We start from the raw sequence: 71,028 nt of genomic DNA, 5'->3' as shown, positions 1-71,028 counted from the left end.
GCTCTTCTTTTCTGCACTACACTTCTTGTCGCTCATCAGTTTCTGAAGATGAGCTATTATCACAACACAGAAATAATTTGTAATTACTGTTAATACAGAGAAATTAATGTGGAACTATTTCATACAAGAGTTCACAGCATTAAAGACTGTTTTCAGCTTCTGAACACGTCTAGTTTTTTTTTAACATTGATGTACATAACATTACAGTGACGCAAATGTACGTCACTTGCTGGAATACAGCTTCCAATATGAGCACAGAACTACAGTTTAAGCAGAAGTTAATTTGATTTGATTTGTCTGGTGGTGCAGCAGGTAGGTGTCGCAGTCACACAGCTCCAGGGGCCTGGAGGTTGTGGGTTCGAGTCCCGCTCCCGGTGACTGTCTGTGAGGAGTGTGGTGTGTTCTCCCTGTGTCCGCGTGGGTTTCCTCCGGGTGACTGTCTGTGAGGAGTGTGGTGTGTTCTCCCTGTGTCCGCGTGGGTTTCCTCCGGGTGACTGTCTGTGAGGAGTGTGGTGTGTTCTCTCTGTGTCTGCGTGGGTTTCCTCCGGGTGACTGTCTGTGAGGAGTGTGGTGTGTTCTCCCTGTGTCTGCGTGGGTTTCCTCCGGGTGACTGTCTGTGAGGAGTGTGGTGTGTTCTCTCTGTGTCTGCGTGGGTTTCCTCCGGGTGACTGTCTGTGAGGAGTGTGGTGTGTTCTCCCTGTGTCTGCGTGGGTTTCCTCCGGGTGACTGTCTGTGAGGAGTGTGGTGTGTTCTCTCTGTGTCTGCGTGGGTTTCCTCCGGGTGACTGTCTGTGAGGAGTGTGGTGTGTTCTCCCTGTGTCTGCGTGGGTTTCCTCCGGGTGACTGTCTGTGAGGAGTGTGGTGTGTTCTCTCTGTGTCTGCGTAGGTTTCCTCCGGGTGCTCCAGTTTCCTCCCACAGTCCAAAAACACACGTTGCAGGTGGATTGGCGACTCAAAAGTGTCCGTAGGTGTGAGTGTGTGAGTGAATGTGTGTGTGTCTGTGTTGCCCTGTGAAGGACTGGCGCCCCCTGCAGGGTGTATTCCCGCCTTGCGCCCAATGATTTCAGGTAGGCTCTGGACCCACCGCGACCCTGAACTGGATAAGGATCACAGATAATGAATGAATGTCTTGTTAGCTTTAGGATACTGGTGAAAGCAGACCAGGTTAAGAATGCAGAGTAGCATCCAGAAAATGTAAATATGATCTGATATTTAATCTCTATTTGGCAGCAGCAGGAACACCCTTTTCCCACTGATAAAACATTTTATTTACACGCTGATAGACGAGCTTGTCTTCCATTTTCACATACATCTCACCAAATGGGGACCTTCTACCGCAGCCTTCACCCTCCCCTGGCTCGGGGCCAGCGTCTCCTTTGAGAGCAGATTAGTGAGAGTGTGTTTGTGATTCTTACAGATCCCTGAAGTTCCTCTCGCCTCAGGGAAAACTTGCGGGGGACCTCTACAGCGGATTGATCCAATATCACAGCAGTTGTTTCAGTAAATTGACTGTTTATTTCTACCTTACCCAGTCGCCCTTATGCTGCAGACAAACACCAAGACGCACCTTTCAGAAGATGGTCGGCACGGAAGCACTCTCCATTCTTGACATCCTTCACCATGTAGTCGGCAAACTTGTCCACGTGCCCAGAGGTCCTTAAAGAATCAGAAGAGGGCTTTTAATTTGATTTCCCCTGAGAACAAAACCTTACCGAATGGAATCTGGGAGTGGGCTGTAGCTCAGAAATAACAGGCTCCTACTGAGTCACCAATGCATGTGATTAAGCACAGATTCATCATTATTTTAGCGACAGATTAACACTGACTGTCTGCTACTAGAGACAACCATGTGTCGCGCTGACTGTGATTGGTCAGAAGTCGGACAGACATTGTTTATGCAGAACCGAAAAAGTACAGAAACATGAACTCCTCTCCTCCACACACAGAGACGCAGACTGCAGCAGCGAGACACTTCCTCAGACTCCGGGGGATTAAAAAAATGACTCATGGAGAAGCGATACCATGCGGGAAAACGAGCCGACTGTGTATTACTTACCTTCCTGGGACCTCATGTAAACTCTGAAATGTTCCAAACAACAACCTACTCCTTAAAGAGTGCACTTTAAAGATTTATAAAAGTAATACACTGTGTGCTACATAGTGCAGAAGAAGATGTTTGAGATTCAGCCCCTAGTGGTGTGGTGGTGTAACTGCAGGTGAACACTCACTTCAGGACAGGTTCAGGGGTAAGCATGGTGCAGTCGATCTCCAGAATCTGCTCCTCCTGAATGAAGTGCTGCCTCCAGGTCTGCAGGATGTTGTTCTTCAGGGCACAGCCGACAGGTCCGAAATCATACAGGCCACTGACCCCTGAAACACATCCAGTCATCGATCACAGAAACGAAAAGACGATGATATGGAATCAGAGAGAGTCCTAAGAATAGTCGTAGGACCGCTTTCCCAAACCTAGACATAACGATTCTTTTGTTTCACGCTTTTACTGGCTCTTCACTAATGTTCTTTTCCAAGCCTCAACATTAACACACACGTTTCAATTAAGTTCAACATGTGCCTATTCCATTCATTTATGAATTCAGCTATCGCTGTGACACCCAGAGTCTTGAGAGGTGCTGTACAACACTGTCCTCCCAAATCCATCCCTTTTATGGGTTTTAAAATGAATGCTCATTTAGCTTTTGGTTCAGAACTTAAGCTCTAACACCGAAAGACTACTCTCTGTCTGGCACACAGTAACCGGCAAAATCTCTGGTAATTACAGGTTTGAACCTCCAGAGTTTGGCAGCTGGCAACTGGCTCTTCTGTTGCATCAGCTGCACAAATTTAAATATCTCCTACTGAACCATTCTTTCTCTTACAATGCTGTTGTTATCCCTTTGCCCTCTCTTCATCTTCAACATCTCCTCCCCTCACGCTCTCCCCTGACCCCCCCCCCCCCCCCCCCCACCCAGTATCTCTATTAAAAGCAAGCCGTACTCAGTGTTTTTTAGACTGTGCTACAGACAGAATGACTAAGCTGTGCCTGAAGATCCAGTCTGTCGAATCTGCAAACACCACCCTGAAATCTTGCAAACAGAAGAGAAGTTCTGGATTAAAACATACCCCCATAAATGGCAAACGCTTGGTCATAAAAGAACCGCCTCTTCAGCGTGTCCTCCATCTTAGTCCTGTCCACTATGTCATCTTTGGGCTGCAGGGAAAGTTCCTATAACAGAATAATACACATGACTCCTAAAGTGTCCCCCCTGTGCTGCTGCTGTACGTTTAAAGCCAGCGGTGAGAGGAATGAAAAATACGCTCCAACAAGGGGTTAACACATTTTAATTCACTGCAAACACAACACATTTCCATGTATCTGCATATTCAGGGCTGTTTAGACCTTCACAGGTAAACACAGGCTTCATGGAGCCTGCGTCTGACAGAAAAGTCCCTACCTTGGCCTCAAGCGTCCTCTTGCGAGCCTTCAGCTCCGCCACAGCTTTGGTCACATCCACCTCAGGGGCATTTTCAGCTTTCATCTTTCGAACCAGCTCACCCTGCGGGGGGTAGAAACAGGACATTTAAAACAAACGAAGACACCAGGACAAAACAGGCTCAGACATTTCCCCACATCTGTTCACGGTCCTTTAATTCTCTCCCCAAAATACACAATGTTTCTGAGTTCATTTAGAAAAGAGCCCAACCCTGTTCTTCTTCTCCCTCCCTCCTTCATTCACTCTTTCTCTTTCTCTCAGACAGAGCCTTGAGTCTAAACGTGGCACTTCAAGAGGCTGAACTGAACTAAAAGAAACCAAATCTGTCAGACACCTAGCTGTCTTTATATTTTCAACAAAGAAAGCAGCAGGAGTGTGGTTTTAGGGCAATTTCTGAAAAATTCACATGGCTCTGTCAATTACTATATTACTGCTTTTATACATTTAAAATAATTCATACAGAAAAATAACAGCATATTACATTATATAACTGTATCTTCACACCTGTGCAGATTAGCTTAATGTTTTGTAAATTTGAAATACAAAATATAAAACGTTTCATCAATAAACTCTCAATTTGTCATAACAGCGTCCTAAAAACACGAACACAACACCGCTCAGTTTAGCTTTAAAATCAGAATACTTCGTTCCACCTTAAACGGTGCCGGGCTAATGTTACTCTGACGTTCCGTTAAATTCACAGTAGCTAACTGTCGCTGTATTTAAGGTGGAACGGAAGAATTACATTTTTCTTGTATCCGCTTTGGCACCTGAGGCGGGTCAGAGGATATGAATATTTAACATGGAACAACACATTTGAATCGTAATAAAATGAAAGATTTTCCAATGTTTTATATCAAGTGAGTGTTATTTACAGTAGATAATAAACGTAGTAATGTTTCGTAGCTTTTTTACAGGTACCTGCTCTTTCACCGCCTGCCTCAGCGGAGCGAGGATCTCCTCGACGTTTCCGTCCATACTTTGACCTGAAGAAAGCTCCAACCAGCGGCTCTGCTTCTGTCTCCTGTCCCGGGCGGTGGAGAGGGAGAGTGGGGCGGAGTGGGGAGCTGAAGGACGGCTGTGCGGAGCTGCAGAGAGGGCTGAAGGCGGGGAGTATATCCGCAGCGCTGAGGTCGCTCTCCGCAGCAGTAGCAGCATGAGACCAGCGCTCACTCACTGCATGATGAAATCGGCCGAAACAAGTAAACCTCGCCCAGCAGCTCCGCCGCCCTTTCGACACGCTGCTAACGTGAGGGGCGCGCTCCAATCCAAGGCCACTTGAGCACTTGCGCCCTTGAGTTAGCGGTTAGCCTACCAATTAGATGTAGATTTTCAACGTTGAATACGTACTGCTGGAGGGCAGTCTTTCCCAATTCTACACTTTAGCAAATTAATTTACATGTGGTCATTAGTTAGGACTCTAATGAGAGGTTATTTTGTTCAGAAAACATAGCATTTTAGACTGTAACCATGCTTTCTAGTGAGGATATTGGAACGCGCCAGACGTTTTTTTAATCAGGTCGGCAGATTCGCCACAAACATTGCACAAAGAACAGATATTACAGAAAAATCATAGAAAATTGTTTGAATGTTGCATTGTTATTAATTTCAGTTAAATGTTAGTCACGAAAAATCCCAGAGAAAACAGAAATTATGTATTTAATGAGGCAACAACAGGTCTCACCGGGAATACGGGCTTTACTGGTGTTTTCAATAATATTCATACGTCATGAGAACGTTTATTCCAGATTGTAGAGCATATACACACGTCTGTGGTTTAGTTTATTCGCTGTATACCTGTGCATCAAATTGGCTCCTAGTTAGTATCTACATTATGTAATTCAGCTGGTGATTTTCCTTCTAACACAATTTACAATTTACTGGCTACACATATGACACTGAGTTTTAGGGAATTTCAATAATTTAGCATTGAAATAATAATAATAATAATAATAATAATAATAATAATATTTTTTGAGAATAAAGTCAGAATAATTCTGAGAATAAAGTCAGAATGTTGTGAAAGAAGCAGTCAAGTAAAGTGAACGGAATTGTTTATTATACACCCCCATCCACATGACATCACAAATCAACCTCATTTTCACTTTCATTTCACAGAATTCTGACTTGGTTCTCAGAATATATACGCACACATTTTTCAATGCCATGGCCCTAAAATTCAAAGGCAATCATCTGTAATAAAAATGTTGTAATAATGTATTTGCTGCCATATAACAACTGATTTTTTACATGTTCTGCATATATCTGTTTCTGAGTTATAAACTCGGTCATTCAGTGGGGTTCATTTTAGACAAACTCTGTCTCAACACATTTACAGTACACATAGAGGCTATGGTCTCAATATTTATAGTGTAATTATAGTCATTTTATTTACTATCAAATATTACCAGTGAACCTCCCCATGACATAAGACACATCATGACACGTAAAGGGCATATTATCACAGTAGTTTGAGTAATTTTAATAAAAACACAAGTAGATTTTGAGATGGAAACAGAATTACTAGGACAAAGAAAGTCCGTCTCAAGATGGCTGATAGTTTTCCACCCTTTCCAGCAGAACCTCAGAGTATCCAGGGGAGTAATACCTGTTGAATAAAGAACAAATAAGAAAAATCTTTCATAATAATCATAGAAATAATGAATCAGCTAATTCCTTTTTTAAAATCTTATATACTGCATCCTGAAATTGATTTGCGCCTTTAGGAAAGCTTCTTAAACGTTATAAACCTGACTATCTCTTCAGGGTAGCAGTTGTTGATGGCATTGATGTGCTCTTGCAAAGCAGAGCCCGGTTCTGCTTTAATCTCCTGCACCTTCTTCAGCCCCCCACTGGTCACAAACAAGCGCCGAGCTTTACTGTCGTGAGGAAGAACCTTTAGCACATGGAAAAACAACAGGAGCACATCAGAAAGTCTTTTTGAAGAAGTGTCCCCAAACCTTTGACCAGCTGCGTTCTATATCTGAATCACTCACTTTGCTGAACTGGCACAGGACGTGTTTGAGGATGTTGCTGGGAGCTTCATACAGAAGAGGCTCCAGAGCAGGGAGATAGGTGCACTTCTGCAAGATGCTCTTCAGGGCCTTCTTTGCCTGAATCGAACATAGTTGCCTTATTACATACAGTAAGCACTGCTGTTTGCAAACACTGGGGTTTGGTTGCTCAGCAACATAGCAACCAAAGATTGTACACAATGGTCTTAATAAGTAGCTTTAATACTGAATTCAAATTATATATATAGGTCATACATATTCATACGGTGTGAGTATTTTACAAGCCCTTAGACTAACCGTATTTCAGAGCTTATGGTCTTCTAAAACCCACACAAATGACTTAGTGAATATGTCCACCTTGACTTGCAGGTCCTCAGAGCTCTGTGTGTCCAGATACAGATTGAGGAGTTTGGGAAGCACGTTTGCTGCAGCCACAGCTCGAGCATGCTCAGGAGTGTGTCGTCCGATCTGTCCAAACGCCCACGATGTGGCAGCTCTGATGTGATCCTCTGGTTCCTCTGCTAGGCAAATAGCCAACTGTGGCACACCCTAGAGGAGGGGGTTTCCATGTGAGCAGTGACAAAAAAATTAATAATATCTTAACTTTAACTATTTACAACATTTTTTCATTCATTCATTCATTATCTGTAACCCTTATCCAGTTCAGGGTCGCGGTGGGTCCAAAACCTACCTGGAATCATTGGGCGCAAGGCGGGAATACACCCTGGAGGGGGCACCAGTCCTTCACAGGGCAACACAGACACACACATTCACTCATACAGTCACACCTACGGACACTTTTGAGTCGCCAATCCACCTACTAACGTGTGTTTTTGGACTGTGGGAAGAAACCGGAGCACCCGGAGGAAACCCACGCAGACACAGAGAGAACACACCACACTCCTCACAGACAGTCACCCGGAGGAAACCCACACAGACACAGGGAGAACACACCACACTCCTCACAGACAGTCACCCGGAGGAAACCCACGCAGACACAGAGAGAACACACCAAACTCCTCACAGACAGTCACCCGGAGGAAACCCACACAGACACAGGGAGAACACACCACACTCCTCACAGACAGTCACCCGGAGGAAACCCACGCAGACACAGAGAGAACACACCACACTCCTCACAGACAGTCACCCGGAGGAAACCCACACAGACACAGGGAGAACACACCACACTCCTCACAGACAGTCACCCGGAGGAAACCCACGCAGACACAGAGAGAACACACCACACTCCTCACAGACAGTCACCCGGAGGAAACCCACACAGACACAGGGAGAACACACCACACTCCTCACAGACAGTCACCCGGAGGAAACCCACGCGGACACAGGGAGAACACACCACACTCCTCACAGACAGTCACCCGGAGGAAACCCACGCGGACACAGGGAGAACACACCACACTCCTCACAGACAGTCACCCGGAGGAAACCCACGCGGACACAGGGAGAACACACCACACTCCTCACAGACAGTCACCCGGAGGAAACCCACGCGGACACAGGGAGAACACACCACACTCCTCACAGACAGTCACCCGGAGGAAACCCACGCGGACACAGGGAGAACACACCACACTCCTCACAGACAGTCACCCGGAGGAAACCCACGCAGACACAGGGAGAACACACCACACTCCTCACAGACAGTCACCCGGAGGAAACCCACGCGGACACAGGGAGAACACACCACACTCCTCACAGACAGTCACCCGGAGGAAACCCACGCAGACACAGGGAGAACACACCACACTCCTCACAGACAGTCACCCGGAGGAAACCAACGCGGACACTGGGAGAACACTATTTACAACATTCTACTTTGAATTCAACTGCTCTGAAAACCTCTCTACTTTGAAGCTCTCTTGTATAAAGTTGAAATATTATAAAAGTTTGTTTTTGTATCTATTAGTATCTTATTTTACTAGCTGAGAAGTGGTAGGTTACCTGAAATATACTTATACATAAAAGCCTGTCTGTTATGATATAAAACCTGGTTAATAGGTTAATATTGAATCTTACCATCTATTTAATATAGTACCCAAATGACCATCCGAAACATTTATCCAGTAACAGTCATAAACCCCACACAGATACAGACCTTGGACACGATGACAGCCATAGCGAGGTTCTCAGAGTGTGCAGCCACGTAGCCCAGCATCATAATCCCAGGCAGACGTACACTTCCCGCTGAATCTCCAAGATAGTCAATAACAGCTGCTACACCTCCAGCATTCACAATCATTTGAGAGAGCTGAAATGAAACACACACACACACCATTTTCTGTTTCTCATGACAAGTCATCTCAGTTACAAATGTATAATTTCCATATACGTTTACTGCACATCTAAGATGATGTTGCTCCTTAAGGTTGTCTCTGTTGTTACACACACAGACAGACAAACTCCGCTGTGGGCACGTCTTGTGTGTGTGCCAGTTACCTCAGGTGTGTGTTTGGTTATCTCTCGCATCATTGTGGCGACGTTCTTCCTCACATACTCATCCGGGTCCTTCAGACTGGCCAGGACAGCTGGAAAGATCTCAGCCTCAACCACCATCTCTGCCAGGTCCACTGAGTGCTTGGAGATTTGTCCCAGGGCTGAGAACACTTGTCTCTGTCAAAACGAGGCTTGCAGTGAGTGGAAGACATAAAGATGTTTAACTGTTGCTGTTACAGGGTATTTTAAATGTTTCTCTGACCTTCAGTTTGGCATCTGGGTTGAGGGTCATCTGTGCCAGGTGAGCAATGGCTCCAGTGTCCACCACTGTCTGAGCCAGTTCTGGAGTGTGTTTAGCGATGTCACTCAAAGTAGAAGCAGCAATCCTCTTCAGAGCAATCTCAGGTTCTTGGACACACAGCACCAACATGGGAACGGCCCCGGAGTCCACAACTGCCTGAGCTAACTCTGTAGTTCAGATAACAAACCCATATTCATAATAAAACATTGCTTGTTATTTGATCTGTGTGAACAGTTGAAGATAATGATTGTAACTAAATGTTCAAGCTCCTGTGGTCTGAGCTAAACAACTACAACTAGAACTACTCAGTTCTACTGTCGACTCTAAACCTTTAAGTCTTTTTGAACACTCCTCACTGACCCACAACTCCAGGACCCTGGAGCAGAGTGGCAGGTCCACATCCTGCAGCACCGCCACACTGTGATTTTGCTTCATGTAATAATTTATATGTTATATATATTTTTAATTTCATATATGAACAAAGAGGAAGGGCGGCACAGTGGCGCAGCAGGTAGGTGTCGCAGTCACACAGCTCCACGGACCTGGAGGTTGTGGGTTCGATTCCCGCTCCATGTGACTGTCTGTGAGGAGTGTGGTGTGTTCTCCCTGTGTCTGCGTGGGTTTCCTCCGGGTGACTGTCTGTGAGGAGTGTGGTGTGTTCTCTCTGTGTCTGCGTGGGTTTCCTCTCGGTGACTGTCTGTGAGGAGTGTGGTGTGTTCTCCCTGTGTCTGTGTGGGTTTCCTCCGGGTGACTGTCTGTGAGGAGTGTGGTGTGTTCTCCCTGTGTCTGCGTGGGTTTCCTCCGGGTGACTGTCTGTGAGGAGTGTGGTGTGTTCTTCCTATGTCTGCGTGGGTTTCCTCCGGGTGACTGTCTGTGAGGAGTGTGGTGTGTTCTCTCTGTGTCTGCGTGGGTTTCCTCCGGGTGACTGTCTGTGAGGAGTGTGGTGTGTTCGCTCTGTGTCTGCGTGGGTTTCCTCCGGGTGCTCCGGTTTCCGCCCACAGTCCAAAAACACACGTTGGTTGGTGGATTGACGACTCAAAAGTGTCTGTAGGTGTGAGTGTATGAGTGAACGTGTGTGTGTGTCTGTGCTGCCCTGTGAAGGACTGGCGCCCCCTCCAGGGTGTGTTCCCACCTTGCGCCCAATGATTCCAGGTAGGCTCTGGACCCACAGTGACCCTGAACTGGATAAGCAATTAAACAATTAAAGCTCTTGACTCACGGCTGTTGTGTCTGGCGATGTAGCCCAGGGCCCAAGCTGCAGCCTCTTTCACTCCAGGGTCAAACTCCTCCAAAGAAATGACCAAAGCGTCCAGAGCCCCACAGTCGACCACGGCCTGGGCCAGCTCAGCTGAGTGCTTAGCAACTGCCCGCAGGACAAAGGCTGCGGCCTTCTTATAGAACCGCTGCAGGAGAAAAAGAGACTCCACATTTACAGAGGAACACAGAAAAGCTTTCAGGAACAAGAACATTCAACATTTGTAGCATGATTCAGCTCCACTCTCATGTGAAAGCTGTACCAACTGTTTATTAGCTACAATATATAATATATAATATTGATATTTGAAGACACAGCAAATACACACACTCATATTCGACAGCGTTTTTATAAAAAAGGCATAAAAGAATAAACCAGCAAACAGTTTTTTTGTTGTTAAACCTTAAGGTCTTACATTCTGCTCGGCCAGTGAATACACAAGCTGCGGGAGAATGTCTGCTTTTACCACCGCCTCGGCCAGGTCATCGTTATAGTTAGCAAGCCTTCCAAGAGCCAGCGCTGCTGTCTGCTGCACAGTTGGGACTGCGTCCAGCAGGAGAGGCCTCAGGAGGGACATTACACCTTAGTCACAGAAAGTTGGATGATGTTTGTAAAAGGAGTGGAAAAGTAGAGGTCAAAATAGAAAGAGTGCTGAGCCTATAACATATTTTTTTTATATAACTCCCCTGTCATTACAAGAGACTCAAAAGACATCAGTCGAGCTATTTTTGTATTATTATAATAACTTATTCTGATAAGTCTATGATGTGTAGGGTAATATATCAATACATAAAAGTGCATGTTTCCATAGGTGACAGAATTGAGTCGTTGTGTCTTATGACAACGCATGGCAGTGATGTACACCTCATTACTGTAATCCACCATGAAGCCTTCATAAGGGGATTCATAGGATAGAGACGGATTTGACCACTCACCTGCATTTTGCAGTGTATCAATGTTTTGTGGCCTTGTAGCGAGCTCTGCTACCGTTTGCACAAACTGTGTCCTTGCCTTCTGGTACTGCTCAAACACTGAAACGGGTAAGTGGTCAGGTTTTGTGAGTATAGTGCTGTCTTACGTACAGCCTCAGGGAGAGAGAGATGCAGGGGGATGCAGCAGTTCGTATGGAGGCCAAACTCATAAAATAATAGTAATAAAAAAGACACCAATTTTTTTTTTCATTAAGATGTAAGTTGCTATCTCATTATTTATCTTTAAAATGTTTCTCAAAATAATGAGATACTACGTCAAAATATTGACTTAGTATCTCAAAATAATTTGATATTATCTCAATATAGTGACTTAGTATCTCAAAATAATGAGAGAGTATCTCAGTATTTTGACTTAGTATCTCAAAATAATGAGATAGTATCTCAGTATATTGACTTAGTATCTCAAAATAATGAGATAGTATCTAGTATATTGACTTAGTATCTCAAAATAATTTGATATTATCTCAATATAGTGACTTAGTATCTCAAAATAATGAGAGAGTATCTCAGTATTTTGACTTAGTATCTCAAAATAATGAGATAGTATCTAGTATATTGACTTAGTATCTCAAAATAATGAGATAGTACCTCAGTATATTGACTTAGTATCTCAAAATAATGAGATAGTATCTCAGTATATTGACTTAGTTTCTCAAAATAATGAGATAGTATCTAGTATATTGACTTAGTGTCTCAAAATAATGAGATAGTACCTCAGTATATTGACTTAGTATCTCAAAATAATGAGATAGTACCTCAGTATATTGACTTAGTATCTCAAAACAATGAGATAGTACCTCAGTATATTGACTTAGTATCTCAAAATAATGAGATAGTATCTCAGTATATTGACTTAGTATCTCAAAATAATGAGATAGTATCTAGTATATTGACTTAGTATCTCAAAATAATGAGATAGTACCTCAGTATATTGACTTAGTATCTCAAAATAATGAGATAGTACCTCAGTATATTGACTTAGTATCTCAAAATAATGAGATAGTACCTCAGTATATTGACTTAGTATCTCAAAATAATGAGATAGTATCTAGTATATTGACTTAGTATCTCAAAATAATGAGATAGTACCTCAGTATATTGACTTAGTATCTCAAAATAATGAGATAGTACCTCAGTATATTGACTTAGTATCTCAAAATAATGAGATAGTACCTCAGTATATTGACTTAGTATCTCAAAATAATGAGATAGTACCTCAGTATATTGACTTAGTGTCTCAAAATAATGAGATAGTACCTCAGTATATTGACTTAGTATCTCAAAATAATGAGATAGTACCTCAGTATATTGACTTAGTGTCTCAAAATAATGAGATAGTACCTCAGTATATTGACTTAGTATCTCAAAATAATGAGATAGTACCTCAGTATATTGACTTAGTATCTCAAAATAATGAGATAGTATCTAGTATATTGACTTAGTATCTCAAAATAATGAGATAGTACCTCAGTATATTGACTTAGTATCTCAAAATAATGAGATAGTACCTCAGTATATTGACTTAGTATCTCAAAATAATGAGATAGTACCTCAGTATATTGACTTAGTATCTCAAAATAATGAGATAGTACCTCAGTATATTGACTTAGTATCTCAAAATAATGAGATAGTATCTAGTATATTGACTTAGTATCTCAAAATAATGAGATAGTACCTCAGTATATTGACTTAGTATCTCAAAATAATGAGATAGTACCTCAGTATATTGACTTAGTATCTCAAAATAATGAGATAGTACCTCAGTATATTGACTTAGTATCTCAAAATAATGAGAGTATCTCAATATATTGATTTAGTATCTCAAAACAATGAGATAGTATTTCAGTATTTTGACTTATTATCACAGAATAATGAGATAGTATAACAGTATATTGACTTAGTATCTCAAAATAAAGAGATAGTATCTCTTTTTTTACGCCTTTTTTACATGGTGGAATCAGTCTCATTATCAACTATCAGATATATGTTCCTAACCATATTTGAGATCCACATACAAAGCTTGTAATTATGATAACAATGATATGAAATGCACTATTTTCAATAAACATGTCAAGCTCATTTCAGTACTCTCACAGGTCCTGACCATCCACCACTGTTTCTAATATTATGGTTATCGCAGTTTAGCCACAGTTTGATCATAATGCACAGTGCAGATAAAAGGTATGTGGTAAAAAAGCAAACAGAGACCCAGCTACTGTTCATTAACAACCCACCACTTACACTTCACTAAGTTACCCCTGCCCTTCTTTAATGTATTTAATGTTTCTTGAACACACTCTACATCGATAAAAGAGACTATTCTCACCCTGCAGGACCTGCCGCTGGCTCATATTTTCATTTAATTGGAGAATTGAAAGAGAAAAGCAGTTTTACTCTCTCTCTCTCTCTCTCTCTCTCTCTCTCTCTGTTTGTTTGGAAAAGGCGGTCCGCGGTCGCCATGCCAACAGACCGGAAGTCAACATCGCCATGGATTTTTTTATTTTTATTTTTTTTATTCCAGTTTCTTACAATAAAACAAGCGAAGCAGACATTTAATGCGTTTAAAACGGGCGGAAAACTAGATATTTAAATAAAATATTGTCACACCTTATGAAGTCGTGCCTTATAAGTAGTCAATAAGTCATTCATACAATTTAATTTAATTTTAAGGGATATATTACCTACAGATCTACAGCATATTTCACATAATAAATCACATCCTAATAGTGTTGTCAGTAAACGTCTTTAAAGTCCACCCGAGTCATCAGTGTAAAAAACTCAGTTCATTAACTCAGTTCATCAAAATGATATGTTTAAGTTGTTTCCCGTCACTGCAGTTTTCAAAGCTGAAATACTCTGCCCTGGTGTTCACTTCTTATTTCACTCCCTGATGTCTCCTCACATATTAACAACACCATTCAGCACGTGATTATCAATGGAGTATTTTATTATTATTATTATTATTATTATTATTTTAATATATTTGAATGTCTGCATAATTCAATTTTCTCGTCATTCAGAGAAGTTTAATGTGAAATGCTGCAGTTTAGAAAAACAGATGAATAATTATGCTTCTCCTTGTCTTCTTATTCTGATTGAAATGTTATGTCAATTGACAACCACTAGGTGGCAGCATAAGCGCACATTTAATAAGCCCTACCTCAGCCTGTTGACAATATTCAGAGAGCTGCGATATGGATATTTTTCACGTTCTTCTTTCTCACTCCGTGTTGAAGAGCCTGTTTACCCAAAACACTGCCCCTAGTTCCTGTTAAATGTGCGGAGAAGTAGAGATACGTACCACCAAGAGTTTCAACAGTATGAAATATGTAGGTTGCCGTTTTTGAGGTGGTAAAATCTCTTTGTCATAAAAGACACACAGATATAATAAAATATCAGTCAGTTCCCTTTCCTATGTGTTTCAAGATCTAAACAGAGAAGAACACAATCAGGTGATGAAATACGGCTAGTAAATGAGTCCCAGCGAGAGGCCTGTCTCCTTTCCTTCTTTTCAATCCAAACACCCACCTTCATAAAACATTCAGTAACCATCCCATTAATTCAACGCTGCTCCAGAGTCACTCCAAAGACTTCAGGCCGCTTGAAACTGCAGGAGGTCTTTTATAAAGTCCCGAGGGAGTCAAATCCCAAAAAGGCATCTGGGGTTGGATTAGAACATGGGATTATGCAGTTACACCCAAATACATGTCTTTACGTGCCACATACAGAAGAGAGGAACACTTTCTAAGAATCTCTACTTTCAAGATGGACATCATCATGGGTTCAGTGATAGTTTGATAAACTGTTGTCAGTTAATCTGGATCTATACCAGCGGGTTAGGACTTTAACTGGGCCATCCAGAACATTAGCAACATAAAATTCAGAAGCCAGAGATCATTAGTACAGTGTTTTACTTTCATCCTGCTCCCGTCACTTTTCTTTAATCTCTGTCCCAATCAGGTTCATTGAACCTCAGTGAGGTGTGGCCCCACAAGAGCCTTTTAGAGCGTCTGGAAAGACCCAGTATAGACTCAAAAGTGTCCGTAGGTGTGAGTGTGTGAGTGTGTGTCGCCCTGTGAAGGACTGGCGCCCCCTCCAGGGTGTATTCCTGCCTTGCGCCCAGTGATTCCAGGTAGGCTCTGGACCCACCGCGACCCTGAACTGGATAAGGGTTAGAGACAATGAATGAATGAAAGACCCAGTGTAAAGTGTCTGTGCACATGTCTAAGCTTCTACAGACTTATAAACACTTCTTGTTTGTAGAGAGATGAGCTCCTACACAGAACGGCCTGATTTTTCAGGCTTTTTTAGACTGAGATGGAGCACCACAGCCAGAGCCAATCAAAGCAGCCATCCACAGTCACTGGGGTCCTCACCATTTCAGCTTTTATTCTCTCAACAAATGAGACGAGAGGAGACTGGGCTGGACTCCAGAGTTACGGTGTGATTATGTTTGTGATCAAACAGTGAGAATCAGCCTGGGAGATAATATCTGCACGGACCTCATGCTGGAGTGTTATATGAGAGAGGAACAACATAGCAGCACATAGCTCTTAATGATGATGAGCTCGTTACTCTGATGCAATGGGGCTAACATTAGTGAGAGCAATCAAACCACGTCCTGAAATCACCTGAGAGCAGAGTCATTTGAAAACATTGTGAGTTTAATAGATTTTCATTTGAACATTTGTGCTCTAAACGAGGCCTTTGAGTGGTTTTGTCTTAAAGGGGACGTCCACGGATTTTTCAAAATGTCTTCAGCGAGATTTAAATTTATACAAAGTGCTTTGGGATGAATTTACCACATTTCTACAGTGTTGTTTCCAGTCGTGATGATACCCAGTGAACATTTAGCCGTCGATTCAACGTTGAAATAACGTAATGACTGCCGTCTAATCAACGTTCTCTTAAGGTTGAAAATGAAAGTTGAAAAGACGTCCAAACACAGACATTGAAAAGACGACTATTAGACGCGTTTTGGACGTCCACTGACGTTATCGATTGGTAACCACTTAACTAACTTATTCCCAGTAAACAAGGAACGTCCCTGGACGTTCAAAATAGGTCTAAAAGTAGTCTGTCCGTCAAGGACATATTTTAAACGTCAATGGACGTCCAAATTCCATCTTAATAAGTTAGTTAAGTGGTGACCAATCGATAACGTCAGTGGACGTCCAAAACGCGTTTTATACAAGTAATTTATTTCAGGACCAATTAATAACGTCAATGGACGTCCAAAATACGTCTAATAGTCGTCTTTTCAATGTCTGTGTTTGGACGTGTTTTCAACTTTCATTTTCAACCTTAAGAGAACGTTGATTAGACGGCAGTCATTACGTTATTTCAACGTTGAATCAACGGCTAAATGTTTACTGGGCTATGTCCAACAGGAAAAGAGCAGGACATTCCTCTTTGACAATCATCAACTTTGGGCTGAAGTTATTTAACTGAGAAATCCCTCTTTTTGGAATTTCTCATGTCTTCAGAAATATCTGCTGAAAAGAGTAACTTGGACATAAATCTGTTTCGACTGGAAATGACACAACCAGAGGAGGTCTCGGACAGCAGCACAGCACTGTACATTTTTATTTATTGACCTCCCATCCGGTTAAAGACAGATTTAGGTTTGCACCCTTCGTGCTGAACACCTTATAGCTTTCCTCTCCTGCCTCCTTTAAAAGAATTTTACGACACTGTTCTTGTTTACATGCCCCCCATCCCCACAATCATCCTGTCACACATCCCCACTCCCTCTCCCACCCCAGCTAAATCTCATGAATAAAAAACGCAGTGATAAAGTGTTGCTCCCTTTCTTCCTAGCCTTCTGATTTTGTTAGTTTACCACCGGTAGAACGGTCATTCCCGCCTTCCTACACTGTGATTGGCTTTTAGATTCCATCTCCTGCGCTTCGATTGGCTAGCGTGTTATTTTGACAGTCATTCGGCCCAATCAGCCACAAGAGTTTGGTACCAACATCCAATCATAACACACGAGGGCGGGCCTTGTACGAAAATTGGTATAAAACAAAAATAACCCCCAAATCCACCGCTGCTCTGGCTCTCATCTTCTGGGAGGTGCTGGTTTTACGAGCGTGTGTGGAGACCTAAATGCAGCAGGATTGAATGAGCCGCTTCTGCACATCTTACCGGAGCCGAGATGTTGACGGTCCCGGCGGTTTAACGACGAACAGGCACGAAAAATCGGGATCTGGCGTTCACCGACAGTGGGATTTTAATGCGGAGAGATAACCGTTACCGTGTGCGAGACGGTCTTGGCTAGCTCGCTAGCGAACGACCAACGGCGGAAAAATACGAGTGACTTTAGGCAAGAAATAATAATAAAAACTCCCGTTTTCCATGGACAACACGTCCATAATCACCCAGGTAGCGAACCCAAAGGAGGAAGAAATTCTTTCTTCCAGTCGTCAAGAAAAAGGTGATATGTTTTCAGCGTTTTAAGCTGCTCCTACTGTGTAAAAATGATGAATTTGTTTTGCTGTGTTGACAGCTAAAGCTAACCTCTGAGGGCAAAGACAGGCAGGAAAACCTATTTATACAGCGACGACTATTTATATATATATACCTAAATAATTCCTTAAAACTCCATTTCTCTTTAATATAAGGTTAATTTCAGCTAATGGTTTGTACAGTTAAAACACTGTGACCAAGTTTATACAGTGATATATATCTGACAAAGCCTCACTTTATAGCCACGTCTTCTTACAGTCATTATATTAATTCCACTCTTTCCAGTCATTTTTCCGTGAATTATGGACAACGCAGAGAACGTGTGTGCGTGAGAGGACCCGTGAGCTGTGGATTAAAGATTAAAGACTAAAAACATTCAGTTAAATCTCGGATTTGAGGAAGGAAATCTAAAACAAATCACTGCATCTTCGTTATTACACTGTTATTATTCCTAACTGTTTCAGGTTTGTGGCAAAAGAGTAGTGCTCTCTCTGGTCTCAGTTTCTCTGTGTTTCTGATACATATTCTTAGCTTTAATCAGAAGAGATGTTGAGTGTAGATCCTCTAAGAACACGGTGGGATGTTTTGGACTGAGGGAAGTGTTTTGTCCTGCATTTGTTCTGCATTGCTTCTAAATTAGAAGTGGCTTGACTGGACTGTACTCGGTGGGTTTGGCCGGCGCTGGGCTGTCTCCTGTTGCTGGACTTTGCTCATGACTATTTTGAGGTTCTGGAGTATTTTGGTTCTGACCGGTGTTGGCTGAACAGGACTAATGTGACACCACATGTCTGAATGAAGTAGTCAGAACTTGTATGTTTATGTTGCTGCTGCTGCTCAATTATAATAATGTATCTCAGAGGAGAAGGAGAAAAAACCTTCTTAACTTTCAGTGGAAGCAAATGTAAAAGGATTTTCCGTTTCTATTGGTTCTGTCATCATGATGTTTTCATACGATGTGAAGGACAGTGGCTGTGTTCAAATGCTGTAATAAACTATGTAAAAAATGGAGATGCATGTTTTTAAATTGGACACAACGATATGTACTTATTGAGTTGTCAAACAGCAGGTTATAAATAGAACAATACGTTGCTGGACGTGTTTATATTTTTCAAGAACATTGTCTTAAGTATCATTATTAGTGCTTCATCCAATAGCTTACTTTTTGCATTGTTGTCTGTGTTAGAGACTGATGAAACTGTCTGTGAGACTCTGTTCTGTTCTCTGTTGTGTCTCCGGTGTCGACCCGAGGAGGATGGGTTCCCCGTATAAGTCTTGGTTCTATCCAAGGTTTCTTCCTCGTGTGCTGAGGGAGGTTTTCCTTGCCACTGTTGCCCCTGGCTTGCTCATAGGAGGCTTGGACCCGGATCTCTGTAAAGCTGCTTTGTGACGACTTTTTGTTGTGAAAAACGCTATATAAATAAAATTTGATTGATTGATTGATAGGGCGGCACGGTGGAGCAGCAGGTAGGTGTCGCAGTCACACAGCTCCAGGGGCCTGGAGGTTGTGGGTTCAATTTCCGCTCCGGGTGACTGTCTGTGAGGAGTGTGGTGTGTTCTCTCTGTGTCTGCGTGGGTTTCCTCCGGGTGACTGTCTGTGAGGAGTGTGGTGTGTTCTCTCTGTGTCTGCGTGGGTTTCCTCCGGGTAACTGTCTGTGAGGAGTGTGGTGTGTTCTCCCTGTGTCTGTGTGGTTTCCTCCGGGTGACTGTCTGTGAGGAGTGTGGTGTGTTCTCTCTGTGTCTGCGTGGGTTTCCTCCGGGTGACTGTCTGTGAGGAGTGTGGTGTGTTCTCTCTGTGTCTGCGTGGGATTCCTCCGGGTGACTGTCTGTGAGGAGTGTGGTGTGTTCTCTCTGTGTCTGCGTGGGTTTCCTCCAGGTGACTGTCTGTGAGGAGTGTGGTGTGTTCTCTCTGTGTCTGCATGGGTTTCTTCCGGGTGACTGTCTGTGAGGAGTGTGGTGTGTTCTCTCTGTGTCTGCGTGGGATTCCTCCGGGTGACTGTCTGTGAGGAGTGTGGTGTGTTCTCTCTGTGTCTGCGTGGGTTTCCTCCAGGTGACTGTCTGTGAGGAGTGTGGTGTGTTCTCTCTGTGTCTGCATGGGTTTCTTCCGGGTGACTGTCTGTGAGGAGTGTGGTGTGTTCTCTCTGTGTCTGCGTGGGTTTCCTCCGGGTGACTGTCTGTGAGGAGTGTGGTGTGTTCTCTCTGTGTCTGCATGGGTTTCTTCCGGGTGACTGTCTGTGAGGAGTGTGGTGTGTTCTCTCTGTGTCTGCATGGGTTTCCTCCAGGTGACTGTCTGTGAGGAGTGTGGTGTGTTCTCTCTGTGTCTGCATGGGTTTCTTCCGGGTGACTGTCTGTGAGGAGTGTGGTGTGTTCTCTCTGTGTCTGCGTGGGTTTCCTCCGGGTGACTGTCTGTGAGGAGTGTGGTGTGTTCTCTCTGTGTCTGCGTGGGATTCCTCCGGGTGACTGTCTGTGAGGATTGTGGTGTGTTCTCTCTGTGTCTGCGTGGGTTTCCTCCGGGTGACTGTCTGTGAGGATTGTGGTGTGTTCTCTCTGTGTCTGCGTGGGTTTCCTCCGGGTGACTGTCTGTGAGGAGTGTGGTGTGTTCTCTCTGTGTCTGAGTGGGTTTCCTCCGGGTGCTCCGGTTTCCTCCCACGCTCCAAAAACACACATTGGTAGGTGGATTGACGACTCAAAAGTGTCCGTAGGTGTGAGTGTGTGAATGAATGTGTGTGTGTGTGTGTGTGTTGCCCTGTGAAGGACTGGCGCCCCCTCCAGGGTGTATTCCCGCCTTGCGCCCAATGATTCCAGGTAGGCTCTGGATCCACCGCGACCATGAACTGGATAAGGGTTACAGATAATGAATGTATGAGTGATTGATTGATTGAAAACTTGTACTGGGTGATGTATCCTCCACCTGGACCATGACATAGCTGTTTAGTTTTAAAACAGGGTCCTGTTTGATTCGTATCATTGGCTAGCATCATAGTCTAGTGTCAGTTAAACCCTCTGCTTTTCTAGATGAACGTAAACACTTAATTTGACCATGTGATTCGGATACTTTGGTAAAACGGACATCAATGTGCATTCTTTCTATACGGTCCAATCCAAATAATCAGCGTCAGCGTTTGTGTGATTGAGGCCTTGAGCAAAATGTAAGTGTTAAATCAATTTAATGCAGAAAAATTAGTTGATGTACATTTAAATATAATTTAATGTTCAATTAAACTGTGATAATACGATCTGAATACCATGATATTGTAATTTTATTCATGTCCCTTACCACTAGTTTGAAAGGAAACCTAAACCACGGGCCTGCCCACGTGTGATATTTGACATGCTGCACTCTATAGAGTATAAACGCAGTAATACCTCCTTTAAAAACAAGATTTCTTTGCTGCTGAGCATGCAAACAGATGGCAGTCCTATGTCAGAGGGAGTCTAGTGTGGAAAGGACAGCAGAAGGGCAGAGGAGCCTGGGAACATGAATCGACCTCTGCCTGGTCCCCCGAGTGTGTTTGCGTGCCTGCTGGATGGACGGACAAGCCGAGGATACCCCTGCCGTGAGCAGATTTCCAGAGAGTGTCCCGAACAAAGGAATCCCTTTGTTGTTGCCTGTTTCTTGTTGCTGCTGTACTTTAAAACCAAACTGACACAGCGTGATGCTTGAGTGAGGTGGTGCATTTGTTTATTAGAAGCTTTCGTTTTTTACAATGTGTTCGTCGGGCCGTGCAACTCCTGGTTCGCTTTGCTGTTCCTCACGTTTATGCTGGCAAAGCTAAACCATAAATCAATCCTCGTTTATGCAGGCCAGTGTTTCAGTGTCTCTGCACTGTACACACACACACACACACACACACACACACACACACACACACACAAATAAGGTGAGACCAAGCACCATAATTAATGGAAGGGAAGGTACTCTACAGTTATAAATAGATAAATTGCAATAATTGCATGCCGAGATTTTAATGAGATTAATGACGGAAAGGAACAGCTTTTGAAGACCCATGTGGGTGTATCGGGGCAATTGTGGAATTGCCCTAGAGCAGTGCCTGAGCTTCAGCCTAGACCTAATAAAACCATTTATTTATATGCATTTGTATTTCACAGACATGTAGTTCGTAACTCAAAGGTTCAAACAGCACCTTTCCCCAGTTGAAAGAACTGAGAAGAAGGCCTTCATCTGTTTGCTCTCTGTCCTCATTCCTACAATGATTCCTAAAATTATTCAAGACATGAATAAATGAGTGACTGAAGTATGTTTCAGGATCAGAATTCAGACCAGCCTAGAGTCTAATGCCTTTTAGGCCAGCAGCCAGTGAACTCCATAACCACCAGGGACCAGGTATACCCACTACTACTGTAACGTTACAGTAATGGGAATCCTGTGATGGCATTTAAAAGAGTCAGATAAAGACATCCTTTCTCAGGCCCCAGCCAAAAGAGGATCTCCCACAAGCAGGGCGCTGGATCCTAATACAGAAATGTGTCCCCTCTAAATCAGGGTCCACATGTATCAAGCTTCTCAGCGCAACTGGCTGATCTGGGATCAGTCCTTGTCTTGTTTACATAATCCAGTTCGTTCTGCGAGGAAATGCGAAGGCTGATTGTAGGGTCTCATTCTGAGAAATCGGATCTGTTCAACCTCAGGTCTTGCACACCGGTCCCTCATATGGCGAAGAGACTTTTTACCCCGCCGGCTTTGGAGTCGGTCCACGCTCGCTGAATATTTCAAAGTCGCATGCTGCTATTTTCAGAGCCCTATCGGTTTCATTGTGTGCAGCAGGGTGGCTAAACGATACAAGCCATGTTTCTAAACACCTCGCTCTCGCGTGTGTTTATAGATTTTCTCCCCATGTATTATGGATGGACTTTAATGAGGTTAACTTCAAACTCTTTGTTCTAGGTTTTACAACAAATACAAGTGCAGTCAGGAAGGCCTCAGATGATATGAATGTGAGTTGTGGAGTTGAGACAGATGAAGTCAGTGGGATGGGAGCTGTTAATAACCTGTTTATTTTTGTGACTCCAACAGCAAAGTCACCAATCAGGGTCAGGATTTTTTTTGTTTTTGCTTCTGCTTTATTCGCTTCCTAGCTGTTCCTGTATGTATCATTCACATCGCAGTTCTGCTTTCTGCTTCAGATCTGTGATCCTTCATAGAAAGCTTGGATTCACAGTGATTATCAATGTACTCTTGTAGTTTAAAGGATGTAGGTTTGCTATTCCACCTACTCTTTCATTTCTTTAGTTTGTTGTGAAGCAGTTTCATTCTCTAACAGGATGAGATATAATCTGATATAGTGGAGTACAGTACGGCGGCTTGTCTCATGTCACATTATGACCAAACGGCGACTTTTCTCAGACGACTAAAGTCTGTCAGGTATCACAGGATGAGCAGTTTAACTTAATCAGATTACGAAGTGTCTGAGCTGGATGTTTCATCCCCACGCTGTAAACGCAGACTGTGTGTTCTGCTTATTCAGATTTTACTTCCACTTTTCCACTTGAGATACTCATAAAAATAACCGAACGGCTCAAAGATGAATCGTTTTTTTTATCGGAATCTCAGTCGGAGTGGTTGCAGATTTCCAATCGCGAGAGCTCTGGTTCTAACACGATCAAGAACCATGTCTCAGAACGTTTTAAATGGGGGATGTTTAACTTATATTTAGCACAGTTACACAAAACAGAGGCAACCAAACACTGCTGAGTACATGACAACAACCACAACTAAATGACAGTCTGGCAACGTACGTTCAGAGTTCAGAATTGAAGCCAGATTTCCTTGGTTAGAAAAACAGGCCTGGACTTTAATTCACAGAACATCCCCAGATACAATCCCCACTCTTCCAGCTCTACACAGAATTGATGATAGTCTGTTATTTAGACAATGCATTCTTTAAATCTATAAACATTGAAAAACTCAACACAGAATAGCTCTAAAAATGTTGACCAAATCTAATAAGAAAGACGGACTGGGACGTCCTGATGATGGGTTGTACTACTGAGCTCCTCAGACAGAAGGCGTGATTAGCTGGGTACAGAATGATAGAACTGCTCGCTGGAGAGATACCGATAAAGAACTTTGCTTTTCTACTCCCGTGACCTCTCTTCCATCTGTTAATAATATAAAAGATTTACACTCAGTACCAAGTACTTACGTAATTTATGTAGTTTACAGGATGCTCCAGGCTTAGCAAGAGGTAAAGTAGTTTTGTGGATCTTCTGTTAAAATATTGATGCTAGCTCCTTTATCCTCCAATCCAGACCTGCCACCTTCACTAGGGTCAGAACCTGTTCAATGAATGCTCTCTTAAATCTTTCCCTTCTCTTTAATCGTTTACATTTCCGAAACCGGGCTTTTGTAAATATCTCTAAATTTGTTTGTAATTACTACTTTGTGAAGGACAGGATCGTTCTCTCTGAGATTGTCGGGTTTTTGTGAGATTTCAATGAAAAGAAAAGCTCTTTGATTGATAATGCTTTGTTAGACAGTCATAGCCTTTCACTGACCTCACTTAAGAATGTGTGGCAGAAAGCTCTGGGATGAGCGGTGGGACACTGTCAGGATGTTTTCCTGTTATTTTCTTGTAATAAAATAATTGAACAAAATTATACATGTATGCACAGGCTGTGGGTGGCACGGTGGCACAGCAGGGAGTGTCGCAGTCACAGATCTCCAGGGGCCTGGAGGTTGTGGGTTTGATTCCCGCTCCGGGTGACTGTCTGTGAGGAGTGTGGTGTGTTCTCTCTGTGTCTGCGTGGGTTTCCTCCGGGTGACTGTCTGTGAGGAGTGTGGTGTGTTCTCCCTGTGTCTGCGTGGGTTTCCTCCGGGTGCTCTGGTTTCCTCCCACAGTCCAAAAACACACATTGGTAGGTGGATTGGCGACTCAAAAGTGTCCGTAGGTGTGAGTGTGAGTGAATGTGTGAGTGTGTGTGTTGCCCTGTGAAGGACTGGCGCCCCCTCCAGGGTGTGTTCCCGCCTTGCGCCCAATGATTCCAGGTAGGCTCTGGACCCACCGCAAACCCTGAATTGGATAAACGGTTACAGATAATGAATGAATGCACAGGCTGTACCCTAGTCTTTTTGCGCAAGATGTACTCTAAACCATCTTTCAGATGTCATAGACTTATTACATAAATAGAGTCAAGTATACATGCTTTTTGGAACTGGAGAAAATAAAAACACTTTTGGAAAGCAGTATGTGACTTATAGATATGGCACCAAGCCGGACAGGATACTGGACCCCATAATTGCCACTATACATGCAGTGAAGAAAAGTAACTTACTTATTTGACATCAACAAAGACCTCGAACATATGTCCAAATGTTCAAAAACATTCTGAACCAATCACTGGGACTGGAACAGAGCACTTACTGTTTAAAAGATAACATTTTTTATTCTTAAATTTCACTTATTTTCCAAACATTAATTCCATTTCTTTCTATTGGTGAAAGATAACAATGATAAATAAATAATTGAAAATGATACAAATGAGTGAATTCCCGTGTGTGTGTGTGTGTGTGAAGTAAGACTCTTTAGGTAAAGTACATTGTAGTTAACAGCCTCTCACTGGTGAGATGTTTGTATTTCCTTTGCTTTTTAAATTGTTTAGTTTTTCAGGATGGATTTGTCCAAAAAAAGTGGTGACGGATTAATATCTGAGAGCTTTCTTAAAGCTTTAGGGTCTTCATTGAGAAAGGCATCCATCGAGAGCTGTGAAGGAGGAGCTGTACACTGGGAATCGAGCTGTTGTACACAGTGTAACCAAACTGAGTAGTGTTTTACCAAGTGTCACATTGCTGTAATCACTGTAGAGCATCACAAACAATTATTTTTTGTTTTGTTTTGGGTTTTTTTTAAGCCTTGGGCTTCAGCAGTGACACTACATATGAGGTTTATAGCCCTAATTTTAATCAGAATGATCAGATAAGTTGGGGCATTTGAAAGTTAATGTAAATATTTAAAAGTTCTGATGTGTCCAGTGGGCTTGGAGTGTGTGTGCCACTCTTTAACACTGAGGCTGTTACTGTCTCATCCCCGGATGAAGGAGTTAATTACAGACTGCCCAGTGGACCTGTAGCCACTGAGACACTGATGTGAGTGGTTAGCGGGGGAGATGCAGTCCCTCTGCAGTCGGGCCTGTCAGGGGCCATCTGGGCCAAATGGAGTAGGTGGACTTCTCCAGCAGTGGCTCGAGCACTGAGTGAAAAAGCCGACAGCTAGCTACAGGCAGCTGCTTGGAAAAGGGCCTTCGACGCCCTTGTGAGAGAATCTGTGTGTTTGTGTGTGTGAGAGTGTGGCTCACGGTTCCAGGATTTGTCTGATCACAAGCTGACCCTAATGCATTATCATTTCTCCATTGAAACTCTCATTTACTTGTTTGGTTTGCGATTTTATATGAAAATATTCTCTCTCTCTCTGTCTCTCTCTCTCTCTCTCTCTCTCTGTCTCTCTCTCTCTCTCTCTCTCTTTCTCTCTCTCTTCTCTCTCTGTCTCTCTCTCTCTCTCTCTCTCTCTCTCTGTCTCTCTCTCTCTCTTCTCTCTCTCTCTCTCTCTGTCTCTCTCTCTCTTCTCTCTCTCTCTCTCTCTCTCTCTCTCTCTCTCTCTCTCTTCTCTCTCTCTTTCTTTCTTTCTCTCTCTCTCTCTCTCTCTCTCTCTCTCTTTCTCTATCTCTTTCTCTCTTTCTCTCTTTCTCTCTCTCTCTCTCTCTCTCTCTCTCTCTCTGTCTCTCTCTCTCTCTCTGTCTCTCTTTCTCTCTCTCTCTCTCTCTCTCTCTCTCTCTCTCTTTCTTTCTCTCTCTCTCTCTCTCTCTCTCTCTCTCTCTCTCTCTCTCTCTCTCTCTCTCTTAATTGCTTGCTATTTGTCAGTAAACACATCTATTTTCCAGGAAGTGCTTCTATAAATGCCTTATAATAGTATTATTGGTTTTATATCCCTAATAAAAACACACCATCCTTTATATTCATCAAATAGTGCAAGGTCAGTTCTATATAAATATCTCTCTATATATTTTAATTTGATATTGCGTTTATGATCATTATCTGTGACTGTGGTTTTAATAGATATGTTATTGCTTTTATGCAGAAATGATCATGCGAATCATCAGCTCAGTTTCCACTGTTTGTTTTTTGACTCTAAATTGCACGTGACTATGTAACTACATATGTTTTACCCAGCCCTTATCCTTGAGATCCACCCTCCTGTGGAGTTTCATTCCAACACATCTGCTCTAGCCATTTAAGGACTGCAGGGACATCCTGGCTTTAGCGCTATCTGTAAAGCACTGTGGTTCTATAGGAGGGTATCTCTGTAGAAAGATGGTTCTGCATCATGGATCAAACACTGGGCTGGGCTTGGCCCCGGTGTGACATTATTAAGGGGCTCCATCAGCAACCATGTACAAGCTGGGTCCTATTCCCACATTATGCTCCAAAATGCGTGTATATCGGAGGCACTAAACACGGGACAATCCTCGTCCTCAAGCTGAGGATTAATTGAGCTGGCAGCAAACAGGAGATTGTCAAAACAGATCAATAGCACTGCTGAAGTATGTTAGGCAGAGGCTGACTGAGATCTGTTTTGTCGAAAGCAGAGCCTTTATAGATTCCTACAGAAGACTTCGCTTAATGGCGGCAAAGAAGAAACTGGTCTGAAGGCATTTAAACAGAGACGGAACGCAAATAACCCGCCGTCATTATTTTAACCTTTAATCAGTGTGGACACGTCAGTAATGTCAGTTATTAAACAGATTATTAGATAACCTGTGTGCGCAGTGGTTTTAAAAAGTGTTCACAGCATGGAGCATTAAAAGCGAAGGGCATTCCTTTACCATAAGCTACAGAGCTGAAAATCACAGACGTTAATCTTTATGTATCTGAGAGAAAATGTGAGAGCCACTGTGGCAGACGTTTAATAAATGCTTCACTGCATGGGGACACACAGCAGATCGCTTGCGTAGTCCTCAGAGTCCAGGGTGAACTCCATTTAATGGTGAGTGCGTCTCCAGGGAGAGTGTGTAAATGGGCCAAAAGGGGTGTGTGTGTGTGTGTGTAGAAAGGTAAATTCAATTCTTATAGTGGATTCATAGACATTGAATCACCTGTCTTCAATCAAAGATGACGTATTCCTCCAAGGAGATATCCGCGGTATAACAGTAAGTTATATGTTTAGCCTGTACGTCATTTTTGATCCCACACAAATTAATTTAATAGAATTGAATTCTAAACGCTGCTTAAGTTGTGTCTACCTAAATTTAAAGCCAGGATCAGCATTTTCTTCGGGTCTGATGTCAAGTTCAGGCTCTTCAGGATTCTCAGAGTGTGCTCCGCTGTAGTGAGGCTCACTGCCACATTCCACAGGAACGCCATAGTGACTGTAGTGGCGTTTGACACAGAGGCTCTGTAGGGTTCTCCAGTCTCTGTCGAGCTTGAAAGCTTCATTTGCATAGTGCTCTTAAGTTATGTTTGTTTGAGGATTCACAGATGTGGGATCTGTGAGCCAGTGCTGATATCTGATATTTTTCACATAGATATCTGCTGATGAAGAACCTAGATTCACCTGGATTACAATTATAGAGAAATGAAATGAAATAAATAAAATACACATTGTAGAGAAGTGCCTCAGCGTAATAGAAATCTTCTGCTCTTGCAGAGTGCGTTCAATACATCCTCAAATATCTGCAGGAAATATCGACCAAATCTAACATTTTAACATTCACCATTAAATCCATAAAATACATCTTTTCAGCAGTGGAGCAAATGTATTTCATAATATTTACAAACATATTTATTTTATATAAAATAGTTCAGGGCAGAGAAATACACACAAATTGCATGAATCACTCTGCAATTGACTGCGAATGAAATGCCTGTGTTCACTATGGCCATACTAAGAAACATGCATTTAATTGTCATTGTACAGTATGAAATGAAATGTGTCCTTCGCATTTAACTGATTCTTGGAGCCATGGTCATTTCCAGTGAAGTAGCCTGCGTTTCTACACGTTTAGAGGGGAACCGAGGATGCGTCATGAGCAGGGGATGTGGCTGCAGCTGAATACAGGCCTAATTCAGGTGGCTGCAGGTAGGAAGAGAGTGTGGTGGGCCCTATGTGAAGCTCTAATGGATTGGCGTAGGATATTTACATCTTATCCTGTGTCTGATTATAATTACTGCTGAGCTTGTGAACAGCAGAGAACCGTAACCAACGCAGAGCCTGGTGTCGCGTCAAACACAGCCCCAGAAACACACACAAACGGAGCGTGTTCCTGTTTTATTTCCTGTTATTTATTTATATGAAACGGTGTAAATGACCGTGTCCAGCTTCACTGGGGGATAACGCTTACAACTTTCCTGGTTCGCAAACTAGTTTCTGTTGGTGGAAACGTGCCGAACTGTTCCAAGTTCAGTTCTCAAACTAGAACCGTTCTGGTTCCTTGTTGTTGGAAAAGTGCCACAAGTCAGTCATCACTGTGCCTGAGGAGCAGTTGATGCTATGGTGCTTTGCTCAAGGACACTTTAGTCATGGATGTTGGGGGATGTGACAGTGTTGTTGTTTCCCCACAACACACACATATACACACACACTTACACACACATACACACACCCCATTCCTGTGGGTCATGGAAATCAAACACTTTCTGGTCCCAAACTTGCTTCTCTAACCATTAGGCCACGGCGGCCCCACTGTACACACGTTAAAAGGTTGGGTCCAAAGTTATTGTTCTCACTCATTCTTAAGTGAACAAGACCTGATGCATTGTTGCTGGCATCAGTTTCAGCGAATGTGGACACTGAAACATTGATCATTGTTGTCAGCCCAGAAGTATGAATAAATGCACACTTTAAATGTTTGTATTGATTGATTAGCTATGTCAAGAGGACTGTATCCTCTTGAGTCCTTTAAGATTTATTATATTTAACACGAATACACCTTGCCTGTGTAGAGCTAGAGCAGAATTCTTATTAGAGGTCTTGTGGTCAGCAGACATTTAGTACACAGACTGTACACTGTGTTCAGAGGTTATATAAAATAAAGACAATGTAGTCAGACAGTGTAAGAAGCTGGATGCATATGTTTCAGACAGTTGCACAATGGAGGCATTAGCCTACTTAGTTCCAGTGATTCAAGCATTCAAACAGTGTCCAAAATGCAAAGAGAACCCAAAGAAAAGTTATAGACTTGCACTAGGCCACTTTTAAACAATGATCGCAGCAGTGTGTGTTGTAAGAGAGCGGAGCAAACAGTACGTCAAACCATAATCCAAAAACACTGGCCCGAATCTATCTGTCTGTACAAAATGGCAGATAGAAATGGCCCAAGTCTGATTTCGTGATCAAATCTGATCTAAAAATCTCAGATTCAGTTCTGATCTAAAAAAAACAATTCAAATTCAAATTAGATTTTTTTTGCTGTTCACTCAGCCACACAAACAACACATCTGTGTCACGTATGAAGAAATAGATCAGATTTGGGCCATTTTTACCTGAAGATTGAATGGAGCCTAATGTGTCTTCTGAATGAATAAATGTAAACATCGGTGTTTCTCACCTCTAGCCCCGCGGTTCCCCCAGCTCTTCGCGCTGGTTTGCTGGTTTCCCCACTTTAACACACCTGAATAATTTCATTAGCTTCTTGCCCTTGAGTTACGTGTGTTTAAGAATGGACCTATGCGGTCCTGGATCGCTTCCAGCAATGGAGCAGGCAAAGTAGTGCGCTAAAACAGTGCACAGAAAGTAAATGATGTACCTGACCGATATTTAGATTTGTTACTAAACCCTTACATATAAAACGTGGGTCTCTGTAAAGCAGATTTATGTGATTTTACAAATATTTATATCGGTTTTTCCATTAACAGATGTGTACATGAAAGTAAACGGTTCCTGACGTTCTCAAATCGGTGCATCCCTAGTCTTCTTTGGCTTTGTTAGAGCTTGTTCATAAATAATGTTGGTTTTAACGACCCCCTCAGGCCATCGATTAAACCATAAATGCTCATTTCTCTTCTTCAGGTCAGTGTGATGTAATCTGAAGTCATTTCCAAAACAAGGCCTTAAAACTTTTGATGCAACTCTACACCTTTGCGTTCATTCAGAACCTCTGCCTCCACCCAAGCCTCACCACGCTTTACCCACACTTTTAAGCCTCAGCCAGCTGACGGGATTGGTTCCTTAGTTTCGCAACATGTGAAATCCTGTTTCATCGTTTCGTAGTGGATCTTTAACTCTGTAAGTCCTTTCGATTTTTCGAATTCTGATTTGTCATCGTTCATTAATCTGTAATTAATTTCTTCTGCTCTTAGAAACCTCAGTGGAGTTGTTATCCTCATTTTCGCTGTCCAGTCACTTGTAAAATGAGTGTAGCCTTGGTCTTGTTTACACTCCCGGTAGAACGTCATCCTTTGCTTTGTTTGTTATGTAAGACTGAAACAGTCCAGAAATAATTATATCTGATTTCCACTTGTTCCACATCAAAGGGTCTCCGCATATTTCAGCAACTGAGATGTAAACAGAGCATTTCAGATTGGTTCGATTGGAGGGAAACGTATTAAAATGAATCATGTTCCTTCTGCAGTTGGCTCGGGTTTGAGAAGTGTGTACTCACTCAGCTACAAACATGTTAGCTCCTTCAGCGATGGACACGTGTAAATTGTATTAGCTGATACTTCAGCCTTAATCACTTTGTGTGTCGTTTTAAGCACCGCACTCACGTGGCGTTTTTCTTGATAAATTATTGTCCACGTTCTAGTAAAACTTTACCTCAGGAGGTTGTTCTTGGAGCCCATGTATGTTGAGGTCGAGCCAGCGCTAAATGAACTGTGTATGACATTCATGTTCACAGCTCTCCTCATTCTTCTCTGAAACCCAATGTGCTGCATCTCCCTACAGACCCTTTTTCTTTATACCAACTGTTTCTGCTCCCTCTCTTTTCCTTCTCTCCTTCTCTCCCTCCCCTCCATTCTCTCTGTGAACCTCCTCCTCTCAAAACTACGTGGGCTGTGGTTGCTGCCGCGTTGCATAACGAGCCCAGATAGTCAGATCTCTCTCATTGTTTTTTTTTTCTTGCCGAGCTCTCTGCAGCTAATTCCGCCGTGCCTGTCACATCCTTCATCTTGCCTCATGCTTGAGCTGCAGTTGCGTGGCCTCGGGGTGCTGGGAGCTCCATACAGAACGGTGCACTCTGACGGGACGGGAGGAGAGAAGCAGGCTCCATCTAGCCAAGGAGGACGCGCTGTGTTTCTGCTGAACGGCATAAGGACTTGGTACATCTAATGTGGCTGGCCTGAGACGTAGTGTAGTTCTGTGTGTGATGGAAAGGCCTCTTTGAATTGGACACAGTGGACAACAAAACACAATAAATAACACTACTGTGTCAGCGTTATACACCAACCAACGCCACTTTTTACTTTTTACTGAGGAATGCCCTGCTACCTGAGGCTTTTGATCAGCTGCCAGTGTAGCTGTAGTGAAATGCTCAGCAAAACTGTGTAACTAACTGTTTGCCCCATCAGAATCGACTAGTTTACTGAAACAGTACACAGAGCTGGAAGGGAACAATCAGTATTGATCACTACAGCTACAGCAGACTTCTTACTGTGATCTGCTATTTTAATTCCTTTCACACTTCTGTTTTTTAAGGTTTATTTAGGACATGCAACTATTCTGTAAAGATTTAAAATGAATACGTATTAATAATAGGTACAGTAAATAATTGTAGATATTAGTATTATTCATTCACTGTCTGTAAGCCTTATCCAGTTCAGGGTGGCGGTGGGTCTGGGGCCTACCTGGAATCACTGGGCACCAGTCCTTCACAGGGAGACACACACTCACACCTACGGACACTTTTGAGTCTCCAATCCACCTACCAACGTGTGTTTTTGGAGTGTGGGAGGAAACCCACGCAGACACAGAGAGAACACACCACACTCCTCACAGACAGTCACCCGGAGGAAACCCACGCAGACACAGGGAGAACACACCACACTCCTCACAGACAGTCACCCGGAGGAAACCCACGCAGACACAGGGAGAACACACCACACTCCTCACAGTCACCTGGAGCGGGGCTCGAACCCACAACCTCTAGGACCCTGGAGCTGTGACAGAGACACTACCTGCTGCACCAACGTGACGCCCTGTTAGTGTTATTACTTTATAATATTACAGCTCATGCAGTGCAGATTTAAAAACTCAAAGTGGAACTTTCAAATAAGAAAAACATTTAACATTTTAAATAAAAGAAACCAAAATAAGATTTTAAAATGAACGCTAATAATAAGATAATAAACTACTCTCTGGTGTCAAGTGACCTCCCTAGATATGTATTAGAGAGTGATACAATACACTGTGTATAATTTTATTATTATTTACTTTTTAATCATCTTCGAATGACCTAAATATATTATTATGAGTAAATAAACAAACAGATAAACAAATATATTTTAAACATCGAATGTTACTATTTTAAGTTAAATCTCAAATAATCAAATTAATGCCTTAAAGCTGGAGTAGGTCTTAAAAAGGTGTTTGTTAAATTTCTGGAAGTAATTTTTTCATCCCAACAACTTTAATGAACGCAAATAATGAGTGTTTTTCTGTATAAGCCACACTATGTAACATTATGAATATTGAAATTGCAGTTTGAAAGAGGCCAGAGCTGCAGCAGTGGCTTAACAACGTTTAAATGAGGACATTAACCTGCAAACAACAGCTAGAACAATGAAAGTTAACCCACAGTTAAAACTGACGGCCTGCGTTCTGCGCTCAGAAAAAAATGTCTGATCTCCTTGGTTCAGAAAAACAGACCTGGACTTTAATTCATAGGAAATGATTGCAATTTAAATCCCCTTTTATTTCTACAAAATAATCTTTCATGTAGTATATTATTATCCTTGTTTATAACGTAGAAGATGTTTGGTGTTTTATTACAGGAGTCTGAGAATATGCTTTATCCGATCTTTTAATCTCACGTGTCTAATGCTGTTATTAAAAGAGCTGGAATGTGAAAATGTAGACTTGTCTTGTCATGTGCCATGTCCTGTGTTCATGTGAGTGAACTACCCTAGTGACTGCATTTGGTAAATGATGGTTGAGAACTCTTCTGTGCTGGAGATTAGTCACTCACCGTCATGCTGCTATTAAATCTAAGTGCATGTTATCTTCAGCGTAAAATACTAGCGCTCTGATACTGATTACACACAAACAGAAATGTGAAAGACGTACTTAGACATACTGAGAACACTAGACTGTGAAGAGCGTTCTGTGTCTGCCTCAGTGATGTCCTCTGTCTTACATCATCCACAGGTCAGCTGCTCACTGTCTAACGTATAGAGAAACATGTCAGAGTAGAGTGAGCGGTCGTTCAGAGCCAATTACCTTCGACCCGAGGACTTTACAGTGTCTAGCTTTGTGTTTTGCAAATGGTTGTTTAATTGACTGAATTAACCACAACAACAGTTTGCATAGTTTTTAGGCTACGGATCAGCGTTCTTAAAAAAGGGGTCGTCACATTTCCATGAACAGTTTCCTCTGTAACTGCTCTGTTACCTAAACGGTGCGACCCGATTGGTGGTATATAAAGAGTCCTGGCTCCCTAGCCGTGGTCGACCTCCTCAGTCCCTTTGCATCTCTCACTGCATAAAGCTCTGTGGGTGCTCACCGAGGGCCAGCAGTGTTTCCATCTGAATTATTTAAACCGCAGCAGAGCCTTCACCTATCCCTACACCTTCACTGCCATGCAGCCACAACCTGCCACTTTACATTTCTCTCTCGCACTGTCTGTTTTTCTGTGATCCTCTGTCTCTCCGGCTCTGGCTCTTCGTCGGTTTTCTCCGCCGCTCTCTGCTCACTTCTGTAACTGGACCGTCAACAGCGCTCCCTTCTGTAACAGAGGCACGGTCGGGGGTTCTTTTCCGATGGGCATTTTTTTCCCCGCTGCGGGTCGGAGGGTTATTATCTCTTCCTGTCAGGAATGTGAGGAATTTCCTGAGTTTCCTCTCCTTCAGGCCCCGAGAGGCCCTGCCCATGCATGTGACAGCCCAGCATCAGATTACCTCTTTCTCAGACTGTGGGAAACATGCTGCCATTGAACACAACGCTGCAGATTCTAATGTCAGTTTCCACTTAAGCAGCCCACTGTGACTACACTGAGAAAACAGCAACCGTCACAACAAGGACCAAGCTCAGAAAAGGCATGTAGCTTAGGATCTCTTTTTGCAGCTTCGTCCTATAATCAGTGTCTGGGTAAAAATTACTGTTTTTGTTTTGTTTACGAAAAACCAGAGCTTTCCGCAGCCCATGGATCCCTCTAGGCGCATCTCCGTGGATTCCATCACTTGCTTCACTAAAGCAGTCATAAGTCAGTTCTCACCCTGGTGTCTCCTCCAGTATCTTGCTTTTGCTTGACAAACGACTGCGTTAAGCCCCGACGCTCTCAGCCCCCTCGTTAACCGCTGTTTGTTCAGCAGCGTGAGGGTTTAATGGAAAACGTTGCACTTTAACATTTAGCAACGAAGTGTAATCCTCCGGCTCAGACAGAGAAGCAGAGGATGGCATTACCATGCAAGCTGACTCCAGCCACATTCCTGTGGCCAGCCAGAGAATATGTTTTTAGGCAAGAGCGTGTGTGTGTGTGTGCGCGCCTGTGTGTCTGGCAGCACCAAACTTCCAGCAGTGTTGTTTGTGACAGGGAGAAAGCACTGTTTGTATTGAGTGGTGGTGCTGAAAGGCAGAGGGTGGTTAGAAGGCGGGTTTCGGCCTAGCCTTCTTCACACTGGTTGCTGCCCTCCACGCCCCTTCCCTCCCTTTTCCCTCTCTCCTGCACCCTCACTCCCAACTGAATTTTCTTATTTTGCCTCGGAGGGTTGGCAACCTTGGCGGGCAAAACATTAAGACCTCAGAATGGGTTAGCAGAGCAGAGAGAGCTTATGGAGTTGTTAATTTGCACAGCATGAAGACAAAACTAATCAAATACAGAGCTGGGTGGCTCTGATAAAACCCAGTTTTCTCACTGTTTTCCAGTGTGTCACTGTATAACTGTATCATGTGATATTTACAGGAAATATGCATTTTTGGGTTTTCTCATCGGTGGCTTTTTAATAGTAAATATAACTGGTGTTGTAGATTTTGTGACCGATTTAAACTGATGGTATTTGGATCCTGTCAGAACTGAGGCATCACAGGGAGTTCCCCCGACAAGTTCTGATTTTGTTTTTCCTAAAATGCAGCGCATATCGTGTTGCTTTGTTTTAACAAAGTCTTCAGCAACACCCAGTTAACACCCTCACCCACAAAGGGGCATGTTCGCCAGCATCGGTTTCTGTAAATGAAAGAAGTACAAAAGCAACAGGCTGATGTTATCCTGTGGGATATGGTACATTTGACTCCAAGCTCCTATTTCACATTGCACCCAGGAAAGTTCCCCTTTAATAGTTGAAGCCCAGTCAGTGAGCGAGCCACAATGGGCTTAAATGCTAAGTATGGCTAAATAGTTTCATCTACATTTTCCCCCTGAGAATATAAAGTAATTTCACTTCTATGGATTGAATGACATCACTTTATCAATGCTTCTTCTGTGGATTGATTGGTGTTCAGCTCATTACCCAGGGTGCAGTAAGTGTATAAATGTGTTCTACTTGCTCTATAGGCTCCAGTAATGTATTTGTGCAATTCTGATAAAAAGCATAGATTCAGGAGGATTACTAAAAGATTTATAGCCTTTAATGATTTCAGGATATTCATCAAAACAAAGTACAATACGACAATAAGTTTACTCATGGCTGTCAGTCCCCCTTATAGCTGGATGAGGTCAGGGTTGTGACTGATTGACTGTGACTACATTGGAAGACATCCTGTAGATCAATAAACTGTGTAGTGACCTCATCTTGTGCTGACCTGTGGTTACCTTTGTAACAGATACTGCGTCATTGCTGCAGTGGAAATGCTAATAGTAACACTTTGGAAGAATAGGAAATCAAGGAAATGAGTTTCATTAGATCTGAAGAAAATCACAAATTAGATTAAGCTTTTTTAAAAATGAAAAAAAAAAGATGTGTATAACTGACTTTTTGTTTGGATGTATAAGCAATAACATTCATTCATTCATTGTCTGTAACCCTTATCCAGTTCAGGGTCGCGGTGGGTCCAGAGTCTACCCAGAATAACTGGGCGCAAGGTGGGAACAAACCCTGGAGGGGGCGCCAGTCCTCACACATTCACTCACACACTCACACCTACAGACACATTTGAGTCTCCAATCCACCTACCAACGTGTGATTTTGGAGCGTGGGAGGAAACCGGAGCACCCGGAGGAAACCCACGCAGACACAGGGAGAACACACCACACTCCTCACAGACAGTCACCCGGAGGAAACCCACACAGACACAGAGAGAACACACCACACTTCTCACAGACAGTCACCCGGAGGAAACCCACACAGACACAGGGAGAACACACCACACTTCTCACAGACAGTCACCCGGAGGAAACCCACACAGACACAGGGAGAACACACCACACTTCTCACAGACAGTCACCCGGAGCAAACCCACGCAGACACAGAGAGAACACACCACACTTCTCACAGACAGTCACCCGGAGGAAACCCACACAGACACAGAGAGAACACACCACACTCCTCACAGACAGTCACCCAGAGCGTGACCCTGAATTTGTATCAATTAGATGGTTCAATGATTGATCTGCAGAGAGTGGAGTATTAATGATCTTTTCTGTTGATCTCTTTCTCTTGCGTATAGACCAAGTGTACAGTTTTTTGAGATCATCCAATCATGTTTTTGCAATATTTGTTTGTTGTACAGAATGTAAAAGCATGTGTTTTATTAATACCCCCTGCCATGCCATGTCTTTTCCTTCAGCAGGCAGGTAGAATGTTACTGTGATTGGCCTGAGCTCATCCACGGTGGTGATACGTGTGCGTGGTGGACAGACGCATTGTGTAGTCTGACTGAAATGTTAAACGAGGTGCCTCCTTTTGAAATGTAAATATTTCCCTCTCAAAGGACGTGCAAACCTACTTGGGCTTGTCTTCTTGTATGAAATATCAATCCCTAAACAAACGAATTAATGAGAGGCTTAAATCTGCTTTTGTAAGAGCTACAGGGGTGTGGTGACTTCATTATATTCCCTGCCCTTACACGGAAGAATGAAAGGATGAATATGTGACATTTCTTTACCATTGATTAAATAGCGCTTAAACAGTGGAGACGTTTGTCAGTGATGAATGGTATCATAGTAAAGGCAAGCAGTGCTGGCTGCTTTGTTACATGTGCCCGGTTTAAACCTGCTACTGTGCCAGCAAGTATGTGTGGCTCTCGAGGCAACCTGCAACACAATCTGCTTCAGGCCAATTTAACCCATTACAGGTCAACGTAAAGTAGCCTGGCTGTAATGAAACCTGGCATAGGTTCTTCTAGATACTTAACTGAAGAGATGAGTAAAATATTCCATAGGGAAACAGGGTCATACGCTCTGTTTTAGTGTTAAAAGCCAACACTGTCATTTTGGGGAAGTCTCACTTGCCTGGCATTGAAATGCATAAGGACTCACACCGCAGTGAATCAGATATTATTTCCCTGTTTAAGAGGCAACCACTGGATCCTACCAGCCGATGGCATGCAGGTCTCAATTAGTCTCTGCAGAAATAGGAAGCCGTCAGTGTACAGTCCAGTGTTTTTAAATGATTCGTTGTCTAATTTCATCTAAGACCTCTTTAATAGACGCGAGTCTATTCAATCTTTAGCTTCCGTGCTTCTGAGATGATGAGAATAATACTTCAGCGTCGTGGTTGAGATTGGAGCCAACTCTATTGTAACCTACAGCGCCAGTCAAAAGTTTGGACACGCCCACTCAGGGAGGGGTTCCTTTGTTTTTGGGCCGTTTTCCACATGTTGTGAATGTACAACACCAGTCAAAAGTTTGGACACATCTCATTCAATGTTTATTTATTATTGTTTTCTCCGTTGTAAATGAATGTGGAGGACATTAAAACTATGAAGGAACACATATGGAGTGATGTAGTAAACAGAGAAGTGTTAGAGAAAGCAGACTATGTTTTATACTTTAGACTCTTCACAGTAGCCCCCTGTCGCTTTGACGACAGCTTCACACATTCTCTCCGTTCTCTCAGTCGGCTTCATGAGGTCGTCACCTGGAACGGTTTTCAGTGAACGGCCGTGGCCTCATCGAGAGTTAATCTGTAGAACCGCTCCCTTCTGAATGTGTCTGAGACTGTAACTGGGGCTGTGCAGAGGTAGGGGCTGGTACACAGCTCTATACAGTGACTAGCTCCACTCCACCAATCACTGATGAGGAGGAGGAGGTGTGTCCACACTTTTGATGGGTGCTGTATTAGTGAATTCTAAAACAGTGTGTGTAGTTATAGAACTGTCGCTACACTCATTTTGGAACACCTTGGCACATCCAGGAATCTGAAATATGTGTGGATTTGAATGTTTGAGGTGGTGTATGGTACTCACCAGCGATGAAGCAGTGTTAAAGACAGAGTCAGAAAGAAAACACGTGACCTCTTTAGTGATCGTTCAACCCCTAGCTGTAACGCTTGCCACTGCTTATGTCATGATATGCAAGAAAGGGTATGCAATCCGTATTGGTGTTCTTTCTATTTTTCCCAGGAGGCTATAGCTGGAGAGAAACACAGTGATGCAACTGTAGAAATATTTGTTTTTGTTTTTGCAGCCCTGGCTGCACAGTTCCTGTGGCCGCCGCATGCTGCCACCGCTGCAGAGCCGATGTTCTCACTACTCACTTCCTCCATCGTAATGAGCAATTGGAAATGCTCTTTCATTTCAGCACAGGGAATCGGCGCGCACCTATTCTCATGTAATTGAGGTTAATGTTCCTTCCGTCAGAGGGAGGTAAACGAAGATCCGACTGACGTAGAGAGAGGAGACTCGGCTGCGTGTGCGTCTTCGGTCAGAAGTCTTGATTTCAGTGTTGGCTGCTTGTGACTGTCGTGATATTCCCCTGCTTCAGAACCAGAAACATAGGTGCGTTAGTAAAACTGTTCACAGCTCAGTTATTGCATCTTGAGCTGCTGTGTTTGAACATCATTTTAGATGTTTACCTGGTGGGAAATTATGTCCTTTGTTTGGCTCTGACTCTGCTTTTGCCAAATGTTCATTTGTAGACAAGTTTATTTTCGGAGCAGTCTTTTCTTTCTTGTGTGAGTTGCGTAACTGCTGCACTCCTCTACACGCTTAATAACGTGTATATAAGCAGCTGTGCTACGTGCGGCTTAGAGAGAAAACATGCAAGCGAATGGGGCAAAGGTGACGGGGTTGCCGTGGAAACGTTCTGTATATGCTAATACAGAAGGTAATGTTTGTGTAGTATGGCTGTCATGTGAGGGTGCTGTTTCGACCAATAGAAAACTCTTCCACAGCTTGTTTTTTTTTTTTTTTTCACCTTCACTCTGCAGTTACAGCCTTCTTGGAGTCAGCGAAGCAGATGTGAGACAACTGCGTTTAAAGTTTCAGGGTAAAGAAGGTGAACTTCCAGATGTTTTTGAGTGGTGTATGTTAAGGGCGTTGCAGTGACCAGCGTGTGTGTGTGTGTGTGTGTGTGTGTGTGTGTGTGTGTGTGTGTGATTTCTACCCCAGTCTCGCAGTCGAACAGCAGCTTAAAGAAACACCGGAGCAGGAGCATCTTTAGTCCCTTCTTCTGCTGCTTCCGCAACTACAATGTGGACCCACCGGCTGCAAACAACAAAACCTGCAGCCTGCCTCCACCTGCCGAGGAAAATGGTGGCTCTCCGAAGGTAAACCTGCTGCTATTTGTTCTACTGTTTCTGAGCTGAACAAACATATTACAGCTTTATTGCATGCAGCATTGGAGAAGTACAGACTTTACTGACTCTTGTACTATGTATTTACACCTGTTGCATATCTATTATTATTCATATTGTGTGTATTATATGATACAACTTTGGAATCATGTTCATAATCTTTGCTGTTGTTTGATTTAAAATTTGCAATCATTTTTTTTCAGCAAAATATATTTTTAAATGCATTTTTATGTTAAGAACTCTGTGAACAGGACTGGGATTAGTCAGAGTTGGTGTAATATAATTGTTGATTCGCACGTTTCGGTCAGGTTTTCTGCTGGGCGTGTGATTCCCCTCTAACCGTTGCTGTTATAGCGAATAGAAAATAGATTGTAAACAACAGCACCACATTGTTCTACCCTGATAATGCCCAGTTAAACAGCTACAAAAATAATAATCAAACTAAACCCCAGCTGTGTGACTCAATGAAGCTCTCTTTTGGTAACAATCTGTAAAGCTTGTCTAACCTAGCAACAGTTGCTGCTAAAGTATGCATTTGTGGGTGGAGCATGGTTAGGTTAGTCATGATCTCATAACAAAAACATCTGGGAAAATGTGACTGAGTTAAACGTGGGTGGGAGTATAGACTTATTCGGGTGGAAACATGAAAACATGGTCTGGATTTTCCAGCGAAGGCAAAGCAGGGGGAGACGGTGAGCTTGCTGACATTTCTGACTGACAACAGGGAGCTTGTTTGTCAGTGGATGTAGCGTATGTTAGAAAATAGTTCCTACAAAGACTTTAAACAGGCATACAGTTGTGTGTCACAAGTGGAGAGCACACGCGGTTCTTGCGCAAGACAGAAACGTTTTTGTTAGATAATGATAGCTAGCAGTTATTGCTTGTATGTTGATCATACCCTGGACATTAAGAAAACAGTGAGTACAGCAAATTAGGGTCAGGTTTTGCAGGGTTTTACAAGCAATCAAAGAGCAACAGTTTAACTTCAGGTTCTCCCCTGGTGTGTGTTCTCATTAAGAACCCATGAGACTACTACGTCAGTTGATGCCGATGTGCGAGTTCTTATTGACACCCTCCTGAGGCGATGAGCTCTTCTTGTCCGTTCGTCTTGCCTTCCTCCTGTTCCTTGTTTGTGAGCTCCGGCAGAGTGTGTACACTCTGTGCACTCAATGTCTCTGTCCACACCGCAAAGTTTTCCAGCTGTTCCGAACCCAGTGAACTTGCTGTGCTGTTTACTATCCAGCTTAAGAAATGATGGGCATGCTTTGCCACACACACATTCTTCAGCCCGCCCCCGCACACACACACACACACACACACACTCACACATAAACTCTCAACACACCAACTCCCACAAATGGGCCATTCTCAAAAAACATGACCAAAATTAGAAGGTTTAAAATTTCATTTCTCTGTTTTGTCTAAACCCTGATGTCTGATGCTGTAACTAAAACAAACCTGAAAAATACATTTAAAAATTCATCTTGTTTTCACTTAAATGGACTAGTTCATATTTCATTCTCAATCTTAAAAACACCTACGATTGAGGGAAAACACAGCATTAAAGGCTAAGCACCACTTAATGGACCTCCATGAATATTCCACATTATTGTAGTTACTGACAGATATAAGTATGAATTAAAATGAAAATAGCAGATTAATTTGCTTTAAAACTGACAATTTTATTAAATTGACGGAAAAACCCGAGCTCGCTACGGAAATTCTCGAACGCGACCGTGACGTCACTGGTGGACAACAGCTGAACAACGCCGCGGTAAAACACCGTTATGACCGACTGTTATGACAGTATCTAGCTAAATAACCAACATTATTCATGACAATAGCCTAGCAATAAGCTAAACTCAAATTTAGAGGCACCGTTATTCTTGTAAATGTGATCGAAGTCGAACTCGAATTCATCCGACACTATAAACCTCCGTAATGCAGCTACGTAGCCGAGTATAATCTGAGCACCGAGTTTAGCGAGTCAAGCTAACGTTAACTAACACCAACTAAAACAGGCGAAGTGAGTGTCCTTACCCTGTTTACCTCCATGTTACAGAGGCTCTTGAACACCTTTCGTTGGTGTCCTTACATGCCCATATTGTTGGAAAAGCGCCAGTGAAATGAGCTACAGATAACGGAGTGAGCGGATGGTCCTTTCCAAAGTGCCCGTTTAAAGTGGACAAATTTAGTCCATTTTCTGGATATTTGGGGATCTTTGGGCCATTTGTTCACAGATGTCCCACTGTACATTGAATGATTGCAGCCAAAAACAACACACCTTTTCTTCATTTTACATTAAATTAAGTGCAGCTTCTAGAGTTGTTGTCCACCATCTACATCACAGGCAAGACGCCTATTAGAGTTTCCCAACACCGTTGGGGGGGGGGGGGGGCAACGGTCTTTTAAACCTTATTCCTTCAATTAGTAAGAAATAACATGTTTTCTGACTCTCAATAAACACAAGTTAGGAACTCAAACTCCACTGTATTTATTTGTTTGACTCTTTCATAGAGCTGCTGCTTAGTCTTTTAAGGTGTCTTTTAAGGTGGAACGGTGAGTTGTTGAGGAAAATGACTGCCGTCTGTACGCTTCTGAAGTGTTAATTGTTTATTGTTTATTACAAAGTGTTTGTTTACTGTTTATATCACCACAGAAACTCATCTGTAACTCGAGGTGTTTAGTTTTGTAGCTCTGTCGCTAATGCAGTTAGCCGTCTCCTGAGTTTGGAGACGTTTCCACCTTAAGTGATCCGAAACGGCAAAAATAGGTCAATATTACCAACCTATGGAGCGGGAATAGAGCAACTTCCTCGGTTCGGTTCATGCTTTTCAACATTTGTAGTCTCTCTGTTGTCTACAACAACCCCAGATGTTTTTTTTGTTTGTTTTTGTTTTGGTTTACACTTGAGGGGTTCAGTCTAGGGGACCTAGGGGTCTAAATCAACTTAGTAAAATACAGTAATGAATGTTGAAGGATTATCATTTTAAACACTACCAGTGAAACATTGCACATAAGCCTTTAACCCTTTGTTGGGGTTATAAACACGAATGAAAGATGAAGCTCATGAATACGGTTTAGCAACGTTACAAATGTTTACAGTTATTTACATTTTAAGGCTAGCCCTAATTATGAATATTGTTTTTCGGCATGATTGTGACACTCATATTTATGGACGTGGTTTGAGGTGGTTTCAAGAGAACGACCCAAACACACCCCTTCAAATATTCTCACTGCCACAAACACACTCCCACTTCAGTGAAACTGCTGCTTCTTCTATCACAATAAAGTGTCTTATATATGTCTCAAGTGATAGATTGCCTTGTTCTCTCTCTCTCTCTCTCTCTCTCTCTCTCTCTCTCTCTCTCTCACTCTCTCTCTCTCTTTCTCTCTCTCTCTCTCTCTCTCTCTCTCTCTCTCTCTCTCTCACTCTCTCTCTCTCTCTCACTCTCTCTCTCTTTCTCTCTCTCTCTCTCTCTCTCTCTCTCTCTCTCACTCTCTCTCTCTCTTTCTCTCTCTCTCTCTCTCTCTCTCTCTCACTCTCTCTCTCTCTCTCTTTTTTTTCTTCCCCTCCACACACACACACACACACACACACCCAGAGTGTGTGTGGTGTATGGCATACCTTCTGCCCATGGAAAGGCACCAAAGGCGCGCTCCTCCACAAACATGTGTGCCCGCTGCCAAGTCAGGTACAGGCAGCTATAAATGGGCCTAAAATCAGATCGCATTACCTCTAGTGTTTACTCGCGTTTTGCAGCGGAATGTCCCACCATTTTACAAGCACATGTGGTCAGAGCTGACCTGCTTCTCTTTAAACAAGAGGTGCATATATTCATCCAAACCTGATGAACCTTGAAGTGAAGGGAATCGTTTTACTGGGCTTGTTTATTGCGTCTCTTCAGTGCCTAGCAGGAGCGTACTGTTAGCCGTAGTAGCTAGCTGTGTTAGCTTTTTCTGGTTACATTATCAATGTGAGTCCCCATGTATTTGTGGTGTTTTGTTCATCTTTTTTTGTTCTCTCTCTTTCCCCCACTCCTTTCCTCTTTCTTCCTCTCTGTGTGATTTTGTTTCTCAGTGTGATCAGGTCCAGGTCATCCCTATCCCCAGTGTATGTATACCTTTTTCCGCTCTGCCTGCTTGCTAGTGCTAGCCTGCATCTTTAAAAAAAAAAAGCCTGCCTTGTTCTTTGTACTTGTTATGCACCCCTCCAGTCACCTCTTGACATTTTCTCTGCCATTCTTGCTCATTTCTATATGATTAACTCGTCCCATGGACAGCATTTTACATATTCTTCTTATTATTTATCGTTTTATATTTGAGCTTGTTTTGTGGGATTAACCTAGCTAGCCTTTCAGGCACATTGACCTTGTATTGATTTGTTTGCCTTGGTGCCTTTCAGACCTAAATCTAAAGCCTCCTTCGCTCTGTGTAACACACATGCTTTGCTGAGGGGCATGTTATTCTGTTTTGTGTGCTAAACAGATTTGGGGACTAAGTCCTGCCTTCGCTCAATTCGTTCCGCGGCCCCTGCATTCTTCAGCCTCTAGAACATGAAATTGAATTGCTTCTCCCCTGTTTGGCCCCTTTCTCATGAAATCAAGTTTAATTGAATCCCACAACCTTATTAAGCAAACAGTATTACAGCTGGGGACCGGTGGTCTTCAAATGGGTGGCTTGTCTCCGGAGCCTTGATTAAATTTGATAACAGTCGATGCTGCAGAAATTGCCTCTCTCCAGTCTATAATACAATGCTGGAAAATCAATTGATGTTTAAAAATGTAGTTTCCAATATGTTGTGCATATTTTAGCTTCACAGTGAGGATTTAATGTTTTTTAGTACACTTCCTTTGACATCTAGGTGTTTGTAGGGAGTGTGAGTGGGACAGGACGGTGGAGAGTAGAGGGTTAAACTCCTGTGGTGGAGTGGTAGGTGTGAGACAGTCACCAGCTCCGAGAGGTTGATGGAGGAAGGCCATGAGGGGAGGACTGCTCCTCACACTAGGCACAGTCGCTGACGTATTTAGGTGAGACCGAATCCTAAAGTACACACCACCTGTCCTTGCCTCCTCAGGCTGTCCGTACTTGGCATAGGGAATATTTTTCCATATTTATCCCTTCTCTTCAATCAGGTGCCAGAGTTAATTACCTCCCTCCAGTTTCAGTTGTGGGACGATGTTTGACTGTCATAACGCTTTATTTGCCCTTGACAAAGTATATTGTTTGGCTGTAGATATTGATTGATATTAGTCTGTTATATTGCTGAGAAATACCACCTGTTTGTTGTATAGTCAGAAAAGGCAATAACACAGCTTTATTGTCTTTACTGTTAATGCCAAGACTCAAACTGTTTGACACTGAGCATCCTGAGCAAACGTGAGTGCTTCTTGACATGACCTTTCCTTTCTAGACCATTTTGATATTTAAGGGTTAGTGTACAGCACCAGTCAAAAGTGTGGACACACCTCCTCCTCCTCATCAGTGATTGGTGGAGTGGAGCTAGTCACTGTATAGAGCTGTGTACCAGCCCCTACCTCTGCACAGCCCCAGTTACAGTCTCAGACACATTCAGAAGGGAGCGGTTCTACAGATTAACTCTCGACGAGGCCACGGCCGTTCACTGAAAACCGTTCCAGGTGACGACCTCATGAAGCCGACTGAGAGAACGGAGAGAGTGTGTGAAGCTGTCGTCAAAGCGACGGGGGGCTACTGTGAAGAGTCTAAAGTATAAAACATAGTCTGCTTTCTTTAACACTTCTCTGTTTACTACATCACTCCATATGTGTTCCTTCATAGTTTTAATGTCCTCCACATTCATTTACAACGGAGAAAACAATAATAAATAAACATTGAATGAGATGTGTCCAAACTTTTGACTGGTGCTGTACAGGGGCAGTGCTGAAATAGCTGCCCATTTTCTGGTGCAATAACAAATTCAAGATCAAGCAGGCTTCTATATTTGCTGCATTATATTTCTGCACGGATTATGATTAATAACCTCTTATAAACCAATTATAGCTTAGCTGCCATGCTTTGATAGAGCTAGGTCTCCTGCTTTGGAAACTGCTGGATAATAATTAGTAATAATAACAGGTGGATAGCTTGGCAGTGTAGCGACTGATTCAATTACAAAATCCCACATACAGCTGGAGGTACACTTCAAATATCTGACAAAATTACACGGAATTGACCTACTGCCAAACTCACTGTCCTGAGTGAACTTAAGAAGAGCTCTAAACATGCCTCAGCGCTGCTTAAAGCTCAAAGTCAGCGGGAGATTTCAGATGAAGCAACACAGTGATTAGGACCAATCAAATTCATGGGGGGGGGTCTCAAAAAAAAACCCCAGCAGAGATTATGAGTTATATTTAGCGAGCGGTACACACTGCACCAAACGAACTTGTCATTTTGACCACAAAAACAACGTTTGGCTTTGAAAAGTGTGCTTTTTGAGGAGCTCCTTGCAGAGAAGAGTGGGTAAAATGACAATTGAGGGGGCCTTTCTGATCGATACGGCAGAGGAAAGTTTGAGGAGCCAGGTTTACAGCTGCTCTGTGCTCTGTTGGCACATTTCTGTCTAATTAGTGAAGAGAGTGGGTGTGAGGTCATGTAGGACTCCCACGGTGTCTCCCTGGCGCAGATGAATCGAACAGCGAGCGGCGAGCAGTTCGTCCTTGGTTCGCCTTTGCTTTCTACAGAGATTGATGAGCCGCCCTGTTCAGGCACAGACGTACACATACACATATAGACACACCAAGACACAGTCCAGACCTACAGTGGGTAAACACGGCGTCCTTTAATGATGCAGTATTATGTGCGTGCTGCTTTACTATTAGAGGATATTGTGGGTGTATATGTGTTTGTACCCCCCTCAGGTGAGACCATCTGGCCTTTGCTTCTCTGCTGTTCTCAGGCCAGTCTTTGAAGAGGACATCCTCACTCTTCTCACTCTCTCGCTCGCTCACGCTCATGCTGACTGTCCTTCTCAGCTGTAGTCAGATTGTGCTTAGTCAACAAGATTGAGCAACGCGGCCGAACTTGGGGAAACGCCATTATCCTAATGTTGTACTTTGAAAGTGTTGGATGTGCTTGTGCCCTAAAAGCATTAGGGAAAGCCCTTCTATCTTTGCGAGAGTTCATAGGAACAGGAAAGAGCAAAGAGCAGGGCACTGTTTACTGTCTGAAAGTGCACTATAAAGCTCTCGTGAATTGGGCAGAAGATAGCCCTCAATTTGAACTCTGCTCAGGACTCCCAGCCGCAGTGATAACAGTAACTCTGACTCTTCCTCCTTCTCAAATGACTGGTTTTCTCCTCTTCTCCCCTCTTTTCGTCCCTCTATCTTTTGGACACCCTCGGCTTCTTTTCAGTCTCCAGCCAAATACCTCCTGCCTGAGGTCAGCATCAACGACTACGGCAAGAACTGCGTGGTGATCGACCTCGACGAGACGCTGGTACACAGTTCCTTTAAGGTACGCGCACGAGCACCTTGTTAACTTTTAATTATGTGTCTGCCTTAATGTGGCTCTGTTCTACTGTTGACCTCAAGGTATCGCCAGCTCCCCCAAGGATGTAGGACATGGAATGCAGTGTTTACAGTGAAGCTAGGAGGTCTTGTGTGAGCTGGAGTAAAGTATATTTCACAATCTGCTCATAATCCATTGAGTACTCCAAAGCTCAACAGCAGAAGACAGTGGCGGTGTTTAGAGCTCACTGTGGGATTAAAGCTCCCGGCTGAATGAAATCCTCTGCTGAGATTAACCAACAGTGTGTTGCCTAGAGAGTCTCCTCTGTGGAGCCACCTGCTCACCCCAATGACCCACTTCTCTAAAGACCTGCGTCTTCAGGCCCATTTTAAGATGGAATTTAAAAATCTCTGGTTTTCTCACATACATCGTTTTCCCCCTAAATAACAGCTACGCTTTCAGACCCAGAGTCGTCTCACAGTGGAAGGATCGACTTAAACACCTGTGGATTTTCTGGATCTAGAGCTTGAGTTGAGTTGAGATGAAAGCTTTAAATACTGTTGATCTCTTTATCCAATGGTGGAAGGTTTGGAGCTGTACCAGGCCTTTCTTTTTTTAAACTTCTTTATTTTTACTTTCCTTGGAGTTCTCCCTTTTAAGCCAAATATAATGCTTATATCTAACATTTTTACTTTATGTATTTAACATATTTATCCAGTAACAGTCTATAACAGGTGATATTTGATGTTTCTCTGCAAAGAAGGCGAGAAAGAGAGTAAAGCGCTTTCTCTAATAGTACTGTGTCCTTTAAAATGTCCGTCTGGCAGCTCGTCTCGTTGCTCGGGAAAGAGAAGGGAGGCAGTGGCTGAAAGAAAGAGGCCCAGAGAAAGGGAAGGAGCAAGGGATGCATGCCTTTGTGCTCGCGCACATGCACTTTTTCTCTTTCACTCATTCGCACACACACACACACACACCACATGCACAAATACACCCATTCTGCCACCCACACACTACACTCTGCATAAAAAGACTGGCAAAGGTTTGTACACAAGGGTGTGTCTGTAAATGTACTGTAAATGCACTAGAAGCAGTTTAGGGTAAAGTTCTTGATCACCTCTCCAGAAAGTAACGCTTGTTTATTATTATTATTATTATTAATATTCCTCTCATACACTGAGGAATGTAAGACATGTTCTTATTAATTAGTGTCCTGCCGAGTGCCACGTATTATGTTGATTTTGTGCTTGTTCGCTTGAAGGTCAACTTGAACTCTAATGTACTTCAGAGCACAAGAGATCAATACAGAGAAGAGGAGATGAGAGGTGGAGAAGGCTGTTGGAAAACAGTGATTAAGTGGTCTGTGTTCATTTTAGTGCATTTGAAGAAACGTCGGTGTCTTTTCTGCACAGCTCTGATCCAGATAGACTGACCCGGTGTAATGCGGTCGCCTCCGTCTCTCTGTCAGACGCTGAACGAAGCCTGAATATTTAATAGCTGCTCTTCTATTTGTCTTTGTGATGAAACCTTTCTCATGATGAAGTGAGATCTATTGAAGTCCACTTCTTTTAAAGCTGTAATTTGATATAACTGCGTTCATTTTATTCCTAACTAATGTCACCATTAAGTACATTATTATTTTTTACATTATAAAGAATACAATTCCTAACAGCATTAACATTCATTAATTCATTCATTATCTGTAACACTTATCCAGTTCAGGGTCGCTGTGGGTCCAGAGCCTACCTGGAATCATTGGGCGCAAGGCGGGAATACACCCTGGAGGGGACGCCAGTGCTTCACAGGGCAACACACACTCACACCTACGGACACTTTGAGTCGCCAATCCACCTACCAACGTGTGTTTTTTGGACTGTGGGAGGAAACCGGAGCACCCGGAGGAAACCCACGCAGACACAGAGAGAACACACAACACTCTTCACAGACAATCACCCGGAGGAAACCCACGCAGACACAGGGAGAACACACGACACTCCTCACAGACAGTCACCCGGAGGAAACCCACGCAGACACAGGGACAACACACCACACTCCTCACAGACAGCCACCCGGAGGAAACCCACGCAGACACAGAGAGAACACACCACACTCCTCACAGACAGTCACCCGGAGTAAACCCACTCAGACACAGGGAGAACACACCACACTCCTCACAGACAGTCACCCGGAGTAAACCCACGCAGACACAGGGACAACACACCACACTCCTCACAGACAGCCACCCGGAGTAAACCCACGCAGACACAGGGAGAACACACCACACTCCTCACAGACAGCCACCCGGAGGAAACCCACGCAGACACAGAGAGAACACACCACACTCCTCACAGACAGTCACCCGGAGTAAACCCACGCAGACACAGGGAGAACACACCACACTCCTCACAGACAGCCACCCGGAGTAAACCCACGCAGACACAGGGACAACACACCACACTCCTCACAGACAGCCACCCGGAGGAAACCCACGCAGACACAGAGAGAACACAACACACTCCTCACAGACAGTCACCCGGAGTAAACCCACGCAGACACAGGGAGAACACACCACACTCCTCACAGACAGTCACCCGGAGTAAACCCACGCAGACACAGGGACAACACACCACACTCCTCACAGACAGTCACCCGGAGGAAACCCACGCAGACACAGAGAGAACACACCAACTCCTCACAGACAGTCACCCGGATGGAAAACCAACGCAGACACACGGAGAACACACCACACTCCTCACAGACAGTCACCCGGAGGAAACCCATGCAGACACAGGGAGAACACACCACACTCCTCACAGACAGCCACCCGGAGGAAACCCACGCAGACACAGAGAGAACACACCACACTCCTCACAGACAGTCACCCGGAGGAAACCCATGCAGTCACCTGGAGCGGGAATCGAACCCACAACCTCCAGGCCCCCCTGCGCCACCGTGCCACCCACAGCATTAACAGTCCCTTTTTCTTTTTTTTTGAGAGTGAGACAGAAGAGAAATCTTTCTTTAGATCTGACAGATGTAAATCCACAGATGTTTCTGTACATCCTTCCACTGTGTTAAAAATAAACCAGGCCCACAGAGATACGTTTAAATAACTGCAGGCAAATTAACAAAGTGCCCATTTAATAATAATAGTGAGAGATTAAAAAGCATGGTTTTTGTAATTAATTTTTCACGTCTTTCACGTCTTACAACCCACTGCCTGGGGACAAAAATGCAAGCTACATGTCTTTTAAACACCATTTCATGTTATTGCTTTCAGCCACATCTTTCTAGATGGAGATAAAGCAATGTCCGTTGTAGGTCCACGGTGCTGCTCTGGTTTCTCCACTGCCTTAAATACAGCACTGAGTGAAACAGCAAAGGACAGTTTACCCTTTTAGTAGTGGCTGTGATTTCTTGGAAGGCTGGAATTCATACTGCCCTGCACAGCTCTTATGCACCCCCTGCTGGATGCTCTGCTGGCTGCTGTTTATTTTTTATGACCGTTTGCCCTCTCAGATCAGTTCCTGCTTATTCCAGCCTCAGAAAGGACATCAAACGCAGACTGCAGGCTATTAAATATGAATAACCCTAACCCTTTTTTCACTGTTCGGATTTTGATCTCGGAGCTGTGGGTATATTGTTGATGACTGGAATGACTCAAGCTGCGGTTCACACTGTAAATAAAAGTGCCCTGAATTTTTTATGGATATTTGCAGCTGCAAAAAAAGCTTTCATTCTATTAAACAGGGGCGGGGGGAACTTAAGGCAGTTAAAATTCATCTTTGTTTCGTCAGAGATTTAAAATCTGCGTCCAAACAAATGCCTTAATGCTTTAAAAGCAGCTCAGATGTAGCTCCGCACCTTTGCCTTCATTCGGCAGGGCGCTGGCTCCTTAGGTTTGTGACATTAAACCCTGGTTGTCTGGTTTGGAAGACTGCACTTTCAAAGCAGGGCAGGCATTTTGGGCTGTTGCATCATTCCTAGCTGTTCACACAATAAGAAGCTCAGCTGGAATGCTTAAAAGAAAGGGGTTGGGGGTGATTTTAAAGAATTACATGGTTTTCAGACACCACAGTGATTTACGCTCTTATAACGCAGACCGCTCTAAAAACCTGACATGAAACCTATTTTGCGAACTCCCCGACACACGCACGCCGCAGAACCCCGTTATTTTTATAACAAGCTTCTGAAAAGTGTTAAGACTGCCCAACTTTCTCTTCTTCATCTCCATCTCTCTTTCTCTCCATGGCATTAGCAGTCTGCCGAGCCCTTTCATCCTGTCTGCACGTCTCTCTCTTCTACCCTCCAGCTTTAAAGTCTCCTTTAAAAAAAGTCTCCAGTGCGTCTCCAGTCACAAGCTCTGTGCAGTCAATTTCAAGCCACACACTCGCACTCACTTAATCTCCCCTGCGTGTCTCTAAATCAAAGCTGGGCTACAGGTAGCAGTGTGTGAGCGTGTGGTCAATCACTTTGAGCCCTCCAGTACCTTGACACATCCCTGTGGTACTAAAGACACTGGACATGTGAGAGAGAGCATCACACTCAGGCTCTTACTCAACCGTCGCTGTATTTCTGTCGGTTTCCTGCATGTTGTGATCAGCACAGGAGAGAGGCAGTGCACGTATTTAACTGCATTAAACTGTGTTATGTTATTGCTATAATTATTACAGAATGTGCCACAAGACTCCAGTGTGTCCAGTCCACCTCTGCTGCTGAATTTAAACGGATACACCTTTCGTAGTCATGGCTGATAATCTCTCTCTCTCTCCTGTTCTTTTCACAGCCCATCAGTAATGCAGACTTCATAGTCCCTGTGGAGATCGACGGAACAGTTCATCAGGTACGTTTATAAGGCTCGGATAATGGTCACCCAGTTATAATACTCTGTGGTACACTGGACTGAACATAGAGAACAAATCAGGGTTTACATGTGATTTACAAACGGAATAAATGCAGTAACAACCAACCAAACAAACAAAGAATACCAGCTTATGTTCTGTAACGTATGCTCCATCTTTGTTTTCTTTGTTTACAGCTTTCTGCAAACACTGAAGGCTTTATGTTCAGTGATGTTATCTTTACTGTGTGTTACCACGCGTGTACAGACGCAGTGGCATGGGACAGAAAAGACAGTATCTGTTGTTTAAGAAGCATTCTTTTTTTTTTTCTGTTATCAGAGGAAAGCATATGTTTGTGCCGAGGAAATGCATTTTAAAGCACTCTGACTGAATTAAGTAGAGGCTTCTTTTTATCTGTCTCCTTTAAAAAAGAAAAGCACGCCTCAATTGCTCTTCTGCCAGGGCCCACAGAAACAATGAGACTGATTACTTCTCAGGAAAGAGAGTTTGTGTGTGTGTGTGTGTGTGTGTGTGTGTGTGTGTGTGTGTGTGTGTGGATGGTGTGTGTGTGTGTGTGTGTGGATGGTGTGTGTACATATACCTTGTTGTGAAACCAGAGAAAGGTTTACACACAGTACAAGGATGTTCCCTGTTTCTGTGCTGTTGATGTTGTGATGCGATGGCTGTTACCTGGTTCAAGTAATCCAGGATAGGCTCTGGATGTCAGAGTTGGCCTGTTCTTGATTACTTGTACTGGGTTGCAGTGACTAAACGTCAAAAATGAGAATCTGGAACGCAGAGGTTTGTTTGTGTTTCTATTTCCTTAAAAGTTTGAACTCGTAACACATCAGCGTGTATCTCTGAATTGAATGTGTTTTCTCTCTCTCTCTCTCTCTCTCTCTCTCTCTCTCTCTCTCTCTCTCTATCTGTCTATCTTTCACTCTCTCTCTCTCTGTCTATCTCTCTCTCTCTCTCTCTCTCTCTCTCTCTCTCCCTCTCTATCTTTCTCTCTCTCTCTTTCTCTATTTTTCTCTCTCTCTCCCTCTCTATCTATCTATTTTTTACTCTATCTATCTATCTATCTATCTATTTTTCACTCTCTCTGTCTTTCTCTCTCTCTCTCTCTCTCTATCTGTCTATCTTTCACTCTCTATCTATCTTTCCCTCTCTCTCTCTTTCTCTCTCTCTCTCTATCTGTCTTTCTCTCTTTCTCTTTTTTCTCTATCTTTCACTCTATCCTTTCTCTCTCTCTCTCTCTCCCTCTCTATCTATTTTTCACTCTCTCTCTCTCTCTCTCTCTCTCTCTCTTTGTCTTTCTCTCTCTCTCTCTCTCTCTCTCTATCTATCTTTCACTCTCTCTCTATCTTTCCCTCTCTCTCTCTTTCTCTCTCTCTCTCCCTCTCTCTCTCTCTCTCTCTCTCTCTCTCTCTCTGTCTTTCTCTCTCTCTCTCTCTCTCTCGGCAGGTCTATGTGCTAAAGAGACCTCATGTGGATGAGTTTCTGCAGAAGATGGGTGAACTGTTTGAATGTGTGCTTTTCACAGCGAGCTTAGCCAAGGTTAGGCTCCTCACATTTACGTGTCAAAAGAACAACGAACAGAGAGATGTTGTATACTCTACGTTCTCTACTGATACAGTTGTGTCGTATCACAGTTTGTGTGTGCTAATGAGGAGTAAAATTGAGTGGGTTTCATTGTGTGTGTGTGTGTGTGTGTGTGTGTGTGTCTAGTACGCTGACCCCGTGGCAGACCTGCTGGATCAGTGGGGTGTTTTCCGGGCACGTCTCTTCAGGGAATCCTGCGTGTTCCACAGAGGGAACTACGTCAAAGACCTCAGCCGGCTGGGCCGACAACTCAGCAAAGTCATCATAGTAGACAACTCGCCCGCCTCATACATCTTCCACCCAGAGAATGCTGTAAGTCTCCTTCTGTGTTGCGATGTTGGGATTTCAGCTTTTACACACGGCACTGTCACCTGTGATTTCATACCAAGAGTAACTAGTAAGTCAGCCACTGTGGGAAAATCTCTTTCAGAAGCAGAGGATGCTTTCCTGTGAACTCTGGGTTTGTGTTGATGCAGCACTGTTTATTTGTGTGCACTTTTCTTTAATTAAAGCTGAATCTGACCTGAGGCTATCAAACTTTAATTCAAAAGTGAACCAAACCTACACTGTATTGTCAAAGGTATGCACTCACACATCAAAATCATTGAATTCAGGTTCCAATCACTTCTACGGCCACAGGTGAATAAAACCAGGCCCCTAGGCGTGCAGACTGCTTCTACAAACATTTGTGAAAGAACGGGTCGCTCTCAGGACCTCGGTGAATTCCAGCGCGGTACAGTGATCATACGCCACCTCTGCAGCACGTCCAGTCATGAAATGTCCTCTCTACTAAATATTCCACAGTCAACTGTCAGTGGTTATAACAAGGTGGAAGGGATTGGGAAAGACAGCAGGTGGTAGGACATGTAAAATGACAGCGCAGGGGCAGCTCTGCACACAGGTCGCCAACTTTCCACAGTGGAAATGGAATGAGTTTCCATGGCCGTGCAGCTATATCCAAGCCTTTGGTGGTGGCCAGGAGAACGGGACTTGTCTGACTGCATTGTGCAGAGTGTAAAGTTCGGTGGAGGGGGGATTAAGGCGTGGGGTTGTTTTTCAGTAGTCGACCTCAGCCTCTTAGTTTCAGTGAAAGGAACTCGTAATGTTTCAGAACACCAAGGGAGTTTGGAGAATTTCATGCTCCTGACTTTGTGGGAACAGTCTGAGGACGTTCCAACATGACTGTGCACCAGTGCACAAAGCAAGGTCCATAAAGACATGGATGGGTGAGTTTGGTGTGGAAGAACTTGACAGGTGTTCTATTGGTCTGAGACTGGGAGCCAGGTCTCGTCCAACTTCAGTGTCTGACCTCACTAATGGGCTGCTGGAATGGTCAAAAACTCCCATAAACGCACTCCTAAACTTCATGGAAAGCCTTCCCAGAAGAGTTGAAGCTGTTATAGCTGCAGACGGAGGGCTGACATCATATTAAACCCTATGGATTAGGAATGAGATGTCAGTCATGTTCATGTGCATGAGAAGGCAGACGAGCGAACACTTTTACAAATATAGTGTATTCATTCATTATCTGTGACCCTTATCCAATTCAGGGTCGCGGTGGGTCCAGAGCCTACCTGGAATCATTGGGCGCAAGACGGGAATACACCCTGGAGGGGGCGCCAGTCCTTCACAGAGCAACACACACACACACACACACACACATTCACTCACACACTCACACCTACGGACACTTTGGAGTCACCAACCCACACAGACACAGGGAGAATACACCACACTCCTCACAGACAGTCACCTGGAGGAAACCCACGCAGACACAGAGAGAACACACCACACTCTGGAGCTCTGTGACTGCGACACCTACCTGCTGCGCCACCGTGCCGCCCCAATATAGTGTATGTTTGCCTTTATTTTAAAGGTAAGAAGCAGCCAAAATGGTACAGTACATTGTATTATGATTGTTATTAATAGTAACACATTTTCCTGGTCCTGGGAGAGAGCAGCTATGATGTCGCTGCTCACATTTATTTGTTTTGTGCTTGCTGTGAGGAAGCCTCTCTGAAGCCTCCAACATCATCGCACTTGTGAACTCAGGGGACACCGTTCTTGTGTCACCGCCTTCACCCGGCTGTCATCACCTGACTGATAAAACTCTACGATGTCTAAAAGCTGCAACTCCTCTGTAGATTGACGCAATGAGGATTTGAAGTGAAGTTGCTCTAGTGGAGGATTCGTCATTTGTGTGATTCCCAGCTGAGATTGCAGGAGTAGTCTCCAGTCGCTGCCACTCCTTGAGCATTTGAGGCTCTTCATCACCTGTTATTTACCCTTCGTATCTGATGGAGAAGGATGCGACAGAAGACACCCAGAGCTGTCAATCATATGTAACAGAACTCCTGTTCTAGTTGGTTCACTTTCCGGAACCAATCTAAAGGTAGTAGAGCTGAGCTTTAAAAGAAGCAGAGCTTTCCTTTTGGGAACGTGAATAGATTGAGTGGAAGGAAGAATTTATATGGCTTATATAACTCTTCAGATGCACGTTTGTCTATAATGCTGATCTCCTCTGAAATATGTTGCAAATAGTTCATTCATTCATTCACTGTCTGTAACCCTTATCCAGTTCAGGGCGGCGGTGGGTCCGGAGCCTTCCCCAGAATCACTGGGCATAAGGCGGGAACACACTCACACATTTACTCACACACTCACACCTACGGACACATTTGAGTCTCCAATCCAACACACTACCAACGAGCGTGGGAGGAAACCGGAGCACACGGAGGAAACCCACATAGACACAGGGAGAACACACCACATTCCCCACAGACAGTCACCCGGAGGAAACCCACATAGACACAGGGAGAACACACCACACTCCTCACAGACAGTCACCCGGAAGAAACCCATGCAGACACAGAGAGAACACACCACACTCCTCACAGACAGTCACCCGGAGGAAACCCACGCAGACACAGGGACAACACACCACACTCCTCACAGACAGTCACCCGGAGGAAACCCACGCAGACACAGGGAGAACACACCACACTCCTCACAGACAGTCACCCGGAGGAAACCCACGCAGACACAGGGAGAACACACCACACTCCTCACAGACAGTCACCCGGAGGAAACCCACGCAGACACAGGGAGAACACACCACACTCCTCACAGACAGTCACCCGGAGCAGGACTCCAACCTGGGAGCTGTGACAGAGACACTACCCCGCTGCACCACCGTGTCCTGAATAATGAAATAATTTATGTCTTTTTTAGTAAGTGTAGATACAAGAAGACGGTTTATAAAACAGCTAAGGTCTGTTTAAGCAGCTCTTTGTGTGTGATTCCTGTAAATGTGTAAATGTGTTTTTTGGTTATTTTTGCAGGTCCCGGTGCAATCGTGGTTTGACGACATGACAGACACGGAGCTGCTGGACCTGCTGCCACTGTTTGAGGGTCTGAGCAGAGAGGAGGACGTTTACAGTGTGTTACAGAGCCTGAGGGCTAGGTAGCACTAAGACTCACCCTGCCCTCCCTCCCTCTTTCTCTCTCTCTCTCTCCCACACACACAAACACTCCACCGCCGGTCAGCCCAAACCACTGGACAGCTGTGGCCTCTAGAAGGCGCCACCGTCTCTCGTAGTGGAGGACAGAACTCTGTTCCACCTGTCTAACCTCTGTGGACGGATCCCTCACCAGCCGTCTGACAGATCATCGGACCATTTGCCAACAGGGGTTCCCTGGCACGGGACAAAATGTACATAGTGTAAGTTTCTAAATTTAACGTAAGACAAGAGAAAATAAGACAACAAATTAATTTTTGTAACGGAGACCTAAGAGTTTACTATCAAAAGCTCTATATATTTACCATAAAAAATAAAAACAACCCACAGAACAATCTATTATTTTTTCCCTGGAGGGCGAACAGGCCGTAGCCTCTCAACCCTTTGGTTCATGCTATGCAGGCTTATTTATTCTCAATCACCAGTCCTTCTAACAACTGTGACTTTTCTCTTACCAAATAAAGTGCCTTCTGACTGTTTTTTTATAAGGATCTCAATGACATTTTTATATGCTGCAAATTTTCAAAAAAAAAAAACTCAAAACCTTTAAAGAAAATGTCGATATTTGAGCCTTTATTTTAAAAATGTTTATTTACGATGAGGAAGTTTCCATATGGTTTCCTCTAGTGTTCATCGTTCTGAACGAATCACCACTGGACGAAGACTGACGCCATTTCACAGAGACTCTGGTTCCTTTGGGAGAATACTATATAAGCATCGTGTTCATGGGGAAAAATGAATGATCTCTTACCTAATTACAATCTCAGAAAAACATATGTAATGCGAGACTAGCTGCTGTTAATCAAAACTCCAGTAAAATTCGATGAGTATTTAACTTTATGAGAATAAAAACGGCGATCTGTATCAGAAATGGCTCAGAGGTTGTGGTTAATGTCAGAATCCAGTTCTTAGGAGTTCAGGAAAAAAAAAAACAATGCATGTTCTTATGCAGTGTTTGGTTGGGCTTTTAGAGTCAGACACTTCATTTACTGCAATAAAGATCTTATTAACTGTGGTTTAACCCTTCAGGAGCTGTTCTTTGAGGAGACTGAGGACGGGTCCCTGTCAAATCCAGAATGATTGTGGAATGGTTATCGTATTGATTATTATATTGACTTCATGTCTTGGTGAAATACATTAGAGTCCAAATAATGACGAATTTTCTCCAGTGATTGACTGTTAAAATAAAGATATTATAAAATAATTACATTTTAATTGAGTAACTTGTTATTTTACATATAATCTCCATATTTACTCTTGACTAATACTATGTCGGGTCCGTGTAACTTTCATTCATTGTTTTTTTCTAATCCTGGTTGGTTGGTTTTCTAATTGGTTTCTAATCAATTTCTAATCCGGAGAAAAACAGAGAACGACCATTTCACTGTTTTGTATGTCATCCACGGTACCAGAGAATATAGATTTCCATCCATCCATCCATTATCTGTAACCACTTATCCAGTTCAGGGTCGCGGTGGTTCCAGAGCCTACCTGGAATCACTGGGCGCAAGTCAGGAACACACCCTGGAGGGGGCGCCAGTCCTTCACAGGGCAACACACACACACACACTCATTCACTCACACCTACGGTCACTTTTGAGTCGCCAATCAACCTACCACCCGGAGGAAACCCACGCAAACACAGGGAGAACACACCACACTCCTCACAGACAGTCACCCGGAGGAAACCCACGCAGACACAGGGAGAACACACCACACTCCTCACAGACAGTCACCCGGAGGAAACCCACGCAGACACAGGGAGAACACACCACACTCCTCACAGACAGTCACCCGGAGGAAACCCACGCAGACACAGGGAGAACACACCACACTCCTCACAGACAGTCACCCGGAGGAAACCCACGCAGACACAGAGAGAACACACCAACTCCTAATATAGATTTTATTTTTTTTCTTCCAACGCATCAAAACACAAGTACAGGGAACATTAGGATCTTATATATTTAGATTTTAGCTCACTATAAACCGATAAAAATATATAACAGATAGCTACGTGTCACAGAAACATCACGGTTCTGCTGCTGTTTCACAAACTGATATTAGCCTTAAAACACCCTCTCCGGACACCCCTGTCCCCACTGTGCAGAAATCTCAGCCTATGGTCCCCGTTCTTGACCGTATTATTGAATTAAATCGTAAAATGGGTCAAGTTCATCTTTAATCTACCAGCAGAATAAGTTCCTCCATTGTAAATTATATATGGTGCTGTTAACTTTAAACTAAAATCTGCAGCACGACCCATAATCAGCCACAAGTGTGTTTTGTTGTGTTTAGTTTAATTATGTTGCAGAAAACGGGTTGTTTTCTTTAAATCAATGATATTTATATCGTTCAAAACTGGGAAATGGGTCGTTCTCCGTTTATCTCCTGCAGGATTAGAAATGAAAAACCAATTAGTGAAAGTTACACGGACGTTTGTCAGTGTTTCAAGTTAATTACTTGATATTTTTAAACGTGGGAGTCAGGTTTTGAAGAAACTTTGTCATTATTTTGAGCTGTGAACGCAGTACTTTGAGAGCTGTCTGGATTTGTGTGAAACGTCTAATTTAGCAAAACTGATGAATCCCATAAACGTCACCTGGTCCAGTTCCTCAGGAGGTGCTCCTAGTGGAGGCTATTGACTTGTCCCTGTCAGGTCCAGTGTGTGCGGTTCTGCCCAGTGAAGGAAGTGAATGAGAATGTGGCGCCTGCCAGGGAAAAGTTAATGAGCAAACTTTTAGTTTCTTGCATGACTCGACATGAACTTTAAGCCCATCCATTTCCTAGCAACTGCCATCAGATCACTTGACTGTATTGAGGAAATGTCCGCAGAAATGTCTTGATGCCTAAGATGTGGTCAGATCTTTCTGGAGGGGAAATCTGAGGTAGGAAAAACCTTTTCTGGGGTCTTTTTATGAAATGTCAGGTTTACAACAAGAACAGAAGCAAACAACACTTCCTTTCTACGTGCTTTAAACCAGCTGTGGGGTGTGTTTATGAATCAGGTTTCATTTCGTATCCAGGATCATTCAGAATTAGTTGAGAGACTAAAATGCTGTTTCCTTTAGGAATCAATAAAGGACTTGTAGACAAGTTTCTTCCTTCAAATTTCAGATTTAAGGCAGCGTTAATGACTACAAACGTAGACTGTATCTTCTGCTAGTTCTGTAACATCTGTAGCAGGACGTCTGATTTCATCTGCTCAGTCAAATAACTCCTAATCAGTATTATAACACAAATAACATGGGTGCATGTGTAGTGCACTGTGTGGAGTGAATATTCTGTAAATGCAGGTGCGCTGCTTGAACACGGACGTTTATAAACGATCAGCACTGCTCTTTTCCAGTTTCACAGCTCTAACGTTACATCTGCAGCGAGGATGCATGGCCCTGACGGCTTAAGGACTACACTTTCACCAACTGCGATGAGCCAAGTGCCGCTCTGAGGAGTGTGATATTTTCTGTCATTAGTCAACACTCCTGTGACTTGTTGCAACTTGGTGAAAGTTTCTGTCCAGTCTCCAGTCTACTCTCGGAACGTCTGAGCAGAACCTAAATCATTCAACACGGCTGTTGCTGTAGACTTAGTTTAGTGTGAGATGTTCATGTTTTTGACCGCTTGTCACTGCCTTCACTTTGAAGTTGGGAGTCTTTCATCATTCATTTTCTTGGTGGAGTGATGTTGCTCTTCTTTTGAAGTGCAGCAGAGTCTTTCATAACTGCTTCTGTACCCCCCGCCGATCATGGTACATGGTAAATGTATATATATATTCATTCATTATCTGTAACCCTTATCCAGTTCAGGGTCGCGGTGGGTCCAGAGCCTACCTGGAATCATTGGGCGCAAGGCGCCAGTCCTCACACAGACACACAATCACACCTATGGACACTTTTGAGTCGCCAGTCCACCTACCAATGTGTGTTTTTGGACTGTGGGAGGAAACCCACGCAGACACAGGGAGAACACACCACACTCCACACAGACAGTCACCCGGAGGAAACCCACGCAGAAACAGGGAGAACACACCACACTCCTCACAGACGGTCACCCGGAGGAAACCAACGCAGACACAGGGAGAACACACCACACTCCTCACAGACAGTCACCCGGAGGAAACCCACACAGACACAGGGAGAACACACCACACTCCTCACAGACAGTCACCTGGAGGAAACCCACGCAGACACAGGGAGAACACACCACACTCCTCACAGACAGTCACCTGGAGGAAACCAACGCAGACACAGGGAGAACACACCACACTCCTCACAGACAGTCACCCGGAGGAAACCAACGCAGACACAGGGAGAACACACCACACTCCTCACAGACAGTCACCCGGAGGAAACCCACACAGACACAGGGAGAACACACCACACTCCTCAAAGACAGTCACCCGGAGGAAACCCACACAGACACAGGGAGAACACACCACACTCCTCACAGACAGTCACCTGGAGGAAACCCACGCAGACACAGGGAGAACACACCACACTCCTCACAGACAGTCACCTGGAGGAAACCCACGCAGACACAGAACACACCACACTCCTTACATTCACACAGCCATAGTTAGGTGACAGACAGTCACCCGGAGCGGGAATCGAACCCACAACCTCCAGGTCCCTGAAACTGTGTGACTGCGACACTGCCTACTGCGCCACCGTGGCGCCCCTGTATATATATTTATATATACACACACACACACACACACAAGCTCAGCCAGACCCTAAATGCTCAGCACCATCTTTGGTCAGAATGGATGGGAACACTGTTTCCTGTCGAATTGTCAGGTAGTGCTGAGCATTTAGGGTCTGGTCGAGCCTGTAACGAGCCGGTAATGAGTCTGTAACGAGCCTGTAACGAACAACAAAGGGTTTGATACCTTTTGAACCACAAGAGATGTTGCAAATCTGATTTCCGAGACAACTTCAGTCACCTTTGATCTGCTACATGACCATCTTCCCATCGGAAAAACCCACCCTTGATCCAATATGGCGGCTTTTAAGATGGCGGCCATGTTCCGGACACAGCCTAAAAGATAGGCCCCTCCCCCATTCCTCACTGGAGCTTTCAGAACTGTCATTTTCCCTTTCGTTTCTGAAATAAAAGGATGTCCTACGAAGTTTGACTCACTCTTACGACATACTCTTATTCCCAACAGCTCAGAAATGTGTGGGTTCCAGTGACAACGTTAATAAAGTGGCCGTGTTTGTACACAAACAGGATGCCCCCTCCACTCTGCCTCTGCCTCTGGGGTATGTGGAGTGTGTGGTTAAAGATGAGCATCTGAACATTAATCAGGCATCATTTTGCCGCTCACTGATCAGTCTGTGTTAGAGGCAGATGAGCTGTTTGCTGCAGCAAAGTCTCTGATTTCTCTCCAGGAGGATCCTCGCCCAGTCTGTCCATCTGCTGGAGGAGAAGAGTTTAATGAGAGCACCTCGGTCCCTACTCAACTATTCACAGAGAGAGAGAGAGAGAGAGAGAGAGGGAGAGAGAGAGAGAGAGAGAGAGAGAGAAATCTGGAGGCTATGTGAAGACACTGACATAACCCTTCCCTCTGTGGCAAGATAACATACGACATGGACACATAATGAATATTAAAAGGCCTCTATATATTCATTAATTTATACCTGGAATCACTGAGCGCAAGGCAGGAACACACCCTGGAGGGGGCGCCAGTCCTTCGGCCCCTATATATAAAAGGTGTATATACACTGTCACACATCAGTGAGATTCACCAGGTGTCTTTCCTTGGATTCTTTTTATCAGGGCACTAACTACCGCCTCCTAGAAAACACCACAATACGCGCTGTTTGGGAGCGGCTCTGACCAAAACACTGTGAGCGTCAATATTTTGCACTTGTCAAAGTGGCTCAGAGCCTTACATTTGCCCATTTCCCCTGCTTCCAACATCAACGTCAAGAACCGACTGTTCACTTGCTTCCTGACAGTTCTACGTGGATCATTCGTGTTCCTGACGTCAGCCAGTTGTTTTAATCTTGTGGGTGATCACAGGTGCGCTCACCTAGGGCAGCTATAGAGCACTGGCACTTATAAGAACTTTATAAACATTTAACCCGTGACACTAAATTCAGTGCATTGAAGGAAATGGATTGTTTTGAGAAGTTTACACACTTCACTAAAGTTTAGAAATGTAAAAAAATTAAGTGTGATTTGGGGCCTTTAATAAAACAAGGGACAATGAAATCAATGGAAGCGAAAGAATCCATATAAAGCCATTTAACTGAGCAGTGTGTGTGTGTGTGTGTGTGCTCAGCTGGGTGGAGAGATGGAGCGAAACACACCTAGATTTACACACACACAAACACACACACACACACACAGAGCCTGAGAGGAAAGTGGCTCCTGCAGAGATTTGACGCAGACGCAAAGCTGCGGTGAAGTGGACGGTGTCTGACTCCTGGATGATAAGTGGTTAATACGGTAAGTGACACAACGACTGATGTGAAACTGCCGAGTCTTAAGTGTGTGTGCGACTTCTCAAATTGTAGTCTGTCTGATGCTCTGCATACTTTGTTTTTGAGTGGTCAGGACCATCAGAGAACAGGTTTGGGTCGTGGATCACTCTCCAGTGGTGTGCTTGTTCTCGTATGGATCAGACACAGCAGTGCTGTTATGAGGTTATTGAGTATATCCAGGTAGCAATGCCCTGTTGCCTCCGTGGCCACCTCTCCTTGTACCTGCTTTGCGTTTATCTCCTATTACAACGACTGCTGCTTAGGCTTTCTTCTTGTTTAAAGAGCAGGGCTATCAGAACGGGCCCTGCCTTAGTGCATTTGAACTGATAGTGTGTGTGTGTGTGTGTGTGTGTGTTGTAGGGGGAGGGTTATGAAACAAAGCCATGTAATTCATTAAGCCTTGTGTAAATGCCTGTGAACGGCAGCTATTGTGAGGCACTGAGTCAATAACGTACAGGGCTCTAATTGAAAAGGAAACCGGTCTTTCTGGACCTGCTGTCCACAGAGCGTCTTCTGCTCATCTCCTCGCTTTATTAAATACCCTGTCCATCGGGGATGAACTTGTTTGCTTATGAAACATTAGGAGGAACGTTGCCAGGAGAAAGCAGAATGGTCTGTTTATGGGAACTCTCTCCGAGGCTGCTGTTCATATATCAATATTTTGGAGTGGGTTACTCTTATGTGAAATGATTGAGCGCTCCTGTTTAGCTGATGCAGTTTTGGTTACGTTTACTTTGGAGATTGTGGTCACATTGTTATTATTAATGTCCCATCAGCACAGTTTCAACAGTTTCATCATTTAATCATTTTATATCAGTCTTACACTCATTATTATCTCTCTCAGAGCTGCTGGTGATATCTGTATTAGTGTGTTTTCCAGAATAAAAGTCTCTGTGAGTGTAAACTCTGTGTGAGGAGATTATAAATGAGTTCTATCCGGTACAGGACACTAATCTGAGGGGTCCGATGGTGGACCAGCACTGGTCTACAGTCAGTGGAGGTACTGTTTTACTGGAGATGATTGTTAATACTTCACAGATGCACAGATTATTCACTGGACAACCCACCAGTGGAAACCATTAAATCTCACCACACTACAACCCCCAGTTACTCAGAGTGTATCAGAGCCTGTGTTTGCTGTGTATGAGTAAGAGCTTTATCTGATGCGGCTGTGCGCTGAAATGGTTTAAATCGGGGCGGTGGCTCCCTGCATCCGGCTGGAGCTGAAGCGTGGCTTAAAGCATCAATCACTAAGGTGCAGGCATTCAGTCGTGTTCTCACAGCTGGTAAAAGCTCCACAGGAAACCGCTTGCCTTCGCTGTTGCTTTAAAAAACAGCCGTAAGCCTCCTGTATGTCAGAGGGCAGTGCTTTCTGACCCAGTTAATGTGAGCTTTATATTCTTGGAAATCTACTTTCGACTGTTTTCTTGCTGGAAGGCTTCGGCAGAGTTGCAGAGCTGGTTTTGTTCTTCTCCAAAAGTGAGACAATTTCTCTGTGGGTGGATTTGAATGAAGCCAGGACTCAGAAATATAACCATTTTAGTTTCAATCCCAAAAGCAGCTGAGTGTTGTTTTTGTTTATTATTAACTCTATTATGGTTAAGGTCCAGTGCCTATCACTACCTCTGTGAACAACCTCTCCTCAGTTCTTCTTCAGGCCTCTGATGATTTCACCCTTTGACCTCTCCTCTCAGGACTACAGCAGGATGACAGAGAAGGTACTGGACGCGCTCAAGGGCATCAGCTACAAGCCTGGCCTGCAGATATGGACCATCAATGTGAGAGGAATAAAGTTTTTGTCGTGACAATTACGGCTAGATCCAGGGGTGTGTCCTCGGTTGCAGACGCATGGTTCTAGATAAAGGACAAGGGTTCTCAATGTTGCCACAGGTCAAATGTAATGGAAATGGTGAAATATCTTACTTCACACTTCCCCTCTAATGTATATGTCTTTGTAGGACCACTCACTGAGACCATGCTGCGACGGCCACGATGCGTCTCAACCCCCAGGGCCTTTACATTATTCTGAAATTCATTAACATTTACTTCTACACGTCTATTCAAAGGCTCTTTAGAGACCCTCCCGTCCCTGGTGAAGAACCCTTAGGGATAATATAACAGATGCTGAGCTGATGATGTGACATTGTCTCCTGCTCTGCTTTTACCTGTGTAACCGTGTGTGTGTTTGGCTTCATAAGAATATGAAAATGGTCCCGGTGCCGGAGCAAGCCTTTGGGAATTTCTTTGAAGGAGACTGCTACATTGTTCTCCATGTGAGTAACTCAAAGACATGTCACACTAAAGGTTTCCTCTGAAGCTCTTCTGCTGATTGTGGGCCGGGGCTCGCTGAAGGCTCCGAGCCGTAGCGCTGAAATATCAAGGCTAATGACTGTCAAAACAGCTCAGTTCAGCTGGCTTCCGCACTCCCTTTGAAGACTCCAATTAGAGCCAGAGCCTTTCAGTCTGAAGGCTTTTACATCTCAGGTTCTTAGGTGATTTAGGAGTGATGGGGGTGTCCAAATGACTCAGCCTCATTGATTTCTGAATGTTGCGGTCAGTTCCATTAAAAATAAATAGTGTCACACCTCTTAGCCAATGACAATCAAAGACAAAATACAGAATGCCCCTGCAGTGATGAAGGATTACATGCTATAAACATTCATTTATAATTTAAGATGTGCACATACTCACTCACATTTAGCACTTTGAATATTGTCCACCAGAGGGAGCTATTAACAGTAATCATTTGCTGCTTATAATCAGTGACACTTGGTTTTCTGAATTGAACGGAAATCATCAAATCAATGAATTAAATCACGTGGGATCCCCCAGATTAAACTGATTAAACGTGTGACTCAGGGAAACAGTGACCCCTCTCACTCCATGGACATCCACTACTGGATTGGAAACAGCTCCTCTCAGGACGAGCAGGGAGCTGCGGCCATCTACGTGACGCAGCTGGACGAGTATCTGGGTGGCAGCCCTGTCCAGCACCGGGAGGTACAGGGCTTTGAGTCTTCAAAGTTCAAGGGCTACTTCAAAAACGGAGTCATGTGAGTGGAGGGTCTCGGTCAGAGGAGGATATGCATGGGTCCGCGGAGTAGACTCTAAAGCCCCGGTTGTTTATTTCAATCACAGATACAAGAAGGGAGGAGTGGCGTCAGGGTTCAAACACATCGAGACCAATGTTTATAACATCCTACGCCTGCTGCACGTCAAAGGAAAGAAGAACGTCACTGCCACTGAGGTTAGTGCCCCCTGTGTTAAAGCAGTGGTCTTGGCCCAAAACAATGTACAATTTCCCCCATTATAAAGAGTCATAAAGAGCCCAGCTTGATTCTGATTGGCTGTTTGTAGGTGGAAGTCTCCTGGAAGAGCTTTAACACCGGCGATGTTTTCCTGCTGGACATGGGCAAGACCATAGTGCAGTGGAATGGCCCTCAGAGCAACAAGGGCGAGAGATTAAAGGTAACGCTTGCTTGATTTATATTATTCTGCTGCATTGTGGGTAATATATCTGTATTTAGAATGTCTACGATGGAAGAGGCCTATTAAGTGTCTGCTGGATATTTTTATGGAAATCTGGGAGCTTGGTAAAAGGAGTCTGTAGGAGTTTTAAAATGGAAGTCAATGGGAGATCCATGTGAACAGTCTATTGCAGTTTTATCAGGAAGGTTAATGGCAGACATATCAATAGAGGCTCTGATATAATGGAAGTCAATGGGAGATTAGCCGTATTCCTCACAGAAGTCTATAGAAGATGGACTGTTTTTTTCTGTTCTCCTCTGTAGGGATGTATGTTGGCTCAGGACATTAGGGACCGGGAGCGAGGGGGGCGAGCGAAGATTGGAGTGGTGGAGGGGGAGAGGGAGGAAGCCTCCGCTGAACTGATGAAGATGATGGTCTCTGTTCTGGGTCAGAGAACCGGGTCACTGAGAGACGCTGTCCCCGACGACACCCCCGACCAGTTCCAGACCGGGAACATTAAACTCTACCTGTGTGTACTGCTGCTTAATCTCTGCCAAATGATGGTTTAATGCTTAGGGTTTGAACATAGCTAACGTTTAAATGTAAAATATGAGCATATATCTATAACACCCATCAAAAGTGTGGACACACCTCCTCCTCCTCATCAGTGATTGGTGGAGTGGAGCTAGTCACTGTATAGAGCTGTGTACCAGCCCCTACCTCTGCACAGCCCCAGTTACAGTCTCAGACACATTCAGAAGAGAGCGGTTCTACAGATTAACTCTTGACGAGGCCACGGCCGTTCACTGAAAACCGTTCCAGGTGACGACCTCATGAAGCCGACTGAGAGAACGGAGAGAGTGTGTGAAGCTGTCGTCAAAGCGACAGGGGGCTACTGTGAAGAGTCTAAAGTATAAAACATAGTCTGCTTTCTTTAACACTTCTCTGTTTACTACATCACTCCATATGTGTTCCTTCATAGTTTTAATGTCCTCCACATTCATTTACAACGGAGAAAACAATAAGAAATAAACATTGAATGAGATGTGTCCAAACTTTTGACTGGTAGTGTGTGTATTTTTGCACATTAATTAATAACTAATGGCTGGTTACTATTTTGACAGAGTGTCTGATGCCAGTGGTCAGCTCGTGGTGCAGGAGGTGGCCTCAAATCCACTGACCCAGGATCTACTGCATTCTAATGTTAGCAAAACATTCTTACTAGCTTAGTGCCTTTGTCATATTAGTCTTGTATGCTGCCAGCTGTGACATCTCTCTCTCTCTCTCTCTCTCTCTCTCTCTCTCTCTCTCAGGACTGTTATATTGTTGATCTGGGAGGCGTGTCTTTGTCCGTGTGGAAAGGAAAGAAGGCAACTCTCCAAGAAAAGCGCTCAGCTCTGGAAAGAGCTGTGGTAAGAGTCGTGTGTTGTGTGTTGTGTGTGTTGTGTGTGATCTTCTAGTTTGAAAATGAGAGTGGTTTCGTTGGTGTTTTTCCATGTATGGGGGGGTCACCAAACTTTTGACTGCCAACCCTGGCCTTTTCTTAACTTTAAAGGGTCCATTCAAATGAAAAATAATATTCTGATGTTCTACAGCCCCGAGCTGAGCTTGTTTGAATTTAACCTTGGTTCTCAAATCCACCACCACGGACACTTCGGAATGGAACGGCTCAGTAGACTACGGCTCTGAAACCCTTGTATTAAATGTATGTGTTTGACAACAGTCTAATCACATGTTGTATTCCAGGGCTTTATAAAGGCCAAGAACTATCCCCCGACCACTCCTGTGGAAGTGATGAGTGAAGGAGGGGAGTCCGCCATGTTTAAGCAACTCTTCAAGTCCTGGAAGGTGCCAGGACAAACACAGGGGCTGGGGTCCACTTACACCAGGGGCCGGATAGGTAACCTCACCCCCTACTCTGTTATACTGCAGCCTACAGTTCAACACTATCACAGCTGTGATTAGCGCCTGTAAATCAGTGTTGATAGGTTGCTTCACAGCAGATACTTTTCTTTTATTACTTTTATTTGGTGGACACCACGCCAGGTCTTTTTTTATTATACAGCACTCTATTTAGCGTGTGACATCTCAGTTTAACGATCACAGACCTTCATTATTATTGTTAACTAGAGAAGTGCGATGGCTGTGTGATCATTTCACTGGTGTGTCCTCCAGCCAAAGTGGACCAGGTGAAATTTGATGTCATGGAGCTTCATGCTGAGCCTAAACTGGCTGCCCAGGAACGCATGGTGGACGATGGTTCAGGAGATGTTCAGGTGTGGAAACACACACACACACACACACACACACTGATATTGTGACACAATGATAAACGAGATAAGGAGATGAACAAGAAAGGTTTGTAAATATTGACCTGCTCATCACTGTCTGTCCAGATTTGGCGCATAGAGAATCTGGAGCTTCAGGAGGTGCCTCGAGGGACTTATGGACAGTTTTATGGAGGAGATTGTTACCTGGTGCTGTACACCTACAACAAAGCCAACAAACCTCAGTACATCCTCTACATGTGGCTGGTGAGGAGGAGAAATCTTACGGCGTACAGAACTTGAATAAACTGTATGTCCAGATTTAGTGAATATAGGCACAAGTGCTTCCATGGTGGGCACACACTGGAAATTGTGAAACTGGAACACGGGACCATGGAACACAAGCTTCAGGTGGTTCACCAAACCCAGTGTTGAGCAGTGCTTCTCACGCCTGGTCCTGGAGGCACTCTGCACATTGTAGAATTAGAATCAGAATCACTTTACAGGCCACTGTGCTGCACACAGGAATTTGTTCTCTGCATTTAGACCAATCCGTGCAGTGAAACACACAT

At 43.8% G+C, this 71,028-nt stretch overlaps 4 protein-coding genes across 6 annotated transcripts in view; 2 read left to right on the top strand and 2 right to left on the bottom strand.

Annotated features, from left to right (window-relative positions):
• Positions 1–4,693, bottom strand: part of gars1 (glycyl-tRNA synthetase 1) — an 8,752-nt gene extending 4,059 nt beyond the window's left edge. Inside the window, exons 1-6 of the mRNA XM_066676305.1 lie at positions 4,412–4,693; positions 3,452–3,553; positions 3,120–3,222; positions 2,228–2,369; positions 1,567–1,655; positions 1–53 (exon numbers count right to left, since the gene is read on the bottom strand). The exon at positions 1–53 is cut by the window's left edge and continues 24 nt beyond it. Coding sequence (XP_066532402.1) covers positions 1–53; positions 1,567–1,655; positions 2,228–2,369; positions 3,120–3,222; positions 3,452–3,553; positions 4,412–4,648 — 726 coding nt within the window. The 5' untranslated portion in view covers positions 4,649–4,693. The remainder of the gene's footprint in view (positions 54–1,566; positions 1,656–2,227; positions 2,370–3,119; positions 3,223–3,451; positions 3,554–4,411) is intronic.
• Positions 4,694–5,631: 938 nt separating this feature from the next.
• Positions 5,632–13,968, bottom strand: spag6 (sperm associated antigen 6). 2 transcript variants are annotated; one of them, XM_066685417.1, is made up of 11 exons: positions 13,836–13,940; positions 11,453–11,548; positions 10,933–11,099; positions 10,482–10,665; positions 9,224–9,429; positions 8,965–9,138; positions 8,624–8,776; positions 6,862–7,053; positions 6,487–6,603; positions 6,241–6,386; positions 5,632–6,098 (listed from the first exon to the last, which is right to left on the bottom strand). In XM_066685417.1, exons 1-11 carry the CDS (start codon positions 13,858–13,860, stop codon positions 6,035–6,037), a joined length of 1,524 nt encoding a protein of 507 aa, XP_066541514.1. In that variant the 5' UTR covers positions 13,861–13,940; the 3' UTR covers positions 5,632–6,034. The 2 variants fall into 2 exon arrangements, with proteins under 2 accessions (XP_066541514.1, XP_066541523.1); XM_066685426.1 differs by lacking the exon at positions 11,453–11,548 and having other exon boundaries at positions 5,634–6,098; positions 13,836–13,968.
• Positions 13,969–17,580: 3,612 nt separating this feature from the next.
• On the top strand, positions 17,581–59,398 carry ctdspla (CTD (carboxy-terminal domain, RNA polymerase II, polypeptide A) small phosphatase-like a). 2 transcript variants are annotated; one of them, XM_066676174.1, is made up of 8 exons: positions 17,581–17,945; positions 40,624–40,781; positions 44,890–44,922; positions 48,180–48,281; positions 53,059–53,115; positions 54,578–54,670; positions 54,842–55,027; positions 58,057–59,398. In XM_066676174.1, exons 1-8 carry the CDS (start codon positions 17,867–17,869, stop codon positions 58,180–58,182), a joined length of 834 nt encoding a protein of 277 aa, XP_066532271.1. In that variant the 5' UTR covers positions 17,581–17,866; the 3' UTR covers positions 58,183–59,398. The 2 variants fall into 2 exon arrangements, with proteins under 2 accessions (XP_066532271.1, XP_066532279.1); XM_066676182.1 differs by lacking the exon at positions 44,890–44,922.
• Positions 59,399–64,589: 5,191 nt separating this feature from the next.
• Positions 64,590–71,028, top strand: part of vill (villin-like) — a 10,865-nt gene continuing 4,426 nt past the window's right edge. Inside the window, exons 1-12 of the mRNA XM_066642527.1 lie at positions 64,590–64,686; positions 66,416–66,499; positions 66,920–66,994; positions 67,581–67,774; positions 67,860–67,968; positions 68,079–68,189; positions 68,513–68,718; positions 69,314–69,392; positions 69,503–69,601; positions 69,936–70,089; positions 70,365–70,465; positions 70,586–70,723. Of these exons, the coding sequence (XP_066498624.1) occupies positions 66,428–66,499; positions 66,920–66,994; positions 67,581–67,774; positions 67,860–67,968; positions 68,079–68,189; positions 68,513–68,718; positions 69,314–69,392; positions 69,503–69,601; positions 69,936–70,089; positions 70,365–70,465; positions 70,586–70,723 (1,338 nt within the window). The 5' untranslated portion in view covers positions 64,590–64,686; positions 66,416–66,427. The remainder of the gene's footprint in view (positions 64,687–66,415; positions 66,500–66,919; positions 66,995–67,580; positions 67,775–67,859; positions 67,969–68,078; positions 68,190–68,512; positions 68,719–69,313; positions 69,393–69,502; positions 69,602–69,935; positions 70,090–70,364; positions 70,466–70,585; positions 70,724–71,028) is intronic.

The sequence above is a fragment of the Hoplias malabaricus genome, chromosome 1, assembly GCF_029633855.1.
Source record: "Hoplias malabaricus isolate fHopMal1 chromosome 1, fHopMal1.hap1, whole genome shotgun sequence".
Classification (NCBI taxonomy): Eukaryota; Metazoa; Chordata; class Actinopteri; order Characiformes; family Erythrinidae; genus Hoplias; species Hoplias malabaricus.
This window is presented reverse-complemented; position numbering and strand designations above follow the sequence as displayed.

Excerpts from the sequence above, each read along its gene's own strand:
- spag6 (XM_066685417.1), bottom strand. The coding sequence starts at position 13,860 with ATGAGCCAGCGGCAGGTCCTGCAGG. Across the intron at positions 11,549-13,835 it reads CCAGCGGCAGGTCCTGCAGG|TGTTTGAGCAGTACCAGAAG; the intron begins GTGAGAATAGTC and ends TACCCGTTTCAG. Across the intron at positions 7,054-8,623 it reads TGGCTGTCATCGTGTCCAAG|GGTGTGCCACAGTTGGCTAT; the intron begins GTCTGTATCTGT and ends CCCCTCCTCTAG.
- ctdspla (XM_066676174.1), top strand. The coding sequence starts at position 17,867 with ATGGACAACACGTCCATAATCACCCAGGTAGCGAACCCAAAGGAGGAA. Across the intron at positions 40,782-44,889 it reads AAAATGGTGGCTCTCCGAAG|TGTGATCAGGTCCAGGTCAT; the intron begins GTAAACCTGCTG and ends TTTGTTTCTCAG. Across the intron at positions 53,116-54,577 it reads TCGACGGAACAGTTCATCAG|GTCTATGTGCTAAAGAGACC; the intron begins GTACGTTTATAA and ends CTCTCTCGGCAG.